The sequence below is a fragment of the Magnolia sinica genome, chromosome 12 (genome assembly GCF_029962835.1).
Source record: "Magnolia sinica isolate HGM2019 chromosome 12, MsV1, whole genome shotgun sequence".
NCBI lineage: Eukaryota > Viridiplantae > Streptophyta > Magnoliopsida > Magnoliales > Magnoliaceae > Magnolia > Magnolia sinica.
In genome coordinates, this window is record NC_080584.1 from 46,618,206 (window position 1) to 46,690,294 (window position 72,089).

General features: G+C 39.7%; 2 protein-coding genes across 5 annotated transcripts; one reads left to right on the forward strand and one right to left on the reverse strand.

Annotated features, from left to right (window-relative positions):
• The first annotated feature begins 406 nt into the window (after window positions 1–406).
• LOC131221315 (polyadenylate-binding protein RBP45-like) lies at window positions 407–57,940 on the forward strand. 4 transcript variants are annotated; one of them, XM_058216526.1, is made up of 7 exons: window positions 409–914; window positions 26,738–27,218; window positions 51,908–51,963; window positions 52,042–52,172; window positions 53,072–53,168; window positions 53,262–53,435; window positions 57,551–57,940. In XM_058216526.1, the coding sequence occupies exons 1-7, from the start codon at window positions 411–413 to the stop codon at window positions 57,551–57,553; spliced, it is 1,446 nt and encodes a 481-aa protein (XP_058072509.1). In that variant the 5' UTR covers window positions 409–410; the 3' UTR covers window positions 57,554–57,940. The 4 variants fall into 4 exon arrangements, 3 of the variants coding, with proteins under 3 accessions (XP_058072509.1, XP_058072510.1, XP_058072511.1); XM_058216527.1 differs by having other exon boundaries at window positions 53,072–53,167; window positions 53,279–53,435; XM_058216528.1 differs by having other exon boundaries at window positions 410–914; window positions 53,286–53,435.
• An 8,960-nt stretch (window positions 57,941–66,900) lies between these two features.
• LOC131221316 (heterodimeric geranylgeranyl pyrophosphate synthase small subunit, chloroplastic-like) lies at window positions 66,901–68,055 on the reverse strand. The gene has a single exon (XM_058216529.1). It carries the CDS (start codon window positions 67,893–67,895, stop codon window positions 66,990–66,992), a length of 906 nt encoding a protein of 301 aa, XP_058072512.1. The 5' UTR covers window positions 67,896–68,055; the 3' UTR covers window positions 66,901–66,989.
• Between the last annotated feature and the right edge of the window lie 4,034 nt (window positions 68,056–72,089).

Sequence of the window (72,089 nt, forward strand, 5' to 3'; positions counted from 1 at the left end):
AAAAATTTTGGGAGCCATATTTTTTTTCCCTTCATCTGGGCCTGTATGACCTAATCAACATATTGGATGTCAAATAAACAGTACAGTAGCCCTTAGGAGGATTTTAATGGTGGATATCCAATCAATATTGTTTTCATGTGGTGTGGTCCATCTGAGATTTATATCCCTCTCATTTTTGGAATAAAGCACTAAAATGATCTTTAAAAATGTATGAACGGAATGGATGAAACACATACATCATGGTTGGGCCCACAGAGCACCGACCACCAGCCACGGTGCTGGTGGCAGGGGGAGTAGCCAATCCGTTTCCTTATCTTAGGAACGCTACAGCGGGTCTCACACTAATTGCACGTGCGACGGCCCCTTTTATCAATGGCCGGGAACTCACGGTAGTCTAGACCTATGTATATATGCTCTACCTTCTTCCACTGCCTTTTCTTGCGTTATCTCCTCAACCATCTCTCTCTGGTTTTAGGGTTTCTATTCCCTTTTCTTGTTTTTATAGGGTTAGGAGGTATTTCTCCAATATGATGCAACCTCCTGCAGGCGTCGCTCCTCCTTCCATTGATCAGCAGCAGCAGCAGCACCATCAGCCACCGCAGCAGCACGTGCAGTATCACCAGCAGCCACTTCCACAGCAACAACAGCAGCATCAGCAGTGGATGATGCCGCCTCCACAGCAGGCGCATTACCCGCAGCAGCCGCCGCCTATGTGGAACCAGCCTCCCCAACAGGTTCTGCCGCAGCAGTCCCAACCCCAGCAGCAGCTGCCTCCGCCGCAGTACGCGCAGGCGGCACCCCAGCTGGCTCCCCAGCCGGCGACCGCTGATGAGATTCGGACGCTTTGGATCGGGGACTTGCAGTATTGGATGGACGAGAGTTATATCAATAGCTGTTTCGGTCAAACTGGAGAGGTATCAATCCATCGTTTCTTTGAATTTCTTGGTTCTGATAGATATATGCAAAGGAGGAGTGATCGCATACATCTTAATGGATCATAAGCAATGCAACTAGGATAAAAAAGATCGTGACTAATTGCAGAAACTAAGTATAAATCTGATAATCAGATATGTAAATATTTGGAGTTGCTCCACACAGAGTCGACAAGAGTCACACCAACTGGTTCTTGGGTCCCATTGTAGGGAATGCAAAGAAATTATTTCTTATTTTCGGAAAATCATACGATCTTGTTCATACTCAGGACCTTCTATAGACTATTTGTATATATTTATTAGTACATAGTTTTCAATTTGAAACTCAAACCATCCCCAATTGGTGCAAACACAGTGCTAATCATATCCAACCACAGATAACAAGTTCCTTCATAAACCAAAAAAAAAAAAGAAAAAAGAAAGAAAGAAAAATACCAATTCATTCTTAAACTCCACACTATACTACAACTCGAGATAAACCGTGCTGAGTATAACATGCACCATAGCAGACAACTGTAGCCGTATTATAGCCACTCCGTAGCACATTACTACAGGATATGATTGCAACAATAAGTTACCATATACGCCAGTGCATGTGCCAACATGTAATGTGTGGATGGCACTAATGCCATCCAAAAGTTGGACTTTGGCCAAATTTTTACGGTCGCACGCACAATTTTATCAGGCCTTAACCCTTAATATCACAATTATTTAAAGATGACCAATTCGTTAAAGTGCCAAAAGAAGTCTACAAAATGAAGATCAATAGTGGGAGGTGATCTTGTCGTCACCCTGCCATGCTCGGGGGGATCTTGTTCTTTATTACAGTGCAGATTCCTATGTGCGCTAAAGGCCGAAGGGGATCCACCTATTATCAATGAAGACCATTGGATAGTAGGAATCCACCATATTGCACCTCTACAAAAATCGCCATAGATTGAATGACCCAAAACTAACCAAGAATGGATAATCACATTCACACTTGATTAAGGTCATGCAAAATGGACAATAGGAGTATCCATTTTGTAGGCCATTATTTTAATGGATGTGATCAGTTGATTAGGTTATATTAAGTCCATGTAAAACCCACGATGGACTTCTTTATATAATGTTTCTCCATGAACATTGGTGGGTCCGCTCGATCCCTCGTATAATACCCGGATCCTTCAAAAAAAGAAAAAAAGAAAAAAAAAAAAACTTAAGAGTATATGAATTGGATGCTTGGTAAGGGTGGCATCACCCCCAATGCTTGAATCCGGATCTTTTAGTGTTATGAATGCTAGTGTTGTTAGTTAATTAGAACTTTTGATGAATCATACTAATTGGGCAAAAAATTTAACTTGATATATTGTTGGGGAAGTATTTAACACAATTATGAGGAATACTCAATTTTCTTCGGTACCCATAACCTAAAAATTTTGATTTTGAGGATATGTCAAACATGATCCTTGCCGTACTCACGTCTGTGCTACTCCTGTAACATGGGTTCACAGGTACGTATAAATTTGCATTGTAATCATCATCATCATCATTTAAGGTATCCCACTAATTGGGGTTGGCTACGTGAATCTTGTTATGCCATTCCACTCTATCAAGGGCCATAAATTTGCATTGTAATGCGGTATGATTTGTTTTGGATCATAACTCTCTCTCAACACACACACTTTATCAAGGGCCATAAATTGGCATTGTAATGTGATACAATTTGTGTTGGATCATAACTCTCTCTCTCTCTATGGAAGAGAGAGAGAGAGAGAGAGAGAGAGAGAGAGAGAGAGAGAGAGAGAGGAATACTCACCTGCTTACGTGAGCACCCGTGTGCACCTTTGCACACGTGTCATGGGCACAGAATTTGAACGGTCCACGTGATGCGGCACCCCTTGAAACCCTATGGGTCCAACTTTCAGCTAGATACAAAACTCTAGTGGGCTATAACAAAGAGAAATGCAAATCAAGGGAGGAAACTATTTCCTTTTTCCATGGCCCACCAGAGTTTTGTATCGGGCTGAAGGTTGGGCTTGTGAGGTTTCAAGGGGTGCTGCATCACATGGACCGTTTAGATTCTGTGCCCATGACATGTGTGCAAAGGTGTGCACGGGTGCTCACATAAGAAGGTGCGTAGGAGAGCATTCCTCTCTCTCTCTCTCTCTATATATATATATATAAATGTTTATACATTGTCCCAACTATTTGGGGTCGGTGTATTCTCAATATGACTTGACAATCGTATGATGATCAATTGCCCACTTGATGACAACCTCCCTTCACCTTGCTTGGAATCAGATGGAATCAACTGGAGTCAACTTGAGTGTTACGAAATAGTAAGAAAGTCAAGAGGACATAAATTGGCTTGGACTCAACTAGCGTGTTGCATCCGGACAGAATTCATGGTATAAAGTGAATCAATTTAGAAAATGTATTGAGATCCGCTAGGAAGGGAGTCCATACCTTGTTGAGTTTGTGGATGATGTGCCAAGTTCTTCAAATGGAGTGTTAGAAACCAGTAAGAAAGTCAAAGTTTAAAAACCTATAGTTCAGGAATGCCTCTTTATAAATTTGACAAGTACAACACTTCTTTGCATGTATACATCTTATGGGAGCATCTGGAAAAAGATATTATTCCTTGATCGAAACAAGGTCCTTGTTACGCCTAAAAATGACGACACAATCCACCACTGCATCTCATGGCTCGGACACTGGAACCCTTACAAGAATTGGAGTATCTAAGTTTGATACTTAATTTTTGAAGGATAAGGGATCTGCCTTCCTTGAGACTCGAACATCTCTACTTATGAGTTTGAATTTGAGGCCTATTAATTGTTTTGAATAATTTAGACCTATTAAAATATCTTTTTACCTATCAGAAACAAAACTATTTAGAATTTGTAGTGAATTGTACCAATTGCTATAAATGATGGAACTTAGGGAGGCGAATGGATGATGGAACATCTCGATGTGTAGGGTGGAACCATCAAGGATCATGAACATCCATATTACCATGGTCGGTATCATTCATTTAGATGATTAAGGGCCTGTTTGTTAATGCTGAATTTTGTACTTAACGTGGGATTTGGAAAATGTTCCATGTTTAGTGGTGTTTGTTAATGCAGAAGAAGGAAAGCGCTCCACCATTTTATGCTGAAATTTTTCCGTGATAGGAGGAGTCTAGCTTAATGGGGAATCAAGAATCTTCTCCGTGATTATTATTTTTAAATCCAAAATTGTCCTTTGCGACAAAGATTTTCTCCCTTGCATTATACACATCCCAACTTTTAACATGGGGCACTTCTCTAAGCCCACCATGATTTATGTGTTAGATCCACAGCGTCTATCAACTTTTCTATATCATTCTAAAGCATGATTTGAAAAAAGATGCACATCCAAAGGTCAAGTCAACCACACCACATAAAGTAGTGGGATGGGAATGACTACCGTTAAAACCTTCCTGATGTCCACTGTGAAGCTTATTTGCCATCAAATCTCTTCATAAGGTCACATAGACCTGGATGAAGGAAAAACACAAAAATTAGCTTGATCAGGGCCTTATGTGGCCCTAAGAAGTTTTCAATGATAGGCACCCAATTCCCATTGTTTCTTGTAGTGTGGCCCACTTAAGCCTTAGGTTTGCCTTGTCTTTTGTCTTAATTTCTAAAATAATATGAAAAAAATGAATGGATAGTATGGATAAAACATATATATCATGGTAGGCCCCACAAAGCCCTTAATTGTCCATATTTAGGTAAATCTTGGTGGGGTAGTATGCAATCCCCTTCTAGATTTGGGGTGCGAATTATGTGCAAATGCCTTTTGCAGGAAGTTCCTGCGCTGAAATCTTAGGTGGAGCCCACCATTATGTTTGTGATAAATCTAATCTATCCGTTCGTGTTTTGAGATCATTTTAGGACTTGAGACAAAAAATGAGGAGGATACAAGACTTAAGTGGGCTGCACTAAAGGAAAAGGTGGGTGGGAAAATTCCTATCGTTGAAACCTCCCTGGGGTTGACAATGATGTTTACATGCCATCAATACCGTTCATACTATCATTCATAGTGAGATGAACTCAAACCACAAATATTAGCATGATTGAAAACTTCTGTGGCCCCACGAATATTTTAATTATGGGCGTCCAATCCTCACATTTTCGGCCCATTTGAGTATTAGATACGGCTCATTTTTAGCACTGTCTTAAAATGATCTCACAAAATAGATGGACGGGGTGGATTTCACACAAACATCACGGTGGGCCCCACCCAGATTTTCAGCAGTGGACTTCTTGGGAAAGGCTTTCCCATGAAATCGAGCTCACACCTGGGGACGTGGTTTGGCCAGTGACGGTGCCATTAGCCGGGTGGCTAGTGGTTGATGCTCTGTGGGCCCACCATGATGTATGTGTTTCATCTACGCCATTCATCCATTTTTCCAGATCATTTAATAGATCATTGATATAAAAAAAATGAGGCATATATAAATCTTAGGTGGACCACAGCAAAGGAAAGCAATAGTGATTAAGCGCCCACTATAAAAAATCTCTTAGTGACCACTGTAATGTTTATTTGACCTCAAACCTGTTGATTAGGTCATACAGACCTGGATTGAAGGGAAAAACAAATATTAACTTGATCCAAAAGTTTTGTGGGCCCAATAAGTTTTTAATGGTGGGCAATCAATCAACACTGTTTGTGCCACAAAAGCTTTGGATCATTTAAAAATTCTTTTAGGCCACAAAAGCTTTGGATCATGTTGATGTTTGTGTCATCTCTTCATCTAGTTGTTCGTGACCTTTTCAATAGGTTGGATGACAAATAAACATTTCAGTGAAATTCATGGAATTTTTAAAGGTGGGGATTCAATCACAATTGTTTCATATGGGTAAATGTATCAAATTAATATATTTCAAACATTTCAGACATTAGTTAACAAATAAGTTATTCTAGATTCACTATTAGTTTTCCGACTGCAGATTCATATTTCAAATTCAGACTTCGGATTTTAGATTTAACAAACAGGCCCCAAATTATGATGAAATTTGTCAAGAAAAAGGCTTAATACAAAAAAAAGGCAAGATTGTGTTAATTTTTTAGTATGCAATTGATGATGTAAAAAGGTGAAGATATCGAGAAGTGTAGAAACTTAAAAAAAGTAGCGTATGGGTCCCAATTTTGTAGAGGGAGTTGGGATGGTGTAGAGAAACTTGATGATTCTCTCATTGGATTATATAATCCCTGTAGGTGATGCTTCAATGAAAGGGGCCCGGCTGAATCAGGCGATGCTTTGATGGTAGAGGTTCTTGCCCTTTTGTAATGGTTTGAGACTCTTAGCCAAGGAGCATGAGGGTCTAGTCACCTTGGAAAGCAACTCCCTCAATGTAATATTTTGGGCCATCAAGGCTTAAGCCGAACTGTGGAGGTTGTTGTTTGTGTTTGATGAACAGTCTGGCTTCAAGTCTAAATATTTCGTTTGCCCAAGCTTGTAGAGAGGCAAAGTCGCTGGCCTTCGATGACATCGAAGTTAGTTATCGATGCAATCAAAGCCAGTTCGATGCCACCAAGAATTTAAGGATTTTTCAAGCCAAACTTGCTGGACTTCATGAATTCACCGTTACACATCATCTCCATAAACTTGCGCATGGGCGAAGTCAGTTTGATATAGAAAAAAGCTTATTACCCACCAGATTTCATAGCCATGATGTGGACACGAATTCGTGGGGTTTTTGAACCTCCCAGCATTGGAAGAAGGTTTCTTTCTCTTTTTGGGTGAAGTTCATGATTGCCTTTCTTAAAGTATTTGTTTTATGAAACGGGAAGAACTTTTAAGAAATTCCCGGGTCATCTCAGCCCATGTGTCGATAGATCGTGGCTTTAAGCAGCTGCGACTTAGCCTGCTCCTTTAATGAGAAGGGGAATAACTTCAGTCTTACTGTGAATGAAAAAAAACAACTTTAGTCTTACTGTGTCTTCAGACACGTTTGGAAAGTGCAATGTGGCGAATATTTCATCAAATTCTTTAATGTGCAAGTATAGACTTTCAGAGTCTAATCCATGAAATTTAGGAAGGAGTTGTATCACTTCCGGTTTAAAATCCACGTTTCCTGCATTTAGTGGAAACACCATGCAGGAAGGTGTCGGTTGTAAGTAATCTCGTAAAGTACAAGGCAGGGGAGCATGATGCACCTCATTCTCATCTTAACTTCCTCAATTGGATGTTGAGGTTGATTTGCAGGTATTACTTCAATTAACTCAGAGGATATCAAGTGGTGTCTAATTCGGTGATCGATAGGTAACCCTTCGACTAATCCTCTTTCGCTCAAGAGACGCTGAGTGTTGTCACAAACCCACTTGGGCATGAAACACTCATAACCCTCAAGTTCTAAACAAGTAAAACCTAAGAAAAAGAAAACTACAGAAAGAAGAAATTTGAAAAGAAAAGAAAGTTGGAAAGAAGTTATTGGATTGGAGTTGTTATGTTAGATTTCTACAAAACAAAAAACAAGGTTAGTTTCTAAAACAAATTAAGAAATCCTAACAGCGAAAGTTAACCATAATCCTAACCCAATTCTAATACTAATCAATCTCAGAAAAACATAGCTGAAGTCTCCGGCAATGGCGCCAAAAACTTGTTCACAACCCCAAGTGCAGGGCTGCGCTGTAGTAATAGCTCGGTGAGACCAATGTCAAATCGACAGGGACTTATATGTGTGTCTTTCCGAAATAAACTAGAACTAGAACTAGAGATTAGATGTGTAAATATTAGAGACACATAACCATCTTCATAAATTCACTAGACAACCAAATACAACACTCTCACCAAAGAGTGGACTGTTACGCTATCATAAACATGTTTAAAACAAAAAATGAATACATATTTGGAATATTTACATTATTTTGGATTTTCTAAATATTTTTTCAGAACTTTTTAAGCAAATGAACACACACATGCTTCATGAGGCTTGAAAACTGATGCAGGACATGAAAATTAAATATGATATGTGAGATTTCAGGGTTAAGATCACATTAGTTCAGAAACAATTACACAAATTCCATATCTCACATGAAAGTCTAAACATTCAATTGAGGGGAATCTATGCGGGTCCAAGCCTACACATGATAGGGCTGGATCAATAAAAATTATGAACCAAATGATACTCAAAGATAAGAAATAATCATCCACACATGCATAGTAATCAGTCCCTAATCCAAGGGATTCATAAATTCCAATTCGGGGAACCCTAGTGTAAGAAAAGGGTATAAAATTGGAGATTTGAGTAATTTAGGGTTAGGGTTAGGGATTTTGGGTGGAAGCGGAGTGAAAGAGAGGAGAGAGACAAACCAGAGAAGTACCGCACGCGTGGACAACAACAATGGCTTAGACGCACGTGCGTGTGATCCCGGCCGCACGTGTGTGGGGCCCACTATTCATAAAAAGGCCACCTTGGCCCTGGTCGGCTAGGGATGGACTCCAAAACCTCCAAATCTCAGCTCGATCCGATGTATGATTTGTGCGTGGTGCTCCGCCGAAGTTTCAGCTCTCCTGTAGGGCCAGATTCTGAAATTCTGCTGTGGAGAGGAGAATTGCTGCAATAGATGATTGATTCGAAGTGTAGATGATGGGGTGAGATGAGAAAAAGAGATAGTAGAAGATGGGTAGTAGAGATGGCGATGGATGGGCCAAATTGGGATAGATGTGGCTTCGCAACATGTTAGTTAACCCTTTGATGAAGGGAGGGCTTCGCACCTATTTAGGTTTCATAACTCAGAGAGTAGGAAAACACAATTTTTATTAATCTTCAATGAATGAAAAAAAGCTACGAGGGGCGCCTATTTATGAGAAAATCCTATACCTCTAAACTCGCACCATGTGCGCAATATATTACTTGGCGATGAAGTAAACTAAAATAAAAACCAAACAAAGAAATCTAAAGCGTTCATGATGTTCTAAATAATAACAATAAACAAAACTTAAAATATGAAATCAATCTGACTAGTGGGCCACGATCATAAGATCCCATGATGGACTTTTCTTAACTATCGGGCCCACTCTTTTGAACAAAACTTCGTCTTCTAGTTAGGAGGCCTTCCTTGGACGTCGTCATCGAGCCAGATTGACGGTGGGGCCCTCTTACTCCGTGCGTACGTGCGTAGGTGGGGCGGCGTGCGTGCGCGTGTGCACGAGATGTCCCCATCACAAACCTTGTTCCAATCCATGAGATGAAACCTTTTTTTTTTTTTTTTTCTTGTCATCCATCTCTTGCCACAAAATGTCCTGTCATAGGCGTTCTATCCTAGCTAGAACCGCCTTCGGACATTTAAAGAGAGACGTGTGATACATAGGTAAATTTGATGAAGTTGCCTTAATGAGGGTGAGACGCTCTCCCAAGAATAAATATATGCTTTTCCAAGAGAAACTTCCTCTTGAACCTTTCCACGATAATGTCCCAAAGATGCTTGGCCAGCTTACCAATGCACAAAAGAACCCTGACATCCCGTTTGACACCTTGGATTTGGTGGTAAATCGGTGTATTTTGTAATAGCCTGAACTTTCACGGCCAGAGTTTATACTCGTGCCCGAGAAATCCGGGTGTTAATAATGTATAAATTGAATGCTTTTAAAAATCGCATATTATTATTATTTTTTTCATTCGTTTGGATTACATCCAAATACATTCATGAAGGTAACATTCACAAGAATAAAATCAACTGTATTGATTCTATTTCATCAGAGTAAAAAGAATAATCAAATATCCTCTCAATGGGATCTTATTACATTTATCGAGTTCGCGGCGGAAGTATAATACTAAATCATAAACTGTCTTCTTATTCTTTCAACATAATCTTCCTTAGGGAGATTGTTCACTAGGTCTTCAATCTGTACGTCACCTGCATAATCTGCATGGTTGGGAGAGGGTTAATGCCCTACTCATAGTGATGTTTATCCTTTAACATTAATTCAAGAGATTCGTAACAGTAATGTAAAGGTTCTGATATGTTCCGTAGTCCACTAATACGAGGATATTAGAATGCGCAAACAACCTACATAAGATGCATGCCTAGCAAAGTATGTGGGGCTCATCATACGTAGTGATCATCACAATGTGGAATGCGATTTATAGAAAATCCGGCTCGACCCGCATTCCATAACTATGGATATTCGCTGGCACGACCAACGTTACCGTGGATTTACGTGTACACCTCAAGGCGCACAACGCATGAGTCAGATGAATTACGTGTAATGATTTGTTCATGGAGCGACTATTTGTGACATCCAATCTCGGAAGTGATGTGATATTGCATTTACAAATTACACACATCGATTTGTGCACCACTACCCAAAACCCAAGGAATTACGTGACGACCAAGAGGGTCTCTACCCAGAGCGCATTACGTCCACGATAAATTATTTGAATCACTAGTTGTAATACATCTGACCACATCGCTTGCACTTATAGAGAATATAAACTGAATCATGGGAGAATAAAATATGAATCATGAAGAATATAATCTTAATAATGAAGAATATAAACTGAATCATGGAGGTTTTGGAATAGCAAGACACATGCCCCAGCTTTAAAGATAGACGACACAAGGCAAAGATAAATAAGAAAAGAGTGACAATGGTCAACTCAACAAAAGAAAAAGTAGCAATGGCTAACTCAATAGATAGAAGAGTGGCAAGCAAGGTATCCCAAATCGGTTACGTTTTAGCTGTAACGGCTGATACGTAATGGTAACGGCATCAACCGTTACGCGATTCGGCCCCGAAACGGGGCACCTCTTTTTTTTTGGTTCGTAATGGTCGTTACAGGACCATAACAAACGTTACGATCCATAACCCTAAAGAAAAATGAAAAAAATGGTAAAAAAAAAGAAAGAAAAAAAACATACCTTTTTTTTCTTCTTCTCTTGTTCTTCTTCTTCTTCCTGTTCTTCTTCTTCTCGCCCTGCTGCGGCTGCGGCCAGGCCCTCCTCCTCCCTCTCTCTCTCTCTCTCTCTCTCCCTCTCTCTCTCTCTCTCTCTCTCTCTCTTCTTTCCCTCTTTTTCTTTTCGGTTTCCCTCTCCCGTTTTTTTCTTTTGAAATCGGAAGCGGTTTGACTGGTGTAGTATAACTGCTGTAGGTACGTGTCATGTTAAGACAAGCGCTGACACTCCTCGAGCTCCGAGTTGTACGAACGGTTCAAAGGAGATCAAAGTTACATGGGCTCCACAACGATGTATTTATTATATCTACACCGTTCATCTATTTTTAAATATCATTTTAGAGCATTAGCCAAAAAATGAATCGTATCCAAAGATCTTCTGGACCACACCAAAAAAAGCAGCGAGATGATGATTTTCACCGTTAAAAAATTCGTAGGCCCACTATAACATTTATTTTCCATCCAATCTGTTCAAAACGTCAAAAAGACCTGAATGAAGAGGAAAAACAAATTTCATATTGATCCAAAAGTTCTGTGATCCCAAAAAGGGTTTCAATGGTAGACGTTCAATCCCCCACTGCTTTTTGCAGTGTGGTCCACTTGATAATTAGATCTGTATTATTTTTCGTGTCAAGCCTTAAGACGAGCTCGTCAAATGAATGGACGGTTTAGATATAACACATACATCATGATCAGACCCACAGGACTTGCTTGCGTCAAATGAATGGACTGGTACTGATGTTGCACAATTTAATAAAATGTACACGTGCCACATGGGCCCCACCATGCTGTATGTATTTTATCCATGCCGTCCATCCATTTTGCCACATCATTTTAGGTTATGATTCAAAAAATTAGTAAGATCCAAATCTCAGGTGGACCACAGCATAGGAAACAATGGTTATAGAATGCTCACCATTAAAAATTTCTTAAGCTCCACTGTAATGTTTATTTTCCTTCTAACCTGTTAATAGGGTCACTTGATAATTAGATTTGTATTATTTTTCGTGTCAAGCCTTAAGACGAGCTCGTCAAATGAATGGACGGTTTAGATATAACACATACCTCATGATCAGACCCACAGGACTTGCTTGCGTCAAATGAATGGACTGGTACTGATGTTGCATAATTTAATAAAATGTACACGTGCCACATGGGCCCCACCATGCTGTATGTATTTTATCCATGCCGTCCATCCATTTTGCCACATCATTTTAGGTTATGATTCAAAAAGTTAGTAAGATCCAAATCTCAGGTGGACCACAACATAGGAAACACTGGTTATAAAATGCTCACCATTAAAAATTTCTTAAGGTCCACTGTAATGTTTATTTTCCATCTAACCTGTTAATAGGGTCACACTAACGTGGATGAAGGGAAAACACACATGTCAGCTTGATCTAAAACTTTTGTAGCCCCGATAAATTTTTAATGATAGTCGTTTAATTATTATTGTTTCTTATGGTGCGGTCCATCTGAGCTTTGGATCTGCCTCATTTTTGAGCTCATGCCCTAAAATTATTTGGCAAAATGGATGGACGGTGTGGATATAACACATTCATCACGAGTGGGGTCTAAAAAACTTTGACAGTCGTGTGCTACACTTCACAATCTGAGTCCTACCTAATTCAGGCCCTTAAAAAATTATACACGAGACATGTATTAACTTAAAATTTACCAATTAAATTATGGACCGTAATTGCTAACTCAAAATGCCAAAATCAAATTGTTTGAATAGTTTTAATTGTTAATTTGTGGACGCTTATTTTTTAAAATAGGGCCTTTTGATTTTTTTTTTTTTTTTCATGATTCACTATCCAATAAATGTCCACCACTTCACGAGTGGGATATATCCAATAAATTGCATGAATTTGAGGCTGATTTGGGGCATGGATTGGTCCTCAAGTCAGCCCCAAATTGGCAACGCGATCTACCTGAATTTAATTTCATTTTTAAAAAGAACTATTGGGAAAAATGATATCAAATTGTTAAGTGTATAAATTAGATATTTAGAAAATTAAATATATGAATTTTGTAACCAAATTCAGGTTGTCTGGTCCATAAATTTATCAGACAGTCCGATACAACTTCTCACCAAAGAGTGGACTGTTACACCACCATAAGCATGTTCCAATTTATAAATGAATGCATATTTGGAATGCTTAGAATATTCCAGATTTAATCCATATTTTTTTGGCAAAAAAAAAATTTGTGCCGTTACAGACTGTTATGCCCCCGTATCTGTATCGGTTTCGGAGGGCACCGTTACGCCAACCGATACTAATACGGGACACCTTGGTGGCAAGGGCCAACTCAAATATAGAGACGAGTGGCAGGGCCAACTCAATAAATTTGATAAGGCAAGGTAAGGCTTGTTTCCATGGCCTCACATAAATTCAGAGGAATCAGTTGTATTTGACAATATGTCATAATCCCAAAGGGCCAATAGTTGTAATGATATTAACTGAATCAATTGATAGGATAATTCCTAGAAAAACATATAGACATGAAAGGCAGGATAATTCACATCACTCAAGGCATGAAAAGGCAGGATAATTCACATCTTTAAAAGCATAGAAAGGCAGGATAAATATAATAACTTAAATTAGTGAAAGCTTAAAGGATAAAACCCTCACCTCTTAGACTTGATCACACTCTAACCTTGCTAGATCTGAATATATGCGTTGTTGTACCCAACTCTAGCATAATTAACATGATTCATATGGTTAGATCATTATATTACATAGATTATATGGTTAGGATCAATATCAAGCTATGGTTTAGTATAGGCGTAGATTTAGGGTTACGTTTTAAGTAGTTTCCAATCTAATTGAGCATTTCAATTTGATTGAATCGTAGACATTCACCAACCTTAGTCAGCCAACATTCTTTTTTCAACAATTTGTGGTTCAATGAATTTCCACACTGAGTCAACTAGATTTGACTCGCTGACTAATCAATCTATTTAATCATGAACTCAAATTATAATGTAAAGCTTATGCATAATACAAAGTTGAATGAAAATTGGCATGTAGCTCATACCCGCCGAAGTGGTTAGCTTGACTCACCCCAACTCAGACCTAACTCGTTGGTGGACTGAGTTGACCCAAAAGATCTCTCTTCTTCTTCTTCTTCTTCTTTCTCTCTATATCTTTTCTTTTCTTCTCTTTTCTTCCTTCCTTCCTTCCTTCCTTTCTTTCTTTCTTCTTCTCTTTCCCTTCTCTTCCCTCTTCCTTGCTGGACGGCAACAAGCCTGGGCAGATGAAGTTGCTGCTCGGTTGATGGATTCCTCTCTCTCTCCCACGTTTCTTCTCGTTCCTGCTTTCTTTCTTGCGTGGCGGTAGGACCTTTTATAGGTTGTCTGAATCGACCTTACGCAGTAAGGTGAGATTCGGCTACGCACCTTGGTTGCGTAATAGCATGCGCAGCAGCATCGTTGAGATGGACTTGGTCCGACTTTCTTAGGGCTTCTTCCCCATCTGAACTGTTCAAGCTGTTGGCTGTCAGATTGTCCCTCAATGGGTCATCTTGTAGGCGATCTTGATTTCTCAGATCGGGGTGTAGAGCCAAGCATTTGCTTAGTTGATGGGGCCCATTTCAATGGCGGATTTGGCCTGAATCAATTTCCATCCGATCTGTTTTTCTTGGACGTTTTGGATCTGCTGTCCGACAACCCCTGGCCGATCAGTTTTGAGGTCCGATTGCAATACCTCCTTGCGAACAGGATTTCCGAAATCCTGCGCACGCACTCCTCGGAAACATGGTTACTGTGAGGAACAACAGCGGGAATCCACACTCCCTGTTTTCTCTTCTTCTTTTAGTTGGCTACGGTAGGATCGGATCTCCCTATCTCAGGATTCGGACGGTCCAGATCATCTTGTTGGATGATCAGGGTGGGCCACAACTCGCCCTAGTAGACGATTGGTTTCGTTTTGAAGGTCAGGTCGGCGAGGAAGAACCTAGGGTTTGGTCGGCCTTGCCCTATAGGCACGATGAATGGATTGGATTGTCCAAGACGATCATGATGATGGCCCACAACCCATTTAAACGGACGCTGTCCGTTCGAGCAGCGTAGAAGGAGAGAAATCCCACTTCGGGGTGGGATTCATCGAGTCAAACGTCGTTTGACCCAGTCTCCAATCCAGTGCGCCACTGGTGCACCATTCTACACACGCACACGCTGGGTGTGGGGCCCACTGTGATGTTTTTGAGACATCTACACCGTCCATTCATTTTCCATCTAATTTGAGGCGTTGAGCCCAAAATTGAAGCATAACCAAAGATCAGGTGTCCCAAAACCGGCGTTAACTGGCTGATCTCTATCTGGCCCACTTGTACAATGATCTGATGGTTGAAATTTTAAATGTAAAGTTAGTTTATGATACTTAGGCCTCATACAAGGTTTCATGCCAAAAGGATCGTGGTAATCATGTGATTTTAAATACAGGGGTTTAGTGTAATGGCATCTTCGTAATTATTGCGGATCTGTTAGCTTTGGGAAATCCGATGGCTCCACATGGTTCTAGGCATGTTTCTAAGAAATTCTTACAAAAGGATGTATATCTAAATCTTTACGGATAAAGAGTTATTTACCGATTTAGTCAAGGGAAGGTACATATATCGAGCTACATGATCAACGGTCGGATGAGTTAATTCATGGATGAAGATCGCTCTCAATTGGTCAGACTCTCGTTGGAGGATGGATGTAGGGTTAGGTTAGCTAGATTGGTCCCGTACATGTGTAAATATTATGTTACTTTTCACGGTAACACGCTTGAGGACTTTCAATACTAGGTATTGAAAAGTTTGGGGCGTTACATATTTCAAATCCAAATAGCTGCTAAATGGGTGTATTTCAAATCCAAATAGTTGTTTTTTGCATTGGACAACCTTGGATTTAGAGGTAAATGCAATTGGGGGTATTTTAAATATACCTTTTTGGTGTGTTTTGAAATCCTAGGAAAATGTTGAGATACTAGAGTAGTCCAAAGGAAATGCCTTTTTTGCCTCAATTTTAAGGAAAGGAGAGTTGCACATGTAATAAAGGTGTCTCTGGGCTACTAATTCACTAGACACATGGCATGATGATGGTACTCCAAAACAATCCAATTATCGGCTGCAACACTAAAAATCACATTAATAGAATGATCCGAACCATCCAAATGTTGGATATCTAAATGGATGTTAGAAAACATCAGTGAGTCGCTTGTTTGTGATCCTTGCATTTGTGGCCCGCCCAATTTCCTCTTTTTTGGCCAAAGTATATATTTTAATGGGCTTATTACAATTATTCTATCAAATATCACTTACACATATATACTAATTTGGGATAGGAAAGCTGATTTAGTTAATCAAATCTAAGTCCTATGAATATACCGAAGAATTCCAATGCCCTCCAAATAGAAGCTTCCAAGTGGAAGATTTGGATTTCTGTTAGGGGTGTACATCGAGCCAAACCAGGTCGAGCTGGCCTTAGCTTGGCTCGGCTCGGTCACCAGGCACACCTAGCTCGAACTCGGCTCGGCTCGGTGACCGAGCCAACATCTCCAGCTCGAGCTTGGCTCGGTCAGCAATCGGACCAGTTCGAGCTAAGTTCGAGCCAGTTTTGAGCTTAATCCTCGCCGTCGATTAATTTCCAGATCGCCAAATAGGAAGGAGACGATTTGTTCCAGATCTACAGACCTGATAAAACAGAAGAATGCAAGGATTGAAAACAAAATCGTGAGGGTATAAATGGAAGAAAAGAAGATGAGCTTTAAAACCCTAACCTTAGCTTTTTCCTCCGCTGGAAGAGGAGAGAATGCGATTTGGAAGAAGATCTGAAACCCTAGATAAGAAGAGCCCTCCGCCGTTGGTTTTTTTTTTTCCGACCTGGAAAGTGGAAAAGGAAAAGGGATGCCTAAGATCCGGATTGAAAAACGCTTTTCAGATGGATTTTTTTTTTTTTTTTTAAACATTTGTATTGTATCGAGGAGAAGAAAGGTGAGGGAGGGTCTAGTTTGGGGGAAATCTATCGTGCGCCTAGCTAAGATAGTACAGTAGAGCGGGTAGAATTAGGATTTGCTGTCTAGTTGCATCTGGACCATCCATCAAGACTAGCGGTAACAGCCACCAATGGCGCCTGTTTCAAAACCAATCTATTTGAGAATCCAATGCGAGAGGTGAGAGGGGTCTGGGACGAGCAGGGAGAGGGACAAGAGAGAGAGAGAGAGAGATTAGAGAGGTGAGGGGTGCCAGACGAGCAAGGCCAGGGCAGGGAGAGAGGGAGCAGGGAGAGGGCGCTGGGGTCGGGCGACTTTGTTTTGAAAAGGGGAATGATATTTAGGGTTTTTACTTTTTAATACACACACACACACACACACACACACTGAGTCTAGCCGAGTATCGATCCGAGTTGAGTTGACCTGGGTTCAGCTCGAACGCATTTTCGAGTTATAAAAAACGGCCCAACTCGGACCGAACTCAGTTTCGCGTTGGGCCGAATCGAGCTTTTTCGGGCCGAGTCGAGTGAGCTAACCGAGCTAGCTCGGTTCGTGTACACCTCTAATTCCAGTGCATTTCAACCAAACACAAGAATCACCTTGATTCCAATGCAATTGCAATTTTGATTCCAATGTATTCCAAATTGAAGCTTCCAAATGGGCCCTAAGGTAAGAAGAGGGAAACGAGGTTGCTTGACAGCCAAAGATGCCCATCAACCGCGCGTTTTCTTCCTTAGATAGATGAACACCCAACATCTCACTAATGACAATGTTAACTTTTAAGCCTGACACGAACTCAAAGCAAAGAATAATCATCCATAGTTTATCCACCATGTTCTGATCAGCTTCACAAGGGAGGATTGCGTCATGTGCAAATTGAAGATGGGAATTGGTTGGACTCACCTTGTCTACTTGGAAGCAGCGAATGAGCCCAACCTCCTAGCCTTGCCCTACATCCTGCCTAGGGCCTCGGCTACACCACAAAGAGGAAGGGGTAGAGGGGGTCACCTTGCCAAATTCCTTTTGATGGCTTGAATCCTTTAGAGGATTGTTGATCAAGGCCAAGAATCTAGGTGAGTTCACACACTCCATTCGACGTTTCCATTTTCAGACTGCATCCCAGATGCCTTAGCATGTAGTTAAGGAAACTCCAGTTAACATGATGCAATTGTCCCGCATCCCACATGTGCACGCTCTGCACGTGTTTACAAGAAAAAGGACGACTTTCCTTTTTTAACCATCCTCACTCTCCATTTTTGTTAAATTTCTAGATTAGGAAATCTGCTATTTCTTTCATATTTTTAGGTTGGGGGGGGGGGGGGGGGGGGGAAAAATTTTAAGTATTTTCTTATCTAAGTATCTTATTATTTTAGGCATTTTCTTAATTATAGAATGCTTTGTTACTTGGGTGCTTTCCTATTTCATAGATTTTTAGATTTCATATATTTTCTTATAGATTGTAAGGTTGATTATAAATAGGACTTCTGTCCTATGGAATAAGACAACTTGATCAATATTCTCTTTATGAAAATTTATTCTTTTCTCTACGGTGGCTGTTGAAGGGAGGGAAAGTGATCTCTAGTTCTAGACTAGAGAACTGTAGAGCTTGCTCACAGCCTTGCATTTGTGATCTCTAGCATCCGGCTAGAGGATTGTTGGATCTTTTCCATAATCTCTTTATTTTCTTATTGACTTATTTGCTTTCCCTTTCGGGTTTGCATCAAATTGGTATCAGAGGAAGTTTTGTTCTTGGGAAAATTAGAATTTTCCCATCTCAATCTAACCTTTCATCCTTCCCCTTCATCCATCTGTCATCTTTCTCTTTTCTTTCCTTTCCTTTTTTTTTTTTTAAATATTTTAAAATCTCAAAATCACCAAACCCTAACTCTACATTTTTTTTTTCTATCTCCAAATCACCAAACCCTAACTCTATTAAAAAAAAAAAAAAAAATTCTCTTTCAACCCTACCACATCATAATCCCGTCCCAACATATCAATTCCTTGCCCTTCCTTTCTTTCCTTACACAAAATAAAAGAGAGAGAGAAGAAGGAGAAAATTTTATTTTGTTTGCTTGCCAAAGCCCGTTGTCTTATGCGCCACACTAGAAGAGGGACGATTGACAATCCTGAGATGGCCACACAACCTCAAGAAGAAACTGTCACAACCTTGCAACAAGTGGTCGATTTGATCACAAAACGGATGGATGACCTAGAGGCCCGTTCCATAGCCATAATGAATGCTTTAGAAGGACGCATTATTATTCTCAAAAACATAAGCAAGGGAATCAATCCAGACCGCCAAACATCTATAGATGACCTTGATGGAGAATTGGAGTCCAGAAATATTGACTCAAGGCATCGTGCTCGGAATGGTAATTTCTAAGACGAAGAATATGAGCTTAGCTACTGGGCCTAACAACTTTGCTATGCGCAACCAAGAGCCAGAGGGATGAACAACCTCCGACGGATCATCCAATTTATCTCGAAGGAGGGAGGAATATTCACACTTCGGATCCTGCCAAGCACATCAAGGTTGATATTCCAGATTACGATGGTAATTTGGATCCTAAAGTATTCAATGACTGGCTAAAGTCGATTGAGCGATATTTTCGTTGGTACGAAATGGAAGAAGTTGTCTAGTTGCGTTTCACTACCTTGAAACTTAAAGTCGCAGCTCAAGATTGGTGGTACGCCATCGAAGAAGATCTACAACGGTTTGGTCTTCCTCCCGTAAGAAATTGGGAGGAAATGAAAGCAAGAATGAAGTGAAGGTTCCTACTGCCAGATTACGAGACGATCTCTTTTCATGAGCTCTTCACACTTCGACAATACAATCCGACCGTGGAGGAGTACATAGCGTTATTATGACTTAGTCATTCGTTGCCGCTTAACAGAAACGGGAAGACAACAAGTGGCACATTATTGTAATGGGCTATGGTTCAAGATTCAAAGAGAGTTGGTAACTGTTCGGCTCAACAACGCAGACGAGGCGTATCAGATGGCCCGAAAAGTGCAGGACTAGAAGTTGATGATAAGGCACGGTAACCTTCAAGGCGGGGGTTATGCATCCACTCGTTCCACTACTAGTGGCTCCACTTCGCGCCCACAACTATTCGTGCCCCACGCTAACTTACCTCGGGATTACAAAATTGGTCAGAACTTCACCCAACCTACTTCCAATCCTCTTCCCCAAAATGGTGATACCAAGGGAAAGTCTGTTGCAGTAACGCAAGGGAGGTCGACTGACAATTGCTTTAAGTGTGGTGGTCATGGACATTACATGACTGAGTGTCCCTCTTGCAATCTCCAATTTTGTGAGATAGAAGACTTCATTGTAGACCAAGTGGAAGATGAACATGCAAATGATCTAGAAGATGATGATCATGAACTTGGGGAAGGCCTCGATGGCCTAAATGAAAGCAAGTTATCATTGGCGGTTAGAAGGATTTTGACAACACCAAAGGAGGAGGCCCAAGAAGACTGGTTGCGAACGAATATTTTCCATACACTAGTATCGTGTGGTGGAAAGGCTGTCAAGGATGACACGTTCATCCCTGTGACTAAGAGGTGCTTAGTCAACTTCTCTCTGGGTCGTTATGAAGAATCGCTTTGGTGCGGCATCATTCCAATGAAGGTCACACATATATTATTGGGGCGCCAATGGATATATGACAGGGATATAACTCACAAGGGTTGCAAGAACTCACATTTTTATATACAAAGGAAAGCCCATTACTCTTAACACGATGAAAGATGACGAACTTGAAGAGGCAAAGTCGGCTTCCATAGTATTGAACATGGCCCGATTCATGGAGGAGAGTCGTGAATGTGGAATCATGTATGCTCTGGTAGGATGCAAGATCAATCCAGTTGATAATGTTGTTTAACCACCTGAGATTCTGGACATTCTGTCCCAATTTCAGGATTTGGTCCCTGATGAACTACCAAGTAAGCTTTTACCCATGCGCGACATTCAACATGCTATTGATCTGGTACTTGGAGCGCCATTACCAAATCTTCCATCATGTCGAATGAACCCGACAGAGCATGCAGAGCTTCGTCGATAGGTGGAAGAATTATTAGCAAAGGGGTTCATTCGTGATAGTCTCAGCTCGTGTGCTGTGCCAATGTTGTTGACACCAAAGAAGGATGGCAGTTGGCGAATGCGTGTTGACAGTCACGCCATCAACAAGATAACAATAAAGTACCGTTTTCCCATTCTGCGCTTAAATGATATGCTGGACATGTTGGCAAATGCTATAATTTTTTCGAAGATTGAATTGCGAAGCGGGTACCATCAAATAAGAATTCGTCTTGGCGATGAATGGAAAACTGCTTTCAAGACAAAGGATGGATTGTATGAATGGCTAGTTATGCCATTCGGCTTGACGAACGCACCTAGCACATTCATGCGGGTGATGACACAAATTCTATGGCCATTCATTGGCAAGTTTGTCGTCGTATATTCGATGACATCCTCATTTATAGCCGTTCACAAGAAGATCATCTAGGCCATCTTCGCCAAGTGATGAGAGTACTGTGCCATGAGAAACTCTACATCAATTTGAAGAAGCGTACCTTCATGAGTTCTAGCGTGGTCTTTCTCGGGTTCATCGTTTTAGCAGAGGGTGTAAAGGCTAATTCAGAAAAGATAAGGGCTTGTGAATGGTCTACTCCCGTAAACATTCATGAAGTTCGTAGTTTTCATGGGCTTGTGACATTTTATCGAAGGTTTATTTGGAACTTTAGTTCCATCATGGCGCCAATTACTGAATGTATGAAGTCCAATCCATTTGAGTGGACTAAAACAACAACAAAGGCATTTCAAGAAATCAAGTGGAAAATGACAGAGGCTCCAGTTCTTAGACTTCTTGATTTCGAAAAAGTGTTTGAAGTTGCCTATGACGCATCGCACGTAGGCATAGGAGGTGTTCTTAGCCAGGAAGAACATCCGGTGGCCTTTTTCAGTGAGAAGCTCAATGCGGCATGAAAGAAGTATTCTACTTACGATGTGGAGTTTTCTGTTATTGTACAAGCTCTGAAGCATTGGCGTCATTACCTAATTCATCGAGAGTTTGTGCTCTATTCTGAACACGAGGTATTACGTTACTTGAATTCTCAGAAGAAGTTGAGTGCTAGGCATGCTAAGTGGAGTGCTTATCTTCAAGAGTTCACCTTCAACCTCAAACATCACGTCGGTATTGAAAATAAGGTAGCAGACGCCCTTAGCCGAAAGTCGCATCTTTTGTCTACCTTATCAGTTTCCGTTGTTGGATTTGAAGAACTTAAACGGGACTATGCCATAGATGATGATTTTGGAAAGGTATTTTCAACACTCATTTCTGGTGCAGGATCGAGTACCCATGGTATAGCTTGCACGATGGGTACTTATTCTTCAACATGAGGTTGGGTCTTCCTAAGAGTTCCTTGCGAGAGCTTGTTATATGAGAGCTTCATTCAGCGGGCCTAGGTGGTCACTTTGGTATCGATAAAACGACAACTTTGGTTGAAGATCGTTTTTACTGGCCAGGTTTAAAGAAAGACGTTGGGATCGTTGTTCGTCAATGTCGAGTGTGTCAGCTTGGTAAAGGTAGCAAGCAGAATACTAGTGTTTATACGCCATTACCCGTGCCAAATGCTCCATGGGAAGACATCAATATGGATTTCGTCTTAGGATTGCCTAAGACTCAACGTGGTTATGACTCTATTTATGTTGTAGTTGACAGGTTTTCAAAGATGACTCATTTCATCCCTTGTAAGAAGACATTGGATGCTATGCACATCACCAATGTTTTCTTTAAAGAGGTGGTTCGTCTACATGGTGTTCCCAAAACCATTGTATCTGATTGTGATGTCAAGTTTATGAGCTACTTCTGACGCACCTTATGGTCTAAGATGGGAACTAAGTTGAAATTCTCAAGTGTGTATCACCCGTAAACAGATGGGTGGACTGAAGTCGTAAACCGTAGCCTCGGGAATCTACTTCAATGTTTGGTTGGTGATCATATAAGCTCATGGGACATTGTGTTACCCCAAACTAAGTTCGCTTATAATAGTTTTATGAACCACACTACGGGACTCTCCTTTCGAAATTGCGACCGGAATGCGACCCCGACAACCTATCGATTTAGTCCCACTTCCTAGTGTGACTCGATCGAGCTAGGATGCTGAATCTTTTGCACAACATGTTAAGGAGATACATGAAGAAGTTAGGCAAAAGATCACCCTTAGTAATGAAAATTACAAGGGATATGCAGATGTTTGACGATGTTTTGCACAATTCCAAGAAGGAGATGGAGTCATGGTGCGACTTAAGCCTGAGCGGTTTCCAGCAGGCTCTTATACAAAGCTCCACTCCAGAAAGGCAGGTCCTTACCACATTTTGAAGAAGCTAGGTGATAATGCATACCTAATCAAGCTGCCACTTGAAATGAAGATCAACCCCATTTTTAATGTGAAAGACCTTACAATTTATCTTGGACATCATACAAACAAGAGCACGAAAGAATAGGCTATCCAGATACCTGAGGTACCGCGCCAGCTTGAAGAAATCATTGAGGACGTGTTGGATGATCAGATAGTTTCCACATGCCAAGGGAAGTATCAGAAGTTTCTTGTCAAATGGAAGGGTCGACCAAGGTCCGACAACAGATGGATTTTAGTAGAGGTTTTCAGGCGCATTAACCTAGAACTCTATGGGTACATTGCCATTAACTTGATGGAGCCGAGTTTTTTCAAGCCGGGGGGAATTGATGCAGTCGCCCTACGTCCCATACGTGCACGCTTTGCACGTGTGTACAAGAAAAGGACCACTTTCCTTTTTAAACTATCATCACTTTCCATTTTTGTTAAATTGGTATCAAAGCAAGTTCTACTCTTGGGAAACTGGAAAAAGAAAAAGAAAAAAGAAGATGTCATGGATAGGAAGATGTTCTCATGTGTCGTGCAATTATCCCTATTCGGACTCCAATGCCTTTCCATATCCATTGCACTATTCTTATCCGAGTTACTTTGATTATTAAGATCTCCATTCATATCATCTTGAGTAATACCCATTTTCATATGTGCCTCATGGTGATTCCTTTCAACACCCCTCCCCACATGCTGGTTATCCAAAAGCTTCCTATCTCGCAAAAACATCAGTAACACTTACGAATATTGAAAAGATGCAGAAGGAGAACTTGCAGGAGGTCAAGAAGGAGATTAAAGCATCCAAGGAAGATATTGCAAATGAATTCAAGGAACTCAAGGAGCTCGTGCGAGCTTGCTTTGAGCCCTTGATTGAACATGAAAAGCTTTATGGGCTTCAATATGTTTTATCTAGCATTCCAAGGAATGACGTGGTTATGGATAGTGTGGCAACTCAAAAGGAATCTTCCTTTGGATTGGTTGATGGATCAATGGTCATATCGGAGAAAATTCAAGTAAAACCAAAAGATCAACTGATGGATGATCCAATTAAGGAGATTGAAGGTTTGGCATATATGGACGATCTGATGGTTAAAGAGATAGATAGTGCTACAATCATAGTGGTAAAATCCATAGAGGTCAACACGATAGTACCATGTCAACATCGATCAAGGTATGCAAATCAAAAGCGGACTATGACGAACTGGTCACGATCGACGTCAAGAACGTGGAGGACCAACAAGAAACAAAAAGAAAAAATGGTTCGTGTTTCAACACCATATTATGCACCAGCTACCTGTTAGGCGTGTAGGTCTCCACCATCAACTACCAGCAAAGCCGAAGAAGACGCGCTACAAACGAGGATCTTCCTAGGAGATTATGACTACCAATTTAAACTCGAGGACGAGTTGTTTTCGAGGCCAGGTGGAATTGATGCAACCAAATGGCCACACGTGCCGATTGATCAAGATTTGAAGAAAATGCCTGCATCTCATGCGAGCATGCTTCGCACGTGTGTACAAGAAAAGGACCACCTTCCTTTTTAGCCATCATCACTTTCCATTTTTCTCAAATCTCTAAATTAGGAATTCTGCTCTTTCTCTAAATTAGGAATTCTGCTCTTTCTTTCATATCTTTATTTTTAGGCAGGGAATAATCTTAAATATTTTCTTATCTAAGTATCTTCTTATTTTAGGTATTTTCTTAATTATAGAATGCTTTTGTTACTCGAGTGTTTTCCTATTTCATAGATTTTTATATTTTATATCTTTTATTACAAATTGTAAGATTGATTATAAATTGGACCTATGTCCTATGGAATAAGACAAGCTGATTAATATTCTCTTTATGAAATTTTCTTATTCTCTATGGTAGCTGTTGAAGGGAGGGAAAGTGATCTCTAGTTCTAGACTAGAGGACTGTTGAGCTTGCTCGCAATCTTGCATTTGTGATATCTAGCATCCGGCTAGAGGATTGTTGGATCTTTCCCACAATCTATTTATTTTCTTATTGATTTATTTGCTTTCCCTTTCGGGTTTGCACCAAATACATTGCCATTAACTCAACGGAGCCGAGTTTTTTCAAGTCGGGGGAAATTGATGCAATCGTCCTGCATCCCACACGTGCACGCTCTGCACGTGTGTACAAGAAAAGGACCACTTTCCTTTTTTAATCATCCTCACTTTCCATTTTTGTTAAATTTCTAGATTAGGAAATCTGCTATTTCTTTCATTTCTTTAGTTTTAGGCAGGGAATAATTTTAAATATTTTCTTATGTAAGTAGCTTATTATTTTAAGCATTTTCTTAATTATAGAATGCTTTGTTACTTAGGTGCTTTCCTATTTCATAGATTTTTAGATATCATATCTTTTATTACTGATTGTAAGGTTGATTATAAATAGGACTTCTGTCCTATGGAATAAGACAACTTGATCAATATGAAATTTTATTCTTTTCTCTACGGTGGCTGTTGAAGGGAGGGAAAGTGATCTCTAGTTCTAGACTAGAGGACTGTTGAGCTTGCTCACAATCTTGTATTTGTGATCTCTAGCATCCGGCTAGAGGATTGTTGGATCTTTTACACAATCTCTTTATTTTCTTATCAACTTATTTGCTTTCCCTTTCAGGTTTGCATCATAACATGGTCGAACACCTTCGTGATGTCCAATTTACACACTATGCCTTTCCCCTTCTCTTAATACTGAGAAGTGATGCACCCATGGGCAATCAGAGCACTATCCAAGATCTGTCTTCCAACAATGAATGCGCTTTGGCCTTTTGAGATGACACCAGCCAACAACGCTGGGAACCTGGTGGCTAGCGTTTTTGCGAGAATTTTATACAGACTCCCAATCAAACTGATCGGCTTGAAGTCTTTTAAGCTGCCCTTATGATGTTGCATATCTTAAAAACCAAGCGCTTTGTAATTGAATAGGCTAAATGCGTATAAGGTGTTTGAGTTGAATCAAGGGGCTGTTGCAAGGGATTCTTGGTGTGCTTTTTCCTTGTAATTGGGATGATACCTCGTCTCCTTTTCTGTTTGAATAAAGTTTTTTTGATCTTCACACACAAAAAAAAGTTGGAATTAATTGTATGATTCTCATTCTCAGTGCATGGGAAGGTTCCCAAGCACTTTTTATAATATGGTATAGCTGAAATGCTTATGACAGAGACAAGATCATATATATGCACACACACATAATGTATGCATATATAATATGGTATAGCTGAAATGTTTATGACAGAGAGAAGATGTAAATGTATCAGGAGTCAAAACTTGGAAATGTTTTAGTTCCCATGTCGAATTTTAGTTTGTTAACTTTGATTAGAAAAATATTGATTTTTCTTTGTTGGCTTGTGGGTTTTCTTGAATTCTTTTTTGTAAGGTTCAGCAGATGTAAGCCAATTTTGATTGCTCACCAAACTCTATCCAGTAGTATTAATTTGTGTTATGAAGTTTTCTCGTGCCATGGTAATCCATTGTTTTTTTCCCTTTGTTCATAGGTTGTTTCAGTGAAGGTCATCCGCAATAAGCAGACTGCGCAATCCGAGGGTTATGGTTTTATTGAGTTCGTAAACCGTGCTGCTGCAGAAAGAACTCTGCAGACATACAATGGGACACAGATGCCTAGTGTTGAGCAAAATTTCAGACTTAACTGGGCGTCCTTTGGCGTTGGAGAGAGGAGGCCGGATGATAGCGCCGACTTCCCGATATTTGTTGGAGATTTGGCTTCTGATGTTACAGATTACATGTTACAAGAGACATTCAGGAGTCACTATCCCACAGTTAAAGGTGCAAAAGTTGTCACTGATAGAACTACTGGACGTTCAAAGGGATACGGGTTTGTAAGGTTTGGGGATGAAGGTGAACAGATGCGTGCTATGACTGAAATGAATGGAATGTTCTGTTCTACAAGACCCATGCGGATTGGCCCGGCCACTACCAAGAAGAATGTGGGTGCTCAGCAACAATACCCTGCAAAAGGTACATGTCATGATAATTTGCATTTTTAATCTACATATGGTTATCATTCTATATATATATATATATTTTGAATGTGATTATTATTTTAGAACATTTTGCAGGTAAAGTTTTCTCTTATAATTCTTCAACAATGCTAGTATTCCGAAACCGTTTTTCCTGTTTATGAGTGAAATGCTTGGTTTGATATTGCCATATGGGAACATATTACGCATTGTTCTTAGCTTGTTTTTCTTCCAGTTATGCACTTGAAGATAAGCGGCAGTTTGTTGCTTCAATAGATGTACAAAGTCATTTCCTTCCTAGCATTTTCCTTTGTGAAATTGGGACGCTTAAATACTCTTAAAGTTAAGAACGCTCATAAAAACTCATGTTGTCTCGAAGCAGGATTCCAAGAGGGTCTCTTCATTTAGGGGGGCCTGGCACTGATTTCAGCTGAATTGAGTGTCCCCTTTAGTGCGTGGCCTCGTTTAGGTCAGTTTTCCTGTTTATGTCATAATTTTTCCCTTAATTTAGCATTTTTGTGGCATTTTATGCTACATTCTCGAATTATTTTTTTCCCAAGTTCTTTATTTAAAGAGCTGTCTGTCAAGTTTCATTTCCTTCACTGTTTTATTTCCTTTTATGAATTTGTTGAAGAATTATTGCTTTCTTCTTTGTAAATCAGTTCCTTTGCGGCATTTTATTTTATAGTCAAATATATGGGTTTTCCCCCGTCAGCCAATGTTTTATTTTGGTTCATGTTTCCAGCTTCTGTTCCACTAGAAAAGGCGTCTCTGGAGTTTTTAACAGCATTTATTATTGCTGAAGACTCCAGGCGCCTGATATTCTCATTAGCAGTCATGTTTTAGTTTCATGCATGTAGCAATTTTTTAATGCCTTCCTAGGTTTAGGTTGTTTCTTGTGGAATTTCAACTTTGTCGGTCTCCCCTTAATGTCATCATTTACCTTTCCACTTTCTTCTAACTGTTATTTCTTTTAGTAAATGTTTCTGATCAGGAGAAAATTCTTATCTAAAGCAATTGCTGGTTAGTTCTAAACTTTACTAAATGCGTGATTAGTGGAAATCTAGAGTTCTAGAAACATTTCTACATTTAGCGTATTTGGCTTGATCCCTTTGATCTCAATAGTGCTACATCATTTATGATCTGTTTTAAGTACACAAATACTGCACCGTTAATCTCGAATATAGTCATTGTTCAATGCCAACAATTATCTTCATTTCTTTAATATATTGTTGGTATGCCAATGGCTGTTACATAAAGGTAATGGTGGTAACTGTTGTGCGTTACGGGGCTGTTACAGAAAAAAGGGCCCGTAATGGGGCCAAAACACACACACACACACACACATATATGAAATCGGATTGCGTACTGAGTTACTCAGTACGCTCAGTTGGGCCCACCTTGAATGTATGTGGTCTATACACGCCGTCCATCCGTTTTTCCATGTAATTTAAGGGGTTGAGCCCAAAATTGAAGCATATACAAAGATCAAGTGGATCATACCACTGGAAACAGTGGGATAATGATTTCCACCGTTGAAACCTTTCTAGGCCCCGCAGTGATGTTTATTTGTCATCCAACCTGTTCACGAGATCATACAAATATGGATGAAAGGAAAACAAAAATATAAGCTTGATCCAAAACTTCTGTGGCCCTCAAGAATTTTTCAACTTCAATTCAACTGTTTCCTGTGGTGTGGTCCATTTGAACATTGGATATGGCTCATTTTTGAGCTCAAGCCCTAAAATTATCTGCTAAAATGGATGGATGGAGCGGATAAAGTATATAAATCATGGTGGACCTCAAAGAGTTTACTCAGTACGCTAAGCATAGTGAGTTACTCACTACGCAATCGGCTTCCCATATATATATATATATATATATATATATATATATATATATATATCAAAAAGAGAAAAAAAAGGATGTAATGGCCCACATAACGGCTGTTACAGCCTGCATCATAACGGTAACGGTGGTAGTGGTTATGGTCATCATTACTGTTATGGAATACCTGAAAAGCTCACTTCATTCTGAAAGTTTTTTGTTTGTGTGACCAGTAACTAGTGCAATCAAAATCGACCTGTGATCTCTCTCCTTTTTCATCTTCTTGTGGGAAACACAAGCAGTGAGATAATTGCGAAGCTCGATATTTAAAACTCACATTTCTTCAACAATTCGTCTTGATTTAATAGGACATGTGGATGGCAATAATTGTTTATTTGAACTGAAAATAACATGTCTGTCTAGAATTTTGAGAGAGTGATACGGGATATTGTTTTGCTTTGATTCAGAATTCATAGTTTATTTACATATTTTGGGGGTTACACGATGGTTGGGTTGAATTCTCGGAAAAAAATGATGGTTGGGTTGGCAGTTTGTATAGTACCATTCAGGTTTTCATTTTATACCAGTGGGCAAGTCGCCCCTCTGTTCACCGATCCAAAGAGTTAATATGGGACCCACTTTGGCTGGACAATGCACTCAAAATCACCAAGATTGGAAGACCCGAACCCTGAAATAAGTTGTCAATAGAGTATATTAAGCGACAATATAACAATGTTTTATGATCAACCATCGCAAACTCCAAATACTATACAAATATGGTTTTCTAATATGAGGGATTTATGGTGCATAGACGATCCACTAGTCCATCATACAATGGGTTGACAAGAAAGGAATAGTAAAGATTAGAGAACCTGGTGTTCTGACATTTCTGTCTGAATCAAGGCATTTAAACTTGAAAAGCTCAACTTGAATTGAAAATTTGTTGAATTGAGCCGAGTAACTTGGCATTTAACACCTAGACTTAAATTGTTTAATATTTTAAAACAAATAAATATTGTGAGCAGTGTTTTAAATAGTGAATGGCATAGCATTTGACCCTCTATAACATGTAGTGTAAGCTACATGATACTTAATATTTTTTAATTAAAATAATAGAAAAATATGATAAAATTTATAAAATGCATGATTCCTGTGAGTTCTTGACTGCGAATCTGGATTGTCAACCTCATAATTCCATGCAAAATCTCTCTGCTTCTTTGCTTTTAGACATCTCTAAGTTTCACCTCCTTTTTTTAAAATTTATTTATTTAAATTGAAACATAAAAAAGTTCACAACATGGACCACAATTTGGATGGTCCAAATTGAAGTGCTCTATCCATGATATGAACCACAATTTGGATGGTCTGGATTGATCTAATGTAGTGCCACGTGTGATAGGGATGAGTCACCATCATTTTTAAATAGGTGTTGAACTAGCATAGAAGAAAAACTAAAAAAAACAAGAGATTTCAGTAGCATACGCTACCTGCGCTACACACTACGCTACGCTACGTGTAGCCTATGCTACCTGTGCTACACACTACGCTATGCTACATGTAGCTTAATGCTACCTGCCCCGTAGCTTACCCTACCAGGGAGCTATGCTACCTGCATTCTATGCTACGAGTGCTACCGAAATCACTGATTGTGAGTCCTGGTGAGTTGACTTTTGTTGAGTTCATCGAGTCTTTTTTTTTTCTTTTCTTTTCTTTGTTCAATTTTTTTTGAACTTATCAAGTCATCTGAGTCATGAACAAGCATCCTGTTTGACTTATGTCCAAATTCAAAATTTTCTCAAATCTTGAAGAAATCTGGATAAGTTCAGTTGAGTTTTTTCAACTTTTTAAGGTGTGAATTTAAGTAGTATAATATAAAATAGCAAAAGAAGTAGGAGAAAAAGCAAAGACAAACCACAATAGATGCATCAAGGGTGAGGACCATAAAAAGAAGAGGAGACTAGCGAGAGAGAGATGGAGAGACTACTTTTGGAGGTTGTCAAATGATTATTCATGCAGTATCCTTGGGCCGTTGTAAATCTAGTCGACAATTGTCGACTGATGGTTCTTTAATGCACATTTCTATTAACTGTAAGGTGAATTCTTCAGTGTATTTGTTCGCTAATGAAGGAGCTTCTTGGTCATTGATGAGGACTGTTTTTTATTATAATTATTGTAGTCTTTCCATGTTTTTTTTCCTTTAAAAAAAAAATGAGTTGTTCATCAAGAAAAAGAAAAGAAGGTTTGAGTGCAGGGATTGAACTAGCAGGAATCACAGTCTATAGGTGGTTGGAAGGGCATCTTGCCATATATCGGGTAGGGGAATACAAGGTAATCTTATCAAGGATAAAAGGAAAGCCCATGGGGACAAATCATTGGGACAAATGACACACCCAATGTCACCTAAAGCACGAAACACCCACATTTTCATTATAGATCGCGCGATCCGATTATGGGTAATTTGCGATCCAGATTGCTATTTTTAGCGACTTGAAATTATGGCTTTATATTCGTACTATTGATTAAGTTAATGCAAATCTCTAGTTACAGTTAGAGATTTATACTTTTAATTATTTAGTTATAGTATAACGCACATCGGGTCTATAATAATAACATTCATCATTTCATATATAAATTGTAATATGAGTTGGGCTTGGGCTGTATAGTAAATAGGTCAGGCTTGGGCTGACCTCGACTCAGTCTGAACCCAACTCATTGCCACCCTTAGCCTACACCAGGGCGACCATAATACTGCTGCTCCATGTATCAACACTACCATGGTAGATCATGATAGAATGGTACCAAGTCATGTACATTTCATGCATTTGCCTATGCTTAGCCTCTATGAAATGGATCAGTATATTCCCATCTGTGGGTACAGTGTAATTGTGACATCTGTGTTTGCCTTCATACCCATAAGAGTTGTGGATACATCTGCTAGTGTTTTCATATTTTCTCCAAGTTCTTCAATTTTCCCCAAATTAAAAAATCGTAGCATAATATCTATGATTTTGACACTTTTAAATATCTACTCTACGTAGCGCAACATTGCTTTAACGCTACATATAGGTCATGAAAATAGCTTGAGTCATGTGTTGAAATTTCACATGGTGGGTCCATGGGCTATGCACAGAAGCTTGGCGGAGCTATAGAATGATGACTATGTCTGCGCGCGCGGGGGGTTGGGGGTGGTGGTTAGGACCACATAAAAATTTCGACTTTAAAACGCAATTGCCTACTTAAACTAATATGCAAATTAAACTATGCAAGACTATTTACTCTAAGGCTCCCAAGCCAGTAGAGGGTCCAATTACATAGACTATAAAAGATATGCTAATGTGAGCTAAGGGTTCGAGTATTTTTTGAAGATCATCCGTAGTGAGAATTTTGTTGGCAACGATAGTCCACATAAAGGTTTCCACCCAAAAGGGGTGCAAGAAGTCCCCAAAGGTGTCTATAAAAGGAACTTAGGCATAACAAGTTAAAGAAAATCTTTGAAGGCAATAGGCCTTTCACGGAAGGAGCCACACCCTGCCATCTTCAATGGTAATGGATAAGTTAGAACCAGTGTTCGCAATATCGATACTATCGGCCAATATTATCGGTATCGCTGGCCAGCGACACGAAACCCACACGAAACCAGCAGGAAGTTTTAAAAAAAGAAAAAATATTTGTATCGCATGATATATCATACGATATTGCGGGATTTTCTTCGATATTATCAAGATTTTTTTAAAAAAAGGAAAAAAGGGATTTTGGTACCTGGAAATGAAGATTATGTAATCGGAGATACATCAACGAAGATTCCGGCGAAAAATCTGTAAATTTTTTTGAAAGTTGGGTTTGATTGAGAAGGATTCGGGGATTTTAGGGTTCTGGAAGGTCCGGACCCCTCCCTTTCTTCGAAAATGGCTTCCGCCCTATGTCGAAATTGGATTTCGTACCAAGTCCGGTATGCTTTTATTGTACTGAGAAAACTCAGTGGGGCCACTGCGAATGTATGTGGTTTATCCATGCCGTCCAATCTTTTTTCCATCTCATTTAAGGGGTTGAGCCCAAAATTGAAGCATATCCCAAGCTCAAGTGGACCATACCCTGGGAAATAATGGGAATAATGATTTCCATCGTTGAAACCTTGCTAGGCCCCACAGTGATGTTTATTTGTCATCCAACCTGTTCATAAGATTAAAAAAACATGGATGATTGTAAAAAATAAATATAATCTTGATCCAAAACTTCTGTGGCCCTCAAGAATTTTTCAATGGTATACGTTCAATTCGTACTGTTTTGTGCGGTGTGGTCCATTTGAGATTTGGATATACTTCAATTTTGGGCTCAAGCCCTAAAATTATTTGATAAAATGGATGAAAGGAGTGGATAAAATATATAAATCACGGTGGACCCCACAGAGTTTACTCACTTCGCTCGATGAGAAAATGGGTCAGATTCTATAGGATCAAACCTATGGGACTTAAGGAATGATGGAAGGGAATAAAAAGAAAAAAGAGGGAAATGTGTGGTTACGTGTGGTGCAAAGACTAGCGCTGACATCCCAAGTTGTACCAATGGTTGAAAGGAGATCAACGCTACATGGGCCACACAATAATGTATTTATTATATCAACCCCGTTCATCTATTTGGAGAGATCATTTTAGATCATGAGCTCAAAAAATGAGTCATATCCAAAGCTCAAGTGGACCACACCATAAATAGTAGTGGGACAATGATTCTCACCATTAAAACGTTTGTAGGGCCCACCATAATGTTTATTTTCCATCCAATCTATTCATAAGGTCACACATATCTGGATGAAGAGGATAAAAAATAAATCATATTGATCCAAAACTTTTGTGACCCCAAAATGGTTTCAATGGTAGACGTTAAATCCCCTATTACATTTTGAAGTGTGGTCCACTTGATAATTCGATCTACCTTATTTTTCGGCTCAAGCCATATGACTAGTTCGCCAAATGGATGGACGGTTTGGATATAACACATGCCTAATGTTGGGACCCACATAACTTGGTGACGTCAACGCACCAGCCAACCGCTTTCGTCCGCACGGGAGGGATTAGGTGAGACTCCCACGCGGCTTTCCTGCCAAAGCCTTCAGCAAGAAACATAGGTGAGGCCCACTGTGATGTTTGTGAGAAACCACTCCGTCCATCCATTTTGTTAGCTCATTTTATGACTTCAAACAAAAAGTGAACGGGATCCAAGACTCAAGTGGGCCGCACTAAAGGAAAAGATGGGTAGGGATATTTCTACCGTTAAAACCTTCTTGGGTTGACAGTGATGTTTACATGCCATCCATACTGTTCATAATATCATTCCTATTGGGATGAACTGAAAACACATACTAACCAGATTCAAAACTTTCATGTCCCCACGAATATTTCAACCGTGAACGTTCAATCCTCCATTTTTTAGCTCAGTTGAGTATTGAATCTGGCTCATTTTTGGTTTAATGTCCTAAAATGAGCTCATAAAACGTATGGACGGAGTGGATTTCTCACAAACATCACAGTGAGCCCACCTAGGTTCCCAACACACGAACTTTTGCCAAGGCTTTTGCATGAAATCCAGGTGAGGACTTACGGTGATATATTTGTCTTAAATCTACACCGTCCAACAATTTTGAAAGATCATTTCAGGATATGATCTTAATGAATTGGTTGTGTTTTTATAGATGTCTTTGATACATTTATAAATGTCATGCATTCAATTTAAATATATTTGCATTAGTTGAGTTAAACATCGCATAGCTTAGGACCCTATACAAAGGAAACTTATTATGTGCACCTTTTTTCTGAGATGTTATTATTTAAAAGTGTGTATTAAGGTCTTTTTTTAGCAATCCCTGAAGTTTCATTAAAAAATTCAACCATTTTTCCAATGTTTCCCCATGTTTCCCAAAAAGTGCGATAAATTATGCGATACAAACGATATATCCCATGCGATAACCGATACGTATCTGTATCCCAAGGGTGCGATACATAGTGCGATACCGATATTTCGAACACTGGTTAGAACTGTGAAGAGAAGATTGAGAAGCTCAACCATCATGGCTATTTCAAAGTCCCATAGGTTCTTGTGGAAATAAATCGACAACATAACCTTACAAGCTTTGAGGAATCTTTAATTGTAGAGTTTCTTGAAGCTAGTAGCGAAAAGAGGGAATATTTCAAATGTTTATTTATTTGCCTTTCAAAAAAGAAGAAGAAGAAGAAGAAGAAGAAGAGGGAATTTATCAACCAGGAGTGCATCACCCACTCGACTTTCGTACCAAAACTGCATTCTTTCACCGTCCCCACCTTTAAACAAACACCATTTAGAAAAATGCACCCCACCCTTTTATTCAATTTTCTGATGTTCACAATAGCTCCCTCCCTTGAATACTTGCCTTGTTTTTTATTCTCTATATTTGGAGGCAACAATTTTCCTTCGAAGCGCATCTCTTTGCCAAGATGTCGCCATTGCTTAGAAAGTAGGACTCAATTTTTTTTTTTTCTAGATCCCTCCAATGCCAATCGACCTTTTTCGGTTTTGCATTAATGGGTATAATTGTTGATAAATGAAGATGTTGCGATGGATTTGTTAGAACATGGGGAAGGATAGGAATAAGAATGTGGTCATCTAAAGAAGCCTGAGAGCAATTCTAATGAGAGAGAATATGATGGAGAATGGATTGAGATGATTTGGATGGTTCGATAATGTGTAATGAAGACCGATGATGGTTTTGTGTGTGCACCCCACTCAACAGAGTGTTTAGGCTAATTAACCCGTCCATCCTTGGAGGAGGGTCCTCCTATGTTTAAAGATGAAGAACTTGCAGAATTTCCCCTAGTATCCATCTTGAAGCCTAAGCCCAAGCCCAAGTCCAATCCTAATGCAAGCCTAACTGTAACCCAAAAGGGCCAAAACCTCATCCTAAAACCTTGAACTCCATATTGAGCCCAAAGTTATCTAAAAAGGGTTGGCCCAAGTCCAATTCAAGTTTGGGTCCACATCAATGTTGTCGAATCGCATATGCGATCATGTCCGATCGCATATGCCTATGCGCATATGCGATCGCACAATTGCATATGTGATCGCATTTTTTTTCTTTTTTATGAATTTTTTTCGATATATATATATATATATATATATATATATATATATATATATATATATATATATATATATATATATATATATATATATATATATATATATATATATATGGGAAAAATTCAAAAAAATATAAGAAACTAATGAGAACTTTTCTAAGTTAATAGATAATTTTACATATTTAAAATTCATTTGTGAGAGATAAAATCAATTAAACATCAAGTCATCCGCATTTAACAATATAGTTAATAAGAAATAACAACATAATCAACAAGCTGTTTATTTATTATTGTAGCAAATCAACAAGCTATCTTCCTTGAGACTTGAAAGTGCTTGAATCTTGATCTTCCAACTTCCAAGAGAGAGGGAATGTAGGAGAGAGAGATGAAGATCACTTGGAAGTAGGAAATACAAGAGAGAGAGAGAGACATTAAGACCACTTGTAATAAAGAAATGTATAACAAAAATAGAGTAAGAGAGTTTCAGAGTGAGAATATTGCAAATGGAGGAGATTCAGAAGCCTTTTTATACGCAAAATGTTGTTTTTTTGCAAAAAAATTAAAATAAAAATTCAATGTGCCATGGCCAATATGTGATCGCATATGCTGTATGCGATCGCATATTTTCGCATATGCCACATATGCGACCGCATATGTGCGATGATCGCATATGGATATGCGCATATGCGATTTGCATATGGATATGTGCATATGCGATCGGGTCGCATATGCGCATATGCGATCGGACATGACAACAATGGTCCACACTCCACACTTCATTTTTTAAAATTTGCACCCTAGATGTGGAACCTTTTTTTTTTTTTTTTTCTATGTTCGAAGGATACAACCACTAAAAATGGCCCCTTGGACATGGTAAACCTTTCCACGTTCAAGGCCAATTTCATAACATTTTCAATGCCTTTGTTTTTACTTCAATTTCTAATCCTTTTGATGTCAAAATCCTTTGAATTACGAGTCCATTTAAAAACCCATCAACTTCTCTTTGCAATGAGCCTTATCCCATCTCAATTTGATCTACGGACATCAAACTATGGTCGAAATACTAGAGTGGGAGATTAGTTGACTTGTAGAACTAGAAATTGACCCAACTTGTATGCCCCGTATCTCCCCCCAACCCTTATGAATTCGTACTTCAAACCAATTCCATTAGTTAGCTCATCAAGTTAGCTTTCCTACAAGCTATATCACCGAATTCTGACATCCAACCACCAGCATTAGATCAAACCAACATCAGATCAAAAAACCAAGAGGCGCGCATGTAGGACAGAAGGAAATGATTTATGAAATTACCATCTTGTCTTTGCAACAAGTTCCTTTTACCCTTTGACCCCATTTTTACCAAAAAACCCATAGAAGCCTTAGTTGACATGGGCTACCATCTTTTTATGAAACTACCCTCTTCACTACCATGTTTAGTGAAATCCCAAAACTATCCATTCCTCAAGCCATAGGATCCTCCCATGTGTCTCCAACCCAACCATTCAATCCCAACCCTCTAGAAACCTCCTTGAACCTTTTCTAAGCCTAATTGCTCCTCAATTCCCTAGAAATTATTCTCCAACCATGCAATCAACAACCCTTAGCTTGCCACTTGGCAATCATCCAACAACTCACTACCCCCTTAGATCATCCATTTTCTTTCCCCTAAAGACATCTCCGCCACTCTATCTTCTCTATAAATAGAGACCTCTCTCTCTGAGAATGATATCTTGCCTCTTTAAAAAGTTCCAAGTCTCCATTGCCTATATCTAGGAGCATATCTATATACAAGAGATGTATACTTTAACCACTTTAGTTCTTCTCTGCCACCTTTGATGTTCAACTCTCATGGTTGGTGGGCCATTGTCATCATTAGGTTCTAGTGGAGGTGACTCCTTGATGGCCTGGATCACTCTTTCTATGGTCAGAATTAGCTTTACCTTTTGGGACAAGTTTGTATAGTTCATCCTAGCAATTGTCATTATGAAGGATTTAGGAAAGTGGATTTCACTTGGACATAATTATTATCTACATGAGAACAAACACATTCTATTCCTTAAAAAAAATCCATGATTAATTCATCTAGGGAAACTTTGTGCCTAATGCTAGGGCATATCTTTTTGGCAATCTTGGCACCAAGTACTCGAATTGTGCACCCTTAAAACATATTCAAGTTGATGCATGGCGTGCGATTTAACTATTTGGATGCGGAGATTATTAACAGATTAATTGAGGTAAATCAAATAAGATAACATGCTATCTTACCAAGATTAAAAGACTACCAAGAGGCAATAAAATTCAGATTTATGTTAAAATTACAATCCCACACAAGCATGAACCATGTAAGCATGAAAACGTTAGGTCCCATGAGAGATTGGAACTCTCACACTTAGCGTAGGCATAGTTTGGGTTCAAGGGGCAGATTTGGCGCAATTCAAGGGTTAGGAAATTGGGGAAATAAGTTTACGTTTTCAGATTTGGGGAAATAAGGTTGGGGATTTGGGGATTTAGGGTTAGGTTTCAAAGGGAAAATAAAAGGCGAAAGGGATTGGGAATGCTGACCATATGGACAGCCGTATGGTCAGAGGGAGGGTGTAAACAGGATGTTTTGGGATGGGTTAGGCCGCCAATATAGGGTTTGGAAGAAAGAAAACCAGATGGGAATGGGGATTGTCTATCCTTGTTGAAGGAATAAGAGAGAGAGCTAGAGAGAATGGAAAAGAGAGATACCTTTGATGGAAGAAAATGAGGAGAAAAATAGTTTGGATTCACTCATTGGCTTCACAACAAATCAATCCACCCATTCACATGATGTTTTTACCTCATCACAAAGTAAGAAAAGAGAAATTTTTTATTTCATATGCTTGCAATGCGGCTAGGGCTGGACATCCAAGCCTTGAATAATCTCAAAAAAGTCCTTTTTACAAAAGGACGCTCTCAGGAAATAATTCTTTTAACAAAACCTTGATATCTAAAATGTCCTATGATGTCATAAAACATAAACTTGCTAATCCTAAGCTATGACTAATCAACAAAACACAAAATATGATAATCTAACACTCATGATCAAATTGATCAAGGGTCACAATGATCCAACCATTTGATTGAAGGATCCACATGATCCAATGGTCCGATCGTCGAGTCCTCACGATCCAACGGTCAAGACTTCTCAACTAAGCATCCCACATGCATTTTCCTAGTATAAGGTCTTTGAAGATGCATGATCATGCATGTGGGGTCTTCAAGGACCCAATGCGGTCCACTCGGGCTCATGTACAAGTCATCAAGCCAAAGTGAAGGCTGGGCCGATACATTGTGCGATACCGATATTTCGAACACTGCTCATCACAAGTATTCATACTTTATGAGTGCAACTACATATCATGAGCATGCATCGATTTCTATTTGCCAATGCATATGCATAAATCATCATTCTATTTGAGCCATTTTCTCATCATATCATATGATCTCGATGTGCATACTTAGATGTTGTTCATGTCCATGTGCACAACCACAATATTTATAACCATGATATCATCACAAAATAAGCCACATGCTTATGTGCACTAATACATGCATATCCAACGTATTATCACCATAATAATCACTACATGCATGACTAAGATTGCTTGTGATCCATTGTGTGCTTGAAGCGACATTCATTGAACCGTATCACAATGGGCCTTTCCAACCCCACAAATCATGTTTGTTGGACGTGGGACGTCCATGCCATCTAACGGTGTAAATGATGGCTTGTGATGTGGACATCATGCGCACGCCCCCCACCCTACGCACATATTTAAGGATGGCCCCACTTTCGATCTAGATCGATGACGACATCTTTGGAGGGCTTCACAGTTAAGGGCTATGCTATGGAGTATTGGAGCGGACCCGATTATCATATAGATTCTACCATCGGATCTCATGATCGTGGCCCACTACCCTAAATGATCTAGGATTTTGAATTTTGACTATTCTTGTGATTAGAAACATTTTGAACGGCTTTGATTGCGTAGATTAATTATTATTTTATTTACTTCAGCTTTAAGTATTAGTGTGCGCACAAGACGCAATGGTAAAATTGTCTTTTGGAGTTTGGGGTTTTCTTATAAATAAACAACCCCATGTAGGTATTTTTCAATGAAGTTTATGAATAAAAATTCTGTGTTTTTTTTCTTCTCTCTCTCTTTAGGTTAAAAAATCGAATTGGGTGCAAAACCCTCCATTCCTCAAAGGGCTAACTACCGTGGTGCGAAGCCACAACCATCCCAAATCATCCCCACTTATTTACACCCCACATCCATCATCTTCTACATCCCTCCCATCTTCGGATTCACCCTTTTCTCGTACCCAAGTTCTCTTATACATCAGATTTTCAGATTCTGGCCCACCAGAGGGGCTGAAACTTCAGCGGAGCACCACGTACAAACCGTGCATCGGATCGACACGAAATTTGGCATGGAGGCAGTCCTACCCTGGCCGATCCTAGCCTAGGAGTCACTTTCCGACTTTGTAGCCCCACACATGTGCGGACGAGTGGTCACGCACGTGCGCCCAGGGCCAACTGCTGTCCACGCACGTGGCTCATCTCAGGTTATGTCTTTCCTCTATTTTCCTCCTCTTTAGCCTTAATCCAGGTCCTTAACCCTATAGAATCCCAAATCCCAATTATACCCAAATTTGCAAACCCTAGATATTCCCCTGAATTGAAACATGGTGAATTTCTTGAATCGGGGAACAATCCTTTGCAAGAGTGGATGAATCTTACACTCATTTGGGCTTGTTTGGTTTATAATTTTATTTGATCCGGCCCTAAACTTGTGTAGGCTTGGACCCCCATAGATTCCCCTTTTTGAATATTTGATTGTACGTAGGATGTGGACTTTTGTGATTGTTTAAAATTGGTATAATCTAAAGCTTGAACTCTTGCATGTCATATTTAATTTCATGTCCTGCATCATCACGCCTTTTAAGGCATGGGTGTTCAAGCATGAGTAGACTTCCATAGTTGGGATCATCCTAATTACAAGCAAATTAGGAAATAATACATTATCAAATTAGGAAACACATGGTGCTTAATTTTTCAGCAATTTTCATATTTGGAAATTCCTAATTCTCATCTAATTAGAGACACTGCTAAATAAGGAAAGAGAAGTGGTTTCCAAATTGGGAAAGTTGTGGAAATCTAACAACACCGGGTAGTCCCATATTTAGGCATTGCTTGGATGATCCACTCAATCAATTTTTATTCTCCTCGTTCCATTTGCTTCGATTGGTATCTCTCCTTTGCAAATCATGCATAATGTCCTTTTGGATTTTTTTTTTTTTTTAAAATATAATTTATATATATATTAATAATGGCTTGATTTGAAATAACTAGATCTATGTCAAATTACATAGAAATCTTGGCCCAAGCCATCTATGATGTTGTACTAGATGAGATTTAAAAGAAAGAAGAGAAAATTACTATTATATGTACACAAAATACGATTAAATTGATCGTTTCCTTATAGCCGTACAAACATGTAATTCCTGATTACACAATTAAATCAAAACCATCAAATTGATAAAAAAAAACCCATTATTTTTCATCATGCCACATCATCCACAAAGAAGGAAAACCATAAAGCAGCCCCCATATGTCCAAATTAATCACATATTTAATTTTTATTGTTGGCGATATGGTACATTGATCGTTTGGATCTTCCAATCCGGATGTTTGTTTGGGGTTAAATTTGGAGCGAATATTCCTAGGGATGATTCCCACAACCAAGCCCAGCTAGAAAACCACCCGATGGATGGCCTGATCGCTAAGATCCAAGTCATAAAAAAGTCCTTATGGTAACCAATGGATCCCTTATTGGAGTATGTGCCTTCTTATACTGAATCCTAATGCATGTACTCAATCCCACTTGTATGTTAGTCACAATTGTGACCTTGCAAGATGTGTTGAAGCACAAAACATTAGGACCATGAAGATCCCAACACAACCTTAGGTCTAAGAATTGGTCGTCTATCTAATCCGGGCATGATGGGTCTCTTAGACAAGAGACTCGATGCGTCATCCAATGTAAGTGCTTAGCCAGGCCTAAAACACAAGAACTTGCATCTTGTGACTAGTTAAACTCCTATGTAGGTAGGACTAAGGCATAGTTAACCCAACGGTGGAGACCTTACATCCCAACTTGTTGCGGGTTCCATCTCACATGATGACCAATTAACCTTTCACTGATTAGGCAATTTTGTGAATATGGTTATGGAATTTAGGGTACTAAGTTCCATGAAACACAACTCTCCCTTGGTCAATGGCTAGTGTGCCTAAACTCATCTTCCACTTGGCTAACCAGAGGAATCCTCCCTTGTAATCCATAAAATTATAAATAGATTTGGTTTCCTACATATTTAATTGTGGCATACAAGGTAAAAACCAAACACATGTGGCCATCAAGCTACATGATCATAACAATCATCATTGGCTTTCCACAACACACTATAGTAACACTCCCATTGCCCTGAAGCCGATGATGCTCAAGTTAAATGCTTCATGCATGAATATGTCTAATTTAGACTCCATTTAATGACAATAAGAAAACATAAGATCAACAACATAAAATTAAGAGCTCAAAGATCCTTTCCCACAGAAATTCCTAGGATTCTCTTTAGCTCATTTGCTTCATATATGTGAAAAGTCCTAACATGGTTGCCGGACTTGCACATTCCAATGTTTTAAATAGTGTGTAACATATAGTATAAGCTACATGGTACTTAATAAATTTATTATTCTTATTATTAAAATAATAGAAAAATATGATAAAATTTACAAAATGCATAATTCCTATGAGTTCTTAACTGCGAATCTGGATCACCAACCACATATGTCCGTGCAAAATCTCTATCCTTTTGCCTTTAGACATCTCTAAGCATGACCTCTTTTTTTTTTTTTTTCCTAAATTAAAACATCACAAATTCACGGTATGGATCAGAATTTGGATGACTTGGATTGATCCAATGTAGTGCCACGTGTGTTGGGGATGAGTCACTACCATTTTAAAATAGGTGTTGAGTTAACACAGAAGAAATATTTAAAAAAGAAGAAGAAGAGATTTCAAGTAGTGTACGCTACCTGCTCTACACGCTACACTATATGCTCTGTAGCTTACTCTACCAAGGAGCTACACTACTTGCATACGTTATGTATCATTTTAGCTATGCTACGCTACATTATGTTATGAGCGCTATTGAAAACATTGACACATACATGCAATATCCCTATTGTTGTCTCAACAAGCAAGAAAATTAAAAACAACCACTAGACAATCTAAGGTTCATAATGGAACCTCCTGAATAAAAATAAGAATAATCATGCAACAAACCATGCATCCGATCACCGTACGTATGTGATGCACCAACATGCTGCTAAAAGACGGTATCACCAATGAGAAGAGTAAATCCAAATTTCGAAAATCCGATGAGATCGTATACAAAATAATCACAATCAAATATAGAAGTCCAACAAGAGCAATGAGCTTTTTTTTTTTTTTTTTTGCATATTAAGTTGATAAGGATCACATCTATTCCGTATGTCCAACAAGAGGACAGGGTGCGCTCATCGTGAAGAGGAGATATCAGTTGGAGCATACAAAACGAGGAGAATAAGATAGATAGACTGGATTGTCGAGGCAGGGCCCACACCTATGGCCAGCATACGACCAATGTGCACATGCCCTGAGTAGGCGCACAGTGTGTTGTCACGCAATCTCTTCTTTCCTTCTTTTTCTCCCTTCCTTTTTTATCCTCTCTAATCATCTGTATGTTGTGAATTTTTCGTAACTTCCCTAGTCGGGAAACTTCTATACTTTCCTTGTTTTGTAAGGTTTCTGATTAGAGGAGAATTAGAAATTTTTATATCTAAAAATGTTAAAAATTAGCCCCATCTGTTTCCTAAATTAATCATGTATTATATCCTAATTTATTAGGATGATCCCAACTATGGAAGTGTACTCTTGCTTGGGTGCCTATGCCTTGAGATGTGTGACCCATCATTCATGTTGTTAGATTGATGCAGGACAATTAACCACTTGCTCTAAAAGCTTGAACTGAGCTCGAATTGATAAAGCATGGCGTATTGATCCCTTTATCTCATAGCCCAGGCCCCAAATCCATGGGTCAGGTCCTCGACCGAACCCTCCTCGTGGACCCCAAATTCATGGGTTCCACCCCCTCGTGGGGCGTGTGAAAATGCCCCCGCATTAATCACCCCTGGTGAGGAGTCTCGAACACAAGACCATCCACTTTGATACCAATTTGATGCAGGACAATTAACCGCTTGGTCTAAAAGCTCGAACTGATAGAGCATGGCGAATTAATCCCATTTTCTCATAGCCCAGGCCCCAAATCCATGGGTCAGGTCCTCAGCCGAACCCTCCTTGTGGGTACCAAATCCATGGGTTCTGCTTCACACGAGCCACCCGCCTCACACGGGCCCTAAATCCAGGGGTTCTGTGGGCTGCCCACCCTGAGTGTTCCCTTGCATCCCACAGGCCACCCCACTCAAGCCCGGTGTGAAATTGCCCCCATATTATAGATGGAGTGGACGTCCCATGTCCAACACATGGATCGTGTGGGCCCTGATCACTTGTATGGCTAACTTGACTAAAGCATTTTGGATCGTTGATTATTGGACAGCTGTACTTTGGCTTTGATACATGATCGGGCCATGAGAAGTTAGTGTATGTATGATCTGATGCTGGATTGAAATTTGATATCCCCCCAAGAGATTCAACATACGGATCACACAATTTTTGGATGGTTGAGGTCATCTAAAACTTGTATAGTTGATATTTCATCCATTTAGAGTCGAACTGGCTTGAAAATTGAGTTAGTGACTCATCATGACAAACTTTACAAGATGGATGGATTGAATCTGGTGGTAGATTCCCAAATTTGGTTGGGATTGAATTTGGGGTTTGTCTTATTTTCAACTAATCTCATTCATTTGAGATAAATTGGACCGAAACATGAACCTTAGCCCAATGTCGATGTGTTGGACCCATCCAACTATTTAGATTTGTCTGATGGTTTGCTTGAAATACAAGTTTTGGACTACTCAATCCATATGTGCGTATGGCAAGATCCCTACATGCATTCTTCCCCTATTGATATTGATGGGATGTGACATGCTTAGGTTGCATGCATATCACCTACATGCGTCCAAAGATTTATAGTATGTTTGTGGATGTCCTGAAAGATCATATGTAATAGTGTGGTTCAATGCAAGTGTGATGAACAAAATTCAATGCATGCAAGGGATCATGTGAGATATTGGCTGTGCATATGGTGATTTGATATCTTGGATATGTATGTATTGGTGCCCATAAGCCAATACATATCTATTCCGTGATGATATCATGGTTATGAATATTGTGGGTTTGCATGCTCATGGTATGTGGTTGTACTCGTTTAGTGAGAGTACTTGAATGTGTTTTAAGGGGGCACAATTCAAGTACTTGGTGCCAAGGCCCAAGACGGCATTAGATACAAGGTTTCCGAACATGTATTAATCATGGCACGTATTTTGATTATGCAAATTAGGATGAATCCACTTTTTGAAATCCCTCATAATGGCAAGCTTGTTGGAACTACATAAACTACTCCTAAAAGGTAGAGCTAGTTATGACCATGGAAAGAGTGATCCAAGTTGTTAGGGAGCCACCTCCACTTGAACCTGATGATGATGAGTAGTGACCCTCAAGACAACTAACCCCTTGTTTTAAAAGCTCGAACTGATAGAGTGTGGCGAATCAATCCCTTTATCTCATAGCCCAGGCCCCACATCCCATGGGTTAGGTTCTCGGTTCAACCCCCATTGTGGGCCCCACCACACATGGGTTCCACCTTACGGGTGGGGCCCCCCTCACATGTGCCGCCAGCCTCACATGGGCCTCCCACCCCTACTATGCCCCTTCATCCCACAGAGCTACTCACCTCACACGGGCCGCCCACCCCGAGTGTGCCCCTACATCCCACAGGGGACCTCGCTCTGCATTACTCACCCCCAGTGAGGAGTCTCGAACACCAGATCTCCCGCTCTGATACTACTTCGATGCAGGACAATTAACCACTTGCTTTAAAAGCTCGAACTAATAGAGCATGGCGAATCAATTCCTTTATCTTATAGCCTAGGCCCCACATCGCATGGGTTAGGACCTCGGCTGATTCCCCCTCGTGGGCCCCACATCACATGGGTACCCCACTCGAGCCCGGTATGAAAATGCCCCTGCATTACACTTCCTCTAAAAGATCGAACTCGGAGTCTCGAACACGAGACCTCCTGCTCTGATACCACTCTAATGTAGGACAATTAACCACTTGCTCTAAAGGATCGAACCGATAGAGCGTGGCAAATCAATCCCTTTATCTCATAGTCCAAGCCCAACATCCCATGGGTTAGGTTCTCGGCTGAACCCCCCTCGTGGGCCTCATACGTGCGGGGCCTGCCTCACACGAGCCACCCACCCCGAGTGTGCCCCTACATACCACACGTTACCCACTCGAGCCTGGTGTGAAAATGCCCCTACATTAGTCTATTTGATGCCCAAGTTGTCGCTCAAATACAAACACTAGAGCGGGAATTGTACAACATGAATTTGGAAGGGGGCGCTCTTGTTAGTGATCATATGTTCGAAATGTATGGGATCACTAATGAGCTTGAGATTTTTGTTGCACTATATTTCTGCACCACAAGTCTTAATAAATTCTTTTGTTTATTGTTCATTATCTTTCCCATGTTTTGAATTAAAAAAAAATCCAAATTATCATGTATGTTTTGTGATTTTCATAATTTTTAGTAGTCCACTACCTATCATTCTACAATTTCTTATAGCTGTAGTATATGTCAATGCTGTGTTTGAGTTTTGTTACTTCTTCCATGCCATATTGCTAGTGGAAGGTCTTCATCCCTTACAGCTTTCTACGTTACCTACTTTTGTTGCTATCATATCTTATATTGTTTAGCACCTGTTTGCTTGAACCTTCTACCTTGGTGTCTCCAGCTTCAGATTATTAAGCTTTGAACTGCCACTCTTGCTCCTGCTCTCTAGCTGTCTTTGCTTACTAACATTTTAAAAAGGATGTTTCACTGCTTCAATACGTTCTCACTTCGTGCAACTATAGCTTAGCACACAATTGGGCTGGGGTGATTAGCTCTTTTTTATTCTTTTCCATATAGGAATTGAATAACTATTCAATTTGATTTTTCGGATTCAGCTTAATGACTGCATTTTTTCTGGATAAAATCTCTCATTGAAGTTAATGGGGAATGATTTCCACATGGTCTTGACCATTGATGAATCAAACAACAAACAGCCTACAATTGCAATTTTTTTTTTCCATTACTCTGGAGGCTATTATCTAGCTAAATCATCAGTGATGGAAGTAGGTCAAAGGTAGTACATTCTGGAGAATATCATCTAGCTAGATCATCATCTTATAAAAGTCTTGAATTGAATAATAATAATAATAATAATGTAGAATGGCCTTTAATTATCACTGGATGAATGTGGTTAGCTTTTAAAGGCAGAGCCCATGTGAGTAAGCTAATAGGCTCTAGTCTGAGTCTGTGGACTGGATCTCGGTTGGCCCCAGTATGTAGTACAGGAATCGGTACATAGATGCTACTCAATGTTTGGTGTGCTGGGGGTAGGATCATGTGGGTTGCTCCTGTACATACAGTGGGCATATACAAAATGATTTTATATTCAAGTTGATGTTGTAAGTTGCATATGAAAATAATGAATATTATCATTGTGGGGTCTGCTTCTATAATATCATTTGGAGGTTTGCTAGGAATACACAAACTCCAGAAGAGTCTACACTTTCCTAATATTCCAGCTCTTTCATTGGCTGTTTACTCTCTGTTACGAAACTGCAACTGGATTGTAACTGGTTGCCATTATACTCCAGTTTTGAAAAGATAGTAAAAACGACAATTTTGGAAGCGGTTTGGTGGATTACATCCCCATCCATTGCAATAGGACATGTTGAGACTCTTCTGGAGTACACGAACTCCAGAAGAGTCTACGCCTTCCTATTATTCCAGCTCATTCATTGGCTGTTTACTCTGTTATGAAACTGCAACTAGATTGTAACTGGTTGCCATTATACTCCAATTTTGAAAAGATAGTAAAAATGACAATTTTGGAAGCAGTTTGGTGGATTACCTTCCCATCCATTGCCATAGGACATGTTGAGACTTTATCTGTTGGATTTGTGGTTTTTTCAATGACCCAAGCCATTTATATGATAGGGCTCTCTTGGATTCGGGATGCCAAAGAAAAAATAATAATCTCAGATTTAATGTTTTAACCCTCCAATTTATAAATATATTCAAAACAAAATAGTCAGATTATTATAAGGTTGAAATAATCCAACTTGAGAGCTTTTATTTTGTTTTCTCATGGTTGTCTACCATACAAACAGAGACCCATAATATTAGCAGTTTAGATCATTCATAGATAACCTTGGATTCAAAGACTTGAGTCCCCCAGTATCCAATTTAAGTATGTTTTGGAATGTATTCTAGCAAACCTCTTTCGGTAGAGAGGGGGCTTTGATAGAATATGGGCACCCTGTATCATAGTACTGTACGGGGGTGGGTCTCCACCCAGGACTACATTGTAGATGATGATCTGAATCGTTTGTGTTCAGGAATAAACGCTACACCATGCAATCGCGAGAAACATTTGTTGTATGGATGATTGTGTATGAATATGAATTTCTGAATATTAGAAATAGTTATTTTAATGGCTCATATTCAAATCCAAGACTTGAAGGTTAGGATCATTAATGAAGCATCATTTAAGATCATAGCCTTTATGTTTCCATTATATATAACGCCAATAATTTTGGACATTGTCCAGCACAATAAGTTTTCACAAGACTGGACATGGCCCTGCACAATTAGTTTTCTCAACATTGGTTAAGGGAAGGGATATTCATCATAAAATGTTATTGGTTGGTAGAGAGCGGATGAGATCTTACAGGCGCAAGGGTCGATATAGATTGCACCCACTTTCTTTCACTTCTTTTAGTGTGTGTAGCCCGCACAACCTCTTCTCTACATGTAGCTTGCACTGGCATTTAATTAGGGAGACCTTTACGACAAAGGCTTTGTTGGGCCCACCTTGATGACTGTGTGACATCCACTCTGTAAATCTGTTGTGTTGACTTATGTTAGGATGTATTGTCAACCCAAAAAGTAGGCTGGAGTGGGCCACAACAAGGGAAACAATGAAGATGGGTTGCTCATTGTTCCCATATCTGTGTGTGTGTGTGCGTGTGCGCGTGCCCCCACCTTCCTGACGGTTCTCTCCTATTTTCTTTCTCCCCTTCGAATCTCACTCCCTTTTCTCTATTCCCTCCTTGCTCCACCTCTGTGTGTGTGTGTGTGCGCGCGCGCTCCTTATGGTTCTCTCCTATTTTCTTTCTCCCCTTCGAATCTCTCTCCCTTTTCTCTATTCCCTCCTTGCTCCACCTTTGTCATGCCATACTCCCAGTAGCAGTAATTAGAACAAGAACGGAACCCAAAGAGTTGATACAATGGAGAGGAGCTGGAAGAACAGGAATACATAGCTATGATATTTGTGGTAGGGTGAGATATGGGAACCAGAAACACTCTCTACGATATGTGTGGTAGGGTGAGATATGGGGCCCACATGTATGTGGGACATCCAATCCATCCATTAGTTTAGCCAGAGCATGTGAGGGTGTGATTCAGAAATCAGGCATAACTAAAACTTACATGGGCCACCCCACGACAAAACATTGGAGATAGGGATGCTCGCCATTGCAACCTTCTTGGGCCCATGAAAGTTTGGATCAGGCTGATATTTGTGTTTTCCCTTCATCCTGGCGGGACTTCCCTTATGAACTGGTTGGATGGCATATAAACATCATGGTGTGCTTCAGGAAGGTTTCAATGGTGCAATCCCATCCCCACTGTTTCATATGGTGTGGCCAACTGGAGTTTTGAATCAGCCTTATTTATAGACTCACATCCTAAAATGATCTAGGGTAACTGATGGATGGAGTGGATCTCACATAGACATCACAAGGGCCCCGCAGACCTTTTTGTTGCATGGGCTTCCTATAACCAGTGTTTAATAAATTTTGCGTGGAGGATTTTCTTTTTGAATCTGGGTGCAATGGGAGCCAATTATCATCTGGTTGTTTCCTGACTGAGAGGAAGTTAATAGTTGACAAATGAGGCAGAACGATGGGAGAGCGCACTCTCTGTGGAGTACCCGCAAAATCAATGTGTTTGTTGTTGCATAAATCCAAGTTTGAATCTCCCTTCTCAATATGGATTGACATTAGAAGTCGATCCACTCTAAGAGTATATAACCATAATTTTGGATTGATAAAAACAGCGATCTGGATTGCAAATGATGCATAATCTGGACCACCAGATTTGGAACAGAAAACAGGATTGGTGATTTAGGTGACATGACTCTATGCCAATTGGACCATAAAGGACATTCCATGTTAATAATAAGATTATGTGATAAATAACTTAAATGAGTAAAAAAAATAGAAAAAGCAAATAACAAAGCTACTAACAAGTACCAGTAATTAACTCATGTTTCTGATGGCCCTTTTAAGATATAGTGCATTAGTTGCTTTTGGATACATGGATAACCCATCAAATCAAACTGGATAGTCCATTAGATTTGGGCTGCACTTGATCATTACCACAGAAAAAATCACATTAATCAAATGATCATATCCATCCAAACACTGGTCCTCAGACGATATATCTGTCCAGTTTTGAAACAACAGGAGAGTCTGTTAGGGCTGTTTGAGAGGATTGTATGAGATTGTTTGCAATCCAAGCTGGGGCCACCAATGGATGGTTCAGATTGATGATCGGATCTATCTTCAAGAAACTCTCTTGAGAACATTCTATAGGCAATTTATTGTATCATCCCATCGGTGTTACTTGATGGGGGTCCAAATTGATTGGTTGGGCCTATCGGTGTGTCCAAATGCAATTCATAACACATATATGGTGGGATGACCTAAATATAGGGACTTGAAATGTACATGCCCTTGTGGTGTGGTCCACTGCTAAGATGGACCACTGTTTGGTTAAACAACTAACCACCGCTGTCATATCTCCTGAAAAAAATTCAAAGAGAAAAGTTCACCACAGAAAGAAATCCCATTTTTGCCTAAATACATGAGTTTTATGCCTCATGTGAAGTATGCACCTTGAGAATCTGAGACTTATGCCTTGGCTGCATGAGGCTTATGCATCAGGTTCAGTTCTAGGCCTCCACATTGCCTTTAGGTGTGCACTTTAAATTTTGATGTTGGTGCCTTGACTATGGTCCTACTTAACATGGATGTGAATCAGGTTCTGCATTTTATGGGCACCAACTCACTTCCATACTGATATATCCACAAAGAAATATGATTTCTCTAAGGGTATAGTTGGTAATTGCAATTGAAAGAAACATTACCTGACCTGTATTCATATCATTTTTTTATTGTTCATTGCCAATCAGTTGTACCAGCATTATGCGTAGTACATTTCTGTATTTGTCACCATTAAATTGGCAATAGTTACTTATCAGTAGACCTTTTAGGTAAAGTTTGCTGTGGATTCATCATATTTTTCTCACCTCTTGTCAGTGTTTAGGATTGTGCTTTTCACTCTGTTTACATTATTCTTCTTTACCAATATCTTTATTTGCAGCTCCTTACCAGTCTGCTCAAGCAACTCAGTCCGAGAATGATCCAAATAACACAACAGTGGGTACTTTGTTCTACTTTGTAGATCGTCATATATTCATGCCATATGGTTATTGCTTGTAATGCCTTTATGTGCAGATCTTTGTTGGTGCTTTGGATCCAAATGTTACTGATGACCATCTGAGACAAGTTTTTAGCCAATTTGGGGAATTGGTCCACGTCAAGATACCTCTAGGCAAACGTTGTGGATTCGTTCAATTTGCTAACAGGTACATGAATTTCATCAAGTTGGAGCAATGTTTGAAATGTGCGAGAGGCTTACGTGTCATGGTTCAGCTCAAAGCCGACCGTATCCCAAGCTGCCCTGAGGTGACACCTCTCAGGCTGACACGTCTTATGCTTAGGCATATGGGAGGTGTACTTGGGTGGAGTTTCCTTTGAGGTGAGCTTGATGCATAAGCCTGACAAATAGCCTTGCCTTTGAGGGGAACTTTTGGATATCCTGGCCTTTTAGTTGATGCCCATCGAAGCATACACCCGAAGTCATGATGCAGTTGAGGCTGACACCTCACGGGCGCATATGCTTCTTATAAGCTTCACTGCTTGTGATAGGCTTATTCTCCTTGGTCTGTTTTTTGGGTGGAAATTCACCTCAAGGGCATTTTAATTGTTTTCTGTTATTCACTCTTTTGCCTCTGCCATTTGAAGTGAATTGTGGGCAGGGCATGAATAAAACATGTTTCAGGCATTGACATAACCCAATTTAATTATTTGGATTTTCTCATTCTCTTACCTCTTTCTTTCATGCAGTGGCCTATGCCTCAGGCGATGCCACATGCCTTACTTCAAGCTGCTTTTTTTTTCTTTTCTTCTTCTTCTTCTTCTTATTATTATTATTATTTTGAATTCAGATTAGTTTCCTTTGACATCTGAATGCTTGAAAACTCTTAACCATTCTTGACATGGAAGTCTTTATTTTTGCATGTGTTGTCGCAGAGCTTGTGCAGAGGAAGCTTTATTGATGTTGAATGGGACACCGTTGGGGTCCCATTCAACATTTTATTATTATTATTTTGAATTCAGAGTAGTTTCCTTCGACATCTGAATGCTTGAAAATTCTTTACCATTCTTGACATGGAAGTCTCTATTTTTGCATGTGTTGTCGCAGAGCTTGTGCAGAGGAAGCTTTATTGATGTTGAATGGGACACCGTTGGGGTCACAAAATATTAGACTTTCATGGGGCCGTAGTCCTTCAAACAAACAGGTTGTTTAAGTTCTACCTTGTGTTTACTACATGTATTTGTTCCATAACGTACTTCGAAACATAAATATTTCAATGAAACTGACAATGCTACAGAACCCTTCTGCCGGATGGGTTCAGCCTCAGCCAGATCCAAACCAGTGGAATGGTGGTGGTTACTATGGGTATGGGCAAGGCTATGAAGCTTATGGGTATGCTGCACCTCCACAAGATCCTAACATGTATTCTTATGGAGCATATCCTGGCTATGGGAACTATCAGCAACAACAGGTGAGAACGGTTCTTGAGATATGCTGTCTTTTGCATTTTATTTAATGCTTCTGCTTGCTTTTTCCAGATGTGTTCAGAAGTCATTGACTGCTGTATGTTGCTCATGCTTTTGTATTTCACTGAGACATTCTATTCTCTTTTCATGCTTTATATATTTTTATAAATTGTCATTTTATGTGATCTTTAGAAAATGTGGATAAAATTCATATTTCCAATGCTCGTTTCTCTCGTCTGTCTATCCAATCTATTCAGATTTGCGTGTGCAAGGCTCTATGTTTATCTGATAGGCCCACAGTTGATGCCCCAAACATCCTCAATATTGGGAAATCTGAAGTCTATGATTTTTAGACCTATATTTCTGCTGAAGGTGGATCATTGCCGTGTTTTCTCCTTTACCGTTGATATGTTGGCCTTTGATGTAAGGCAGGATCTTCCAATCTGGAAGATTTTGAGACATCCCTCATTGACATTCCCTGTCAGATAATCTGTTTTGATCATCTAATCATGGCCTTGCTGCCCTGGAATTTTATGTATTATTGCTGCTGTTCGACACTATAATTCATCTTTATCCTAGAGTCTGGCAGGTACTCTTATCTCATAGTGGTAATCTAGTTTCAAGGGGTAGTTTAGTTCGTGGTGTTTAGGGCTTGTTTCCTCACTTAGGCATTTTGGGCTTGTATTCTTTTTCGCTTTGGCGTTTATTTTTTCCAATAACCTTTGGTTACCTCTATAAAAAAATGGAACATATCACATCAAAGTTGAGTCACTGCCCTTGTGTTGGTGACTTCATGTATGTAATGTTGAAGATAAGGGAATAGGGGTGCAAACTTATTGCTTATGTATAAAAGGACATTTTTTAAAATCTAAGTAATGCTCATGCTTGTTATCAATAAGAAGCTCATGTTACAATTTGCTGGGATTTTATCCATTTGCTATCATGCATCAGTTAGTGAGAGGCTAGAAATATTATATAAAATCTATTTTGTAACATATTATTGGGGCTTATAGATTGGAAGGGGGACAATCCTCGGTTTGGAGCATATTATAAGTGATTTGGAAAGAAAGAAAGGCTATTATTGTGCAATTTGGAATATAAAATCTATTTTGTGACATATTATTGGGCAATTTGGAAAGAAAGAAACTCACGGTGTTTCAAAATGGGAAATCCTCGGTTCGCGGGGTATTAGCACACTCTTGGAGTTTGTAAAGGGATGGGCACCTAATGCTCTAGCAGCTTCGGCCGCTTCTTTTTCTGATGTCTAGTTCTGTTTAGCATTGTATTCTTTTCCTGTTTTTCATCAGGTTTCTTAATAAAATTTTGTTCTCTCAGAAAAAAAGAAAAAAGAAGAAAAAGAAAAAGAAAAAGAAAAAAAAAGGGGGGGACCTAGAATCTTTGAACACTTGGTGGTGTTCATGAGATTTGTGGAGGCAAAGCTTTGTATTGTTTCAAAATTGCCCACGGGTTTTCTGCCGCCGGTTGAAAACATTTTTTTAATGTTGAGCTGCCAACGGGTTGGACTTCGGTTGCTTGTGCCCACAAATTTTAAACTAGTCAAGCAGGGCCTTTCTGTCTGGGCCAATGTATGTCAGTTTCGGTAGGCACAACTCTTAAAACAGAGCCTTTTTGGATTACAACTACAGTCAAGGACTTGCATATGTGTCGTCAATGGGATGACGGAATTGCTTTCATCATGCTCGGGTGAAATTTATTACTGTAAACAACAGGAAAACTAGGCCACAAATAGGAAATATAATATAAAAAGCCAAAGCTAACAAAGATTACATCAAGATATAACACAGAAATAGTCTAAATCAACTAGTTTGCTGACAGGTGGACTCTTAATTTATGGCTTCCTCTTCCTCTACATCCTCACTTCTACCCTCATCTTCTTAGAACTTTTTCTGCTTGTAAACTCGACTACCTCTATGAGATAAAGTGCTTGCCAGACTTTAGGATACTTAAAGAATGTCCATCGTGAACGGTTCTTATCACCCACAGCCACATATTGCTGTTCATCTTCATCAATTTCCAGATGTTCTTCAGAATCAGAAAAAGAAACAACAATTCCTTGGCACTGTCAATTACATCTCTGATTTCATCCCTCACGTCTCTGAATATAGAAGACTCCTTTTGGCACACCCGAAAAAGAAGCCTCCCGTGCCTCCATGGAGTGACGTTCATACCAATGCAGTTAAGAAATTGAAGCAGTTGGCTACATCATTGCCTTCTCTCCAGATTCCAAATCTGATAAGAGAATTCTGCAAACTGATGTGAGTGATCTTTATTGGGGAGCAGTTCTTGTGATTGAAAAGAGCCTGGAAGAGGAAAAATTTGTGGATACAAAAGCGGCACTTTCAAACCCTAAGAGCAACATTACCACTCTACCTTCAAAGTGATATTAGCTGTCAAACATGGAATCTCAAAATTCCAATTCCACCTTATTGGGCATAAATTTCAGATTGAGATGAATATGTCCTCTTTCCCAAGAATGTTGCAATTCAAACAAAAAATCTTGCCCAATGCTCAGCTTCTTCGATAGGCAGAATGGTTTTCCCAGTGGGACTTCAGCTTGGAAAAATCAAAGAAAAAAGCAATACCTCAGCAGATTTCTTGTCTAGACAACCTCATAACCTCCATTCAGAAGTTCAACTTCTCTATATCCCTAGTATTTATCCATTAGAACCCATACCTAACTTACCTCCTGAAATCATTGAATCCATAGACAACCTCCTCTTCATAAATAGAAGCTCCCATAATTTTAAACAATTTCTTGAAATCCATTTGTTCAGAAACTTCCCAATATTTGAACAAATTTCCCATTCAGCCTATTCTTTCCTTCATTCTCCATTAGGAACCTTTACTATTTTCCAAACGAGGCCTCTTGTCTGCTCTGGTACTTATTTGGGGCACACACCATTGCCTATATTTTCAACGCTTTATGTCCTAGTGCCTATTTCTTGCAAATCGAGCTAAATCACCCGATGCTTGGTGAATAGAGGAACGTATTCAAATGGCTATCATGATTGTGTGTGCGCGCGCTCGCTCATGCTTGAAAGCATACTATATTGATTAAAGATTGTTTGGTTTGTTTTTACAGTCTTGAGGTTGCTCATTTTGGTCTCTTTTACCTTAAAATGTATTTTACTGAAATGCCACACTTCATGCAACATAGTAACTTCCATCAATATCTCTCTATTTACGTTATATACATTGCTTTCTTTGAGGTATTGTATGATCCTCAACTTGAGGATATGCAACATTATACTTGCTCTTTCTGCTTGTACAAGTGGATCCCACTGTGCAGTCATCTGGACTATTGGTCTGGTTGAGCCCCACCACGTGTTGACTGTTGAGACATGTTGAGACGATGATCCCATCCTCTCCCTTAGTAGGACAATCCAATTTATTCGCTGTGGCCTGCAACATGGAGGCATGCATTAGTGGTTCACATTCAGCCAAGAAAAAAGGCCCGAGATTGGTGGGCCAGGGTCTTCTAATCTGGGAAACTTATTGGGGTATAGTCTGTCCACCCACCATGGTGGGTCACACCAAACAAACTTCTAGATCTCTGAAGCATGGCTGTTACTAGTACAAAGCTTAAAACACTAGCGTTCTCTGCATATCCTTGGGTCAGGTATCCTACGTAACATTGTCTTTTTTTATTTTTTATTTTTTATTTATATTATTATTATTATTTTTCTTTTTACACACCCCCACACACCCCCACGCACTCACGCTGTAGTGAGCTTTCACCACCTATGGATACTCGAACCCTTGACCGGGTGTTGAAACTCCCGAGAGTCTACCACCGGAGCAAGAGCAAGGATACATAACATTGTCTTAAGATTTACTTGTTCCAGTTTCTTTAAAATTTATTTACTGAAATGTTAAAACCCTCAGGTAGAGGATTCTGGATACTCTATTTTCCTTCAGTACTGACACTAAAACAACAAATCCAATATAAAGGGAGGAATATCCTGAAAACCGGTCTCCTGATTTTCCCTTGCTTCCTCGTTGCTGCCCTGCAATCTGTTGTATATGGATATTTTGCTATGGTCTTACCATCTCCCTCTTACTACAGCATTTCTTTTAATAATTCATCTCCTCCCTGCAGTGATCTTTGCTGCCAGGAGCAACCAAGAGACATGAACATGGGGAGAGACTTCCCAGAGATGGATGGTGGTGATGTGTAGAGAGCACTTTGAATTGGCGATTTTCATCGTCATGAAACACCTGGATGCTTGTCGCACCAAGACAGAGATTGAATCCTACTACTTTTGTGTAATCTATTTTACTGAGGTTTGTCTAATTCCTTGCTGCAGTTTATTTTGGGTTGTGTCAGTTTTCCTATGGAGTGCTGCTGGGGATTGGGAGAAAAAGAAAAAAAATCTGTCCATTTTCTGAAGTCAGTCAGCCAGCTGAGCTTTTGCAGGTGGGCACATTTCATTTAAAAGACCCAACTAACAGCATATACAAACTCTATATAACTTTGGTTGGCTGAGTATGGATTTTTCTTAGCTTAAAACTTCTCATGCACTGTCACATATGCACTTACTTATGGAAGGATGCTTGCTACCAATTCAATGTGTCTTGGCTGTTTATTACAAGGAGAGAAGCTCCAGTAGTGCTCCCAGTTGCATTGGGACCATTTGGACAGTCTAATCAGTTGATCTAGACTGTTCATTAGGTTCACCACACATTTCATGGGCTACTGTGCAAGCATCACACTGATCTGACGAGTATGAACCTTTTGATCAATAGTCTTTGGACGGTCAAGATCATTTACACAAAAAAGGTCAATGCACAATTTTCTCCATCTATTTGTTATCATGGATCTCATATGATTCTAAGGAATCACTCATGTTGGGCAGCTGTAACCATCCAATAAAATAAGGCAAAATCATAGATGGGACTGATAATCTGATTATGAGTTTTAAATGATAGTCCACGAACTATGTTCTGGGTTGAATGTACGGTTCAGATTGATCGACTGGAATGTCCAAGTGAACCAATGCAACTAGGAGCCTTCGAGCATTTCTCTATTACAAGATCTAATGTCATGCAGTTTATTATTATTTTCTGGAATTGATGATTGGGTCCGTGGGTGGGCCAAGATCAGTATTAGTTATTGAGTCATCTGGTGTGAAGCAGCCGTGGAAGATGAATGATATTGTCCATTGGATCTTGATAGCGTAAGGAAACGGTCCACTTGCTTGGACCTTTGGTGGTGATGGTGGAAACCAGTGAGGCTAGCGTCTAACATTTGGTGGGAGGGTTGTTAAGAGATGTGGAGAGGATTTGGCCCTTCCCTGGACTGGGTTTTCATTAATAATTGTGTGTGTGTGTGTTTGCGTAACATGATTTGGCAAAGGGGCAGATTTCTTACAAACATCCGGGTGGCCCCCACCAAGCTGTTTCTCGCGTCTGCTGGAGCAAGTCATTTAGAGATGAAGGAAGAGGTGCCCATTGGAGCAAAGAGGAGCCCAGGTTGACTGATAAGGTCCATTTGATTTTCCACTTGCGGCTTTTTATGCAAGCACGCGTGGAGCAACGAAATAACATCACTTCTCAAATCATTATTTTTCTATACCTAAAACACATATTTGAATTCTCAAAGACAAAATTGGCCTTAAACACAATTTTTGTTATATTTTTTATACTCGTAGTTTCATTTATAATAACTCTCCAGTCAACACTTCTTTTACCATTGCACTTTAGTATTTTTCGTGCTTTCTATCTACTTTTTCTTTTAAAAACTCTCACCTAAGATAAATATATATATATTTTTTTAATTTTTACTTTTTATTTGTTATGTTGAAATGGAATTGCTTTGGAAGAAAATGAGAGGAAAAAAATAATATAAATATTTTTCTTTTAAAAGATGGGGTTCTTCTTTCTTTGAAAGATTATGCTTATATGGATTTGTCTGGTAAGAAACAAAAAAACAAAAAAAAAGAAAAAGAAAGGAGTAAGAATAGAGATAAAAAACTTTACTTTTAAAAGATGTGTTCTTCTTCCTTTTGCAAAGATTATGGTAAGATGGGCCTGCTTGGGAAGAAATTGATATGAGTATGAGAGATATTAAAAACTCCACTTTTAATATATGAGTTCTTCTTTTTTCTTTAAAAGATCATGCTTAGATTGATATTTTGCTAATTAGTTGAATTTGGCCACACTTTTGAACGGTCAAATGATCTCTAGATGGGATTATTCAAATTTGAAAGTTTGTCGAATTATATTTCCAACGAGCATAAGATTGCTCTAATCCGACCTATAACGAGGGATTTATGATTGTTTTTGTGGGATTATGGGATACTGAAAACGAGCGCGAATGTGAGATAGAGTTTGGGTCCACTTTTGAAATGTCAAACAATTTCTAAACAAGATGATTTCAAAGATATTGAAAGTTTGTCAAATTATTTTTCCAACGTGCATAAGGTTGTCTCAATTCGACCTGTAATGAGGGAGTTATGTCCATTTTTTGTGGAATTGCGTAATATTGAAAATGATAGCGAATGCGAGGTAGAATTTGGGTCCACTTTTGAAAAGTTACATAGTTTTTAAATGATATGATTCTAAAGCTATTTGAAATTTCATCGAATTATATTTCTAACAAGTACAATATCAACTCGATCGGATATGCAACAAGGGACTTATGCCCATTTTTATGAGACCACTCGATGTATAGTCCAAACCACGATCGGTGTCTTGTCTATATCTCGATATGGACTTTAGGCCCACTTTGAAATAGTCAAATAGTCTGTAAATGAGATGATTCTAAACACATTTAAAAGTTTGTTGAATTATCTTTCCAATGAATACAAGATCATCTTGATCTAAATTGTAATGAAGGAGCTATAACTATTCTTATGGGATTGCGTGTTGCCTTGTCTAAACCATGATTAGGATTTTGTACAAATCACGATCTACATTTTGGGCCCACTTTTGAAATGTCAAATAATTTCTAAATGAGGTTATTTCCAAGTCATTTCAAAGTTTATCGAATTATCTTTCCAATGAGTACAAGATTGCCTTGATTTGACCTGTAATGAGAGAGTCATGATTGTTTTCATGAAACGAGCGGTACTAGAAATGATAAGGAACGTGGGTTGAGATTTGAGTTCACTTTTGAACGATCAAATGGTCTTTAAATGAGATGATTCCAAAGTCATTTGAATTTTTGTTAAATTATCTTTCAAACGAACACATGATCACTTCAAACCGACTTCTAATGAAGGGCTTATAATTGTTTTTGTGGGACTGCACTATGCATAGTCGAAATAATGATCAAAGTTTTGTCCAAATCACGATAAGGAATATGAGCCTACTTTTAAATGGTCAAACGGTCTTTAAATGAGATGATTCCAAAGCCATTTGAAAATTCGTTAAATTATTTTTTCAATGAGCACAATATCACTCTGATCTGACTTGTAACGAGGGACCAGTGACCATTTTCGTGGTAACATATGATGCATAGTACAAACTGCTATCAAGATTTTGTCCAAATCACGATCTGAATTTTGGGCCCACTTTTATAAGGCCAAATGGTATCAAAATGAGATGATTCCAATTTATTTGAATGTTTGTCAAATTATCTTTCCAACGAGTACAAGATCACCTCGATCCAACATGTAATAAGGAAGTTGTGACTTTTTTCGTGGGCTGCGTAGTGCATTGTCCAAATCGTGATCAGGATTTTGTCTAAATCATGATAAGGACTTTGAGCCCACTTTTGAAAGGTCGAACAATTGCCAAATGAAGCAATTATAAAGCCATTAAGATCACCTCGATTCGACCCATAATGAATAATCATGATTGTTTTCATTGGATTGTGCAATGTATTGTCCAAACTACAATCAAGGTTTCTTTACAAATTGTGATATAGACTTTAGGCCTACTTTTAAAAGGTTAAACAGTCTTCAAATGAGATGATTCTTAAGCTATTTAAAAGTTCATCGAATTATCTTTCTAATGAGCACAAGATTGCCTCGATCCTACTTGTAAAAAGGGAATTACGATCATTTTAATAGATTTGCGTAATACTGGAAATGAGAGCGAACATGAGTTGGACTTTGTGTCCACTTTTGAAAGGTAGGGTCTTTAAATGATATGATTCCAAAGCTTTTTAAAAGTTTATCGAATTATCTTTCTAATGAGCAAAAGATCACTCTAATCCGACCTGTAACGAGGGTCTTATGACTATTTTCATAGGACCTCATGAAGCATAGTTCAAACCACGATTAGGGTTTTGTCCAAATCCCGATATGTATTTTGGGCCCACTTTTAAAAGGTCAAAGGGTATCCCAATGATATAATTCTAAATCCATTTGAAATTTCGTCAAATTAACTTTCTAACGAGTACAATATTACCTTGATCTGACCTGTAACGATGGAGTTATGACTTTTTTTTTTTTTTGGGGGGGGGGGGGGGGGGGGGGGACAATATAGTGCATTATCCAAACCGCGATCGGGGTTTTGTTGAAATTATGATATGAACTTTAAGTCTACTTTTGAAAGGTTAAATAATCTTCAAATCAGATAATTTCCAAACCATTTGAAAGTTTGTTGAATTAAATTTCCAACAAGCACAAGATTTTCTTGATCCAACCTATAACGAGAGAGCTATGACATTTTTACGTAATCGCGTAATAATGAAAATGAGAGCTAATGCGAGTTGGACTTTGGGTCTACTTTGAAAAGTTAAACGGTTTCTAAATGAGATGATTCCAAAACTATTTGAAAGTTAATTGAATTATCTTTCTAATGACACAAGATCACCTCGATTTGACTTGTAACAAGGGACTTATAACTGTTTTTGAGGGACTGCGTTATGCAAGTTCAAATTGTGATAATGGTTTTATTCAAATCATGATATGAAATTTCAGCTTACTTTTGAAGGTTAAATGGTATTTGAATGAGATGATTCAAATGCATTTGAAAGTTCGTTAAATTATCTTTCAAATGAGCATAAGATCACCTTAATTCGACCTATAATGAGAGAGTTATGATTATTTTCTTGGGACCATGCTCTGCATAGTTCGAATCGCGATAAGGGTTTCTAGTTTGTTGTATGGACTTTGGGCCCACTTTTGAAAGGTCAATCAGTTTCCGAAATGAGATGATTCCAAAATCATTTGAAAGTTCATCGAATTATCTTTTCAAGGAGCACAAGATCACCTATATTCTACTAGTAAAGAGGTAGCTCTAACCATTTTCATGGGACTGATGCTGGAATAACTATGATTTAGGCTTTGTCCAAATCGCTATCGCTATTTTATCCAAACTAAGATTGTTATTTTACACCTCTTATAGCCTTACTTATTATATTCCAATTAGGCTCCTAAGGCTAATGAATTATCAACAAGGTTTACCTATTAGGTCAGGATCATTTAGATGTTCAATGGGTTATTTTAGGTCAAAGGTTAAGGTCACCAATGCACCACATTTACCTGTTCATTTTTCCTTGATGCTCATGTTCTCTCGTGTCTTTGGTTTTCGGCTTCCAAGGGCTCAACTGACTACATGACACATGGACTTTCATAATTGACAAACAAGATGCACAAATTAGTGCACTAATAGATCTCTCTTATCCTTTCAATCTATTATATTCCATTTCCATTTTAAAGCCAATACTTTATTCTTGATCTATCCTTTTTCCAGTTTGTACACCCCAACAAAACCTTTACTATTTATGTTTTAAACACTATTGTGAGTACGCTCTACTCTGACGTCATATAAAGTAAGCTTCACAGTTGCCTCTTTTAAGGATCTTTTGTATCAAAAATCTTGATCTTAAGGAGTAATCAAAAGCTTTGTGTTTTTCTATTTTCATACTTTGGTTTTCTCAATCTCTAAGCATTTTCACGAATTCTAGATAGTCTTGGATTCTGAAGCCGTTTTTCTAGTGATAACTCCATAAGATGCTCAGATGAGCCATTTTGTGAAAACCTTGTAAAAGGTATTGCACTACTAAGGCAATCAAATCATGCCACTCAAATCAATTACCCCTTCTTTGGGGCTAAGCATCTAAGGATGTGAGTAAGTCACATGAGGTGTTACATGCGGCATTTGCATGCATCATTATTACTCTTCTCAACCCCTCCATGAGGCTTTCATGGAGACCCTAGCTTTGAGTTCAATTGAAACTCTGATTTCGGGCCTAAATAGCTTACCGTTCATGATAGCTTGGCACACATGCATATACATTCTAAATTTATGAAGGACGTATGCTTTGTGACTTGTCGGGGCTCCGGATTTTGTCACATCAGAAATCCTAGTGATTTTAGTCATATATTTATTACTCTATCATAAATATCCATCGTCTGACTCAGTGCAACCATTAGATGGTCTAACTACAATTTAGACACCCCATGAGCATTCCGGAGGGGAGAAATCCACTCTTGAGTGTTCATAGGCAGCTCAAAGTTTTGAGGCACTTGTGCATTTGGAAAGGAACATAAGTCCCTGAACTTGGTGGATGGGAGGTTGACTCCCTACTACCTTTCCAACTAGTTTTGGATTGCTATGAGTTATTCTTGCAGCTCCATTTCTGGATGTTAAGTGTTGGGACTTGTGCCCTTCTATTTTGCACAAGTTACAGGAGAAGTTCTTGCATATCTTCATGTTCCATGCCCATTCTTAGAAGTAAGAGACTGGCACAAACTTTTCTAAATGTGGTTGTGGAGAGAGGACTTTTTGCATAACAAGAGTGGGGGATAGGGAAAGCTTCTTCATCTTGATTGGCTATGGTGGTTCGATATCTGGCATGAATTGAGATGCGGTAAAAGGGGTGGCTCAAATGGGCGAAGTGGTGTTAGATTCTCTCTCTCTCTCTCTCTCTCTCTCTCTCTCTCTCTCTCTCTTTATGAATTTCCTTTTTCCTTTATTTATTTAGAGCCTAGGATGAATATAGATGCAAATGATTGCACAAGAACTAGAGTTCCTAAAACCTTGTGGAGTCCTCTTTTTCAAGTCGGGTCACGACTAGTGGGACTACCACATACCCAATGGAATTGCCATTATGTGGATGCTGGATCGTGGGTGGATCACAGTCAAGGGGTGCCTTCGCAGGCTTTCATGGGTATTGGTGACTAAGTGTATTGTATTTTTAACTTGGAATTGCCACTAGCCAATTACTCAGATTTCCACAGTCAGCTAAACCTCATATAAACCTTAAAAGAAGGAATTAGAGGATTCAATTCCTTGTCTTAAATTGACTCCTGATCTGTGACCAAAAGTTCTAGATAAGAGATCATGATGAGAAGGAGGGAAGGTGTAAGGCACCCTCCCACCTAACTTACAATAAAACATTGTGGGAATCCACGTGAAGGATGCTCCGCCTGCTACCTGAATGGGCCCCAATTTTTTCAGGTCCCCATATAGGGTGGCATTTTTCCTCTGGTTCACTTCTATTTTATTGTGGTCTTAAATGTTAGAGCGTCTGGGTTGGGGCCTGAACTGGGCCTTAGTTTTGGCTGGGTTTGGGTGTCCAATAGATGCTTATATATACCATCAGGTTGATAAGGTTAATGAAGTTGTTAGTCTCATATTCACCCTTCAAAACATAAATTTAGCTGATCCAAGGACTCATGTAGCGCTCATTTATACCCAATGTGACCCACACCATAGAGAACAATGCAAAATCAAGCCAAAAACTTTTGTTCACTCACCATGATTCGCCTGATTTTTGACTTCGCGTAGTTTATGGAGTGTTTGTCTATTTTGGCAAGGAGAAACTGTTGATGCAGAAATTTGGTTGGCCCTTTCTAGATCAGCATACCTACACAAAGAATGGACAAGGAAGACCCTGTCTAGAGCAGAAGACCCTTCGATACCTAAGTTAGGAAAATAATCTGGGTCTAGTTGAGTATTGAGGGTTTAAGGCTAAAAATTGTGCGTACTGTTTACCATTAGAGGCGTCTCTATTTATAGTTAAGGAGAGGCGGTGGTGTAGATTAGATTTTCCTATTTAGTAGGCGCGTATTGTAGAGGGATTCAAATCCCGGACTAGTAGGAGGATCTTCCAAGATCCTCGGTGAAGATCTCAAGATCCCGAGCATGTCACAGATATCCTTCGAGATCTTTGGAGAATACCTCAGGTAGATCTCTCTTAGATAAGATCTGATTATCCGGAACCAGCGGAGACGTACAGTCGGAGGCTGAGATGGCCTTGGCTGACTTGACCTAGGAAGGTATGCCATTTCGAGCCATGCCGACCTGGGACATGCTGATCTGGGTTGTGCCAATCTGGGATGTGTCGACATAAGTCGTGCCAACCTGGGTTATACCGTCCTGGGTAATGCGGACCCGGGTAATGACGATCTGTCTCCTTTATTGAGTTAAGGAATATGACACTTTTGATGAACTCTGGAGATCTTAGAATCGACAAAGATAGTGTTCTTGCGGGCATGTTCTTTGGCCACGGACTCAGAGTAGACGGATTCCCATGGCGACTGTACTTCTTCTTCCTCTCCTTCCTTCTCTATTTGTTTGTTGTGGATAGAGAAGAACAGAAGGGCTTATTATTTACTTAGTTAAGCGTGCGAGGTTCCAACCTAACGTTTTCTCATAGGTTGATCCGATTTTCCCATAACAAAAACTATCGAACGGACTTGGAATACACACGACATGCTTGTCATCACTAGCAAAACTTGTGGTTGGTGTCTTCTTCCTATTATTCTTTATGGTGCAGGCCACCTGAGTTGTGGATTGAGCGAAGTTTTGATGCCAAGTTCTGAATACCAGGTGCCAACCCGAAGAATGGAGTGGATGGCATTCCCACGACAAAGTGAGCTCAGAGACCCAAGGTGCTGCACGCTACAGAGGTGGTGCAGAGAATTCCGGTCGTAGCCGGGCAACAGAAAATATCTAGGGTATGAATGCAATTTTCTGTTCGGAGAAAGGAACAGAGTGATAATTGCGGTTTGGTAGTGCACTGGCCTCACAATTTTAGGCGTGTAACACGTGCAAAATAAGATGGCTTGTCAGACCATGTTACGTGCGGATTCGGTGTGACACGGGTAACACGTGAGTGGGGGTTGTCCTCACCGTTGGGCCCACCTGAATGTATGTGTTGCGCATATACGCCACCCATCATTTTTCAGCTACCGTGTGATCTACCTGAGAATTCTATCTGCTGGAAAAACTGATGATCGCATGAGCATACACCACATGTATCAAGGTAGACCCCACGGTCACGACAACACTCACTAATATTAATATGGCTCCGGTCATCCCAATGACAAATGGATTTTAGGAAATTTCACTTGTCCGTTCATTAACATTTATGTCTCATCTTATATTGGCATGCACGTGCGAGTCGCACAAATTTTTCACTCGTTTGCAGCACAAACTTCGAAAGAAAAAAAACTCAACATAAAGCTTTTCCTTAGAAAAAAAAAAAAAAAACCCTCAACATAAAAGGCTTTTCAGACTCTTATCCTGCCTGAAAATCAAGAAAACAGATGCCAAAACACATAAGTCTTTCTTATATTTTAAATCCACAAATCCATTGATAATAAAGAAAAATTTGAAATCTCTCCATCAACATGTCCTCACTCTGACAAACCCAACCACACACCAACAAGGCTAGAAAATTCAGACACTTTTTCCCCATCGAAACCTTCCAATTCTTCAAGGGCCAAGGGTGCTAACCCTTTTGCAATTTTCAATCTATCACTCTCTTCTCTACCGGCACCATACATCATCCCCCAAATCATCCCTATGTAAAGCCCATACGTTCTCAATTTCTCAACCTCCTCTTCGCTGGCCCCACCTAAGATGGCCCCACACGCTGCCCCACATGCATAAAGCGCAGCTTCCTTCTTGCACACCTCCTGAATCACATCCACACCATCCTCCCCTTTCTGCCCCTTGGCCCATTTCACGTGCATGTACCGTCCGTGCACTACCCCTTGTCCACCCATTGCACGTGCTATCTCGATGATCACCCTCAGAATCCTCTCCGAATTTCCACCCTCGACATCGGACCGTGCCAATAACTCAAAACCCAACGGTGAGATAGCGTCGCCTGTGAGAAGCTCGATGTTGGCTCCATATGCCGACGGAGTGGTCCGTTCTAGTAAGTTGGGGAGGTGTGCATGCGTGTGCGACGCCGCATGTACTAGATTTATCGCACAAGCGGCTGCTACGACAGCTTCTGAGCGTTGGCCTCCGACCAGCTCATATGCAGCGATGCAGAGGGCCGAGGCCATGGTCTTGGGCGCAGCAAACACCAGATCATGCATTGGCTGATGGACCACTACTGGGGCACGAATGGGGAGGGAATGTTCAAGGTAGGTCTTGACGTCGGCGTTTATGTCCGTCCAGTAAGATTGTTTGTCGGATACAGCAGACTTCATGGTTATTGAAGACGAAGAAGATGATAGGCGATAGAGGTTGTCCCTAGATAGGCGAGGGAGGATTTTGCAGCTTGTAAAATGGCTGATGGAAAGGGCCATGGAAGCTGGGAATGGAAGAGATTGTTGAAATGGAACAGAGAAGGGGGCTTGCTGCACGCCGACTTTTGGGAATTTTGAGTTAGGAAGGAGAGCAGAAGGGGTAGGTGGTGTATTTTTCGTCTTGACTAAGGTAGCATTTATTGAGGGGCTTCGGCTTCGATAGTGGGCCAATGCGTTTCATGTGTTTTTTATATGTATATATATACACACACGTACACACGCAGCCGACTGCGCGCAGTTGGCACTGAACTCGTGCAAGCTGTTTTTAGAACTCATCATACGTGATGTGAATCTAGAATCTGGACGGTCCATGTGAAGCAGCACCTCATTAAATCTCCCGGGCGCAATTATTTATTAAGAACTTTGGTGGGCTATGAAAAATGAAAACAGCTTTCTCCCTTATTTACATTTCTCTATGCTATGCCCAATGGAATTTTAGATTGGAGTGAAAATTTATCTTTTAAGATTTCATGGGATTACGCATCACATGGACGGTTCAAATTAGACCCCATGACACATGTGCAAAGGTGCACAGGTGAGCATAGCTATATATATGCCCGTATGAGCAGGAGTTATCATCTCATGTAATGTGAGCCCAAAATCTGAACCACCCCATGAAATTGCCCGGGCCCAAATTTTACCATCCAAAACTCTGGAGAGCCACGGAGAATGAAAATACTTTTCTCCCTTGATTTGACTCTATTTTTGTTACATGCCATTGAAAGTTGAGCCCCATAAATTTCACCCACCATTGCATCACATGTACTATTCAGATTTTAAACTCACGTGATGTGAGACGAATTCCCAAAAAGTTCTCATGAATTCTCCTTGATAACTGGTGGGCAGTTGAGCATGACTCTATATGTTTATGTTGTGCGCTGCACTTGTGGGAAGTTCTTTGAGGTTGGCTACACGATGCATTTGGTGGGGTCCCCTCTAAGTTATTGGATATTTCAAAAATCAGCCGGATGAGAAACTTAGGTGGACCACACAATATAAAAATATGTAAAATCATACTTAAAACATCTAAAATTACTTAGTGGAGCTCACTGGAATTTATGGTCTAAGATTTGGCGTGACCCCTCATCCAAGTGAGACGCACACACAATGGCCGGGTTAGATGTCTAAACCATGTCGCTATACACCCTATAAATAATCAGGAAGGTTTCTATGGGTGGGCATACACCCTCAACGGTTCTCAACTGTTACTTATGGTGTGGTCCACTTAAGATAGAGATTGGCTTGTTTTTTACATCCACAACCTACCATAGAAGGGTGCTTCTAATCGATGGTATGGATGTCTGACACACATCACGGTGGGCCCACCATGGGATGCTTAGATGCAGTTACTAAGCTGGAAGTCATTTGCCGTGTGGACTATAATTCTACGGTTCTAATGGTTGATCAATATCTATTGGGTTGACCTGGTCCAACTGGTTGGATTCGTCAACGCCGGGCAGAGGCTGCTTGCGTATTTTTTTATGAGCGTACATACAAGTGTTTGCGTGTCTATACGGGGGAGGTTCTTTGAGCGTATATACGGGTGTTTGTGTGTACGCGCGCATAGGGGAGGCTCTGTGAGGTCGGCTACATGGTGCATTTGGTGGGGCCCCTCTAAATTGATGTTTCAAAAAATCAGCTGGATTGGAAACTCAGTTGCACCACATAATATGAAACTATGTAAAATCATATTTAAAATGTTGTAGGGATATTGGACCGATGAATGAGAAGAGGTCACGTCCGAACATTGTACACTTTGTCAGGTGGAATAGTGACAATGCAATTGAAGGCTTGACCCTCTACTTGTGACCGAATATGAACCGAGGTTGACCTCGAACTCTCGTCATCAGGTCGAAAGATCCACCGATCTGCCTATTACCAATGGAAGCTCGACTCCTGCACATCAGACCGGCATAATCCCAGGTTGGCATGACTCTAGGTTGGTACAATCCCGAGTCTACCTGTCTCTCCTTCCACCAGGTCCGACCTGGTCTCAGCGATATCTACGCGAGATCCTAATCAATAATCTAAGAGGACAATCGACAAGGAGATCTGCTTGAGATATTCGTCGAGAATCTCGGAAGATCCCTACAACATTTATGGAACTCGAATCCTACTACAATACATCCCGGTTAAACAAGGAGATCTCTCCTATGCCATAACCTCTTCTCAACTATAAATAGGAGCACTTCTAATGGTGCAAGGTACACACAATTTCTAACCCAAAACTCATCACTTGACTAAACTCGGATTCCCTACCTTAGGCATCAAGGGTCTCTTATATTAGCAAGTTTCCTTTGTCCATACCTTGTGCAGGTACATGAAGGTCCATGGCAAGCTAAACAAATTTCTACATCTACAAAAACATCTAAAATCATTTGGTAAGGTCCACTTGATTTTATGCCATGAGATTTGGTGTGACCCCTCCTCCAAGTGAGACTCACACATAATGGATGAGTTACATGTCTAAACCACATTTCTATGCACCTTATAAATAATAAGAAAAGTTTTAATGGTTGAGAATCCATTCTCAACTGTTGCCTATGGTGTGGCCCACTTAATTAGTCAGAGATTGACTTGATTTTTAAATCCACAACCCAGTAGAAGGGTGCATCTAATTGATGGTATGGATATCTGACACACATCAGGGTGGGGCCACGATGGGATGCTAGATGCAGTTACTAAGCTGAAAATCATATGATGTGTGGCCTGTAATTCTACGGTTCTTATAGTTGATCAATATCTATTGAGTTGACCTGCTCTAATTGGTTGTATTTGTCAACGGGAGGTGGAGGCTGCTTACAAAATTTTTTTTTTTTTCTGAGAGTAGATTATCTGCTCCAAGTGCGACTTCCGTGCGACCGTGGAGCCACCGAGTGGGTTTGGGACCCTTTTCCTGAAATCGGATTGCGTACTGAGTTACTCAGTACGCTCTTATCGTACTGAGTAAACTCTCTTGGCCCCACCGTGGATGCATCTGGTTTATCCACGCCGTCCATTCGTTTTTCCTAATCATTTTAGGGGTTGAACCTAAAATTTTTGCATATGCAAAGCTCAAGTGTACCATATCACAGGAAAAAGTAAAAGTATTGATTTCTACCGTTAAAAACTTTCTAAGGCCCAGTGATGTTTATTTGTCACCCAGATGAAAGGAAAACACAAATATCAGCTTGATCTAAAACTTCTTGGCCTCCAATAATTTTTCAACTCCATGTTTTAGGTAAAGCCGTCAGAATTTTTATTAAAAGAGATGGACGGAGTGAATAAAATGCATGAATGACAGTTGGGCCACAAAGTTTACTCAATACTCTTATCCTAGGGCCACAAATAAGCTATAGAAAAATAAAAAACTTCTACAAATAGTAAAGGAATGTAACAAAGAAAACACAACCCAATCAAAATCGAAAACCAATCTAACAAAAAAAAAAACTTATCAATGTACTTTATCTCAGCTTATCGTATGAGTAGCGATAATCCATTAGTAGTAATTCTTAAATATAATATTTAGTTGTAATCCATATCTACACTCATATTTTAGATTTGTTCTTTATCAAATATTAAGCAGTTCTTTCAAGAGACACATTCTTGCAGTCGCTCCTAGGGATCGATTGTGAGTTTTTCCTTTTGTTTGACTTGCACTGGTATTTTAAAAGTCCTTTCTTATGTAAGGCACAAAGTAACCATCTTCGGAGGAAGAACCCCATCCTCCGATTATTACCTGATCATCATAAAATTCTGCAAAGTGGCTGAGTAAATGACTGATCTTCTCAGAATTTGGTCATATACATTCATACTGGACGTATCTTCTTATTTTGGTGCTTGGGGTCAAAGTTGATTGGTTTGGATCAAGCCGTTGTATCAACTCTGGCATGCCCATATTATAAGGCCCGTGTCTTAGTCCGTACCGTTCCGTTGGCTTCCGCGGTCCTTTTGGTCGAATTCCGGCAATCCTCGACCTGTATCCGACGTTTGTACGTGAACCTAAGCCAGGTCCCACACACTGACGTCGGCTCGATTTGAAACTTGTATCATAGCAACCACGCTGTCGCAGCAGTTTCAACGCCGCTACTCGCGCACCGAACCGATGCCCATGCCAGGAGATGTGGGCCAGCGTTCGTTCCGAAGAAACGCCACGCGTTGCGAATTTCGAGGGAATCTCTACTACATGTCCCATCAATCAATCAATTAATCAAT

Excerpts from the sequence above, each read along its gene's own strand:
- LOC131221315 (XM_058216526.1), top strand. The coding sequence starts at position 411 with ATGCTCTACCTTCTTCCACTGCCTTTTCTTGCGTTATCTCCTCAACCA. Across the intron at positions 915-26,737 it reads GTTTCGGTCAAACTGGAGAG|GTTGTTTCAGTGAAGGTCAT; the intron begins GTATCAATCCAT and ends CTTTGTTCATAG. Across the intron at positions 52,173-53,071 it reads TTCGTTCAATTTGCTAACAG|AGCTTGTGCAGAGGAAGCTT; the intron begins GTACATGAATTT and ends GTGTTGTCGCAG.
- LOC131221316 (XM_058216529.1), bottom strand. The coding sequence starts at position 67,895 with ATGGCCCTTTCCATCAGCCATTTTACAAGCTGCAAAATCCTCCCTCGC.